This window comes from Taudactylus pleione, unplaced genomic scaffold (genome assembly GCF_031769625.1).
Source record: "Taudactylus pleione unplaced genomic scaffold, aTauple2 ptg000711l, whole genome shotgun sequence".
NCBI classification, from domain to species: Eukaryota; Metazoa; Chordata; class Amphibia; order Anura; family Myobatrachidae; genus Taudactylus; species Taudactylus pleione.
Window position 1 is genome coordinate 14,207,156 of NW_028285113.1, and position 72,089 is coordinate 14,279,244.

Genomic DNA, 72,089 nt, shown 5'->3' on the forward strand with positions numbered 1-72,089 from the left:
AAGGCAGCCCCGAACTGAATCTCTACTGGCTGTACTGTAATTGGCAAACACTGATCTCTGTCGTGGACCTGGGAGCTTAGCGACACAGGCAATGATGTCTTTGGGCATTCCAATCCGGCATAGCTATGGTGTCTGCCTGCCCTCAGAAAGTAGGTCTATGCCATCACTACAATATTGCCATTGCTGCAACCTTAATATCACTGCAATACATCCATAACTACAATACAGCCATCACTACAATACTGCCATCACTACAATACAACCATCACTGCAATACAGCCATCACTACAATGTTGCAGTCACTACAATGCTGCCTTCACTAAAATGCTGCCTTCACTACAATACAACTATCACTACAATACTGCCATTACTACAATACAGCCACCACTACAATAGTGACATCACAACAATATTAACATAACTATAATAGTGCCATTACTACAATACAGCCACCTCTACAATGTTAACATCATTACAATGCTACCATCACCACAATAACATCACTATAATACAGCCATAACTACAATATTATCAACACTATAATACTGCCATCATTACTATACAGCCACCTCTACAATGCTACCATCACTACAATGCTGCCATCACCACAATACCATCACTATGCTACAGCGTTCACTACAATACAGCCACCTCTACAATGCCACCATCACCACAATAACATCACTATAATATAGCCATCACTACAATACGCTCATCACTACAATGCTGTCATCACTACACTACTGTCATCACTACACTACTGTCATCACTACAATGCTGCCATCATTACAATGCTGCCATCACTACAATATTAACATGTCTACAATGCAACCATCACTACAATAACATAACTATAATATAGCCATCACTACAATACTGTCATCACTACAATACTGTAATCACTACAATGTTGTCATCACTACAATGCTGCCATTATTACAATGCTGCCATCACTACAATACTGTCACCACTACAATACTATCATCATTACAATGCTGCCATCACTACAATACTGTCATCACTACAATGCTGCTATCATTACAATGCTGCCATCACTACAATACTGTAATCACTACAATGCTGCTATCATTACAATGCTGCCATCACTACACTACAATATTAACATGACTACAATGCTACCATCACCACAATAACATCACTATAGTACTGCCACCACTACAATAACATCACTATAATAAATCCATCACTATAATACTGCCATCACCACAATAACATCACTATAATACTGCAATCCCCACAATAACATCACTATAATACAGATTTCACTACAATGCTACCATCACCACTATGCTACCATCACCACAATACTATCACTATAATACAGTGTTCACTACAATACAGCCACCTCTACAACACTACCATCACCACAATAACATCACTACAATGCAGTGACGTGCGGTTAGGTAAATGGCTAGGGAGGCACTGGGTAGTATCACAGGCAGATTTACAGATACATATATGAACCCCAGGGTTCATGTGGGCATTATACAAAGGTGCAGCAATATATAGTGCTGTAAATTTGGAGTGTTTTGATCAGGGATGTACGGAAACGGTAGAGAGGGGAGGCAGTGCCTCACCTGCCATACACTTTTTACTCCAGAGTTTTGACTATAAAAATTATTAGAATAATACAAAGAAGATATTTATAATATTTCTTTACATTTTTATAATAATTTCTATAATCAAAACTCTGGAGTACACCTAAATATGACAGGAAAGACTCTGACTCACCTGACTCACCTGACCTCACATCACTGCTATAATGCTGCCATCACTACAATACTGTCATCACTACAATGCTGCCATCACTAAAATATTAACATGACTGCAATGCTGCATCACTGTAATACTGACATAACTGCAATAACATCACTATAATACAGATATCTCTACAGTGCTGTCATCACTACAAAGTCAATATCACTACAATGTTAATATCCCTACAATGTAGCCATCACTACAATAACATCACTATAATACAGTCATCACTACCATAGTAACATCACTACAATGCTGCCATCACAATAATACAGCCATCAGTACAATGCTGCCATCACGATAATACAGCCATCAGTACAATACTGTCATCACTATAATACAGCCATCAGTACAATACTGGCATCACTATAATACAGCCATCACTATAATACAGTCATCAGTACAATACTGGCATCACTATAATACAGCCATCACTATAATACAGTCATCAGTACAATACTGGCATCACTATAATACAGCCATCACTATAATACAGTCATCAGTACAATACTGGCATCACTATAATACAGCCATCACTATAATACAGCCATCACTATAATACAGTCATCAGTACAATACTGGCATCACTATAATACAGCCATCACTATAATACAGCCATCACTATAATACAGCCATCAGTACAATACTGGCATCACTATAATACAGCCATCACTATAATACAGCCATCACTATAATACAGTCATCAGTACAATACTGGCATCACTATAATACAGCCATCACTATAATACAGTCATCAGTACAATACTGTCATCACTATAATACAGCCATCACTATAATACAGCCATCACTATAATACAGTCATCAGTACAATACTGGCATCACTATAATACAGCCATCACTATAATACAGTCATCAGTACAATACTGGCATCACTATAATACAGCCATCACTATAATACAGTCATCAGTACAATACTGGCATCACTATAATACAGCCATCACTATAATACAGCCATCAGTACAATACTGGCATCACTATAATACAGTCATCAGTACAATACTGGCATCACTATAATACAGCCATCACTATAATACAGCCATCACTATAATACAGTCATCAGTACAATACTGGCATCACTATAATACAGCCATCACTATAATACAGCCATCACTATAATACAGTCATCAGTACAATACTGTCATCACTATAATACAGCCATCACTATAATACAGCCATCACTATAATACAGTCATCAGTACAATACTGGCATCACTATAATACAGCCATCAGTACAATACTGGCATCACTATAATACAGCCATCAGTACAATACTGGCATCACTATAAAACAGCCATCACTATAATACAGCCATCAGTACAATACTGGCATCACTATAATACAGCCATCACTATAATACAGTCATCAGTACAATACTGGCATCACTATAATACAGCCATCAGTACAATACTGGCATCACTATAATACAGCCATCAGTACAATACTGGCATCATTATAATACAGCCATCAGTACAATACTGGCATCACTATAATACAGCCATCAGTACAATACTGGCATCACTATAATACAGCCATCAGTACAATACTGGCATCACTATAATACTGGCATCACTATAATACAGCCATCAGTACAATACAGCCATCAGTACAATACTGGCATCACTATAATACAGTCATCAGTACAATACTGGCATCACTATAATACAGCCATCAGTACAATACTGGCATCACTATAATACAGCCATCACTATAATACAGCCATCAGTACAATACAGCCATCAGTACAATACTGGCATCACTATAATACAGCCATCGCTATAATACAGTCATCAGTACAATACTGGCATCACTATAATACAGCCATCAGTACAATACTGGCATCACTATAATACAGCCATCAGTACAATACTGGCATCATTATAATACAGCCATCAGTACAATACTGGCATCACTATAATACAGCCATCAGTACAATACTGGCATCACTATAATACAGCCATCAGTACAATACTGGCATCACTATAATACTGACATCACTATAATACAGCCATCAGTACAATACAGCCATCAGTACAATACTGGCATCACTATAATACAGCCATCACTATAATACAGCCATCACTATAATACAGTCATCACTATGATACAGCCATCAGTACAATACTGTTATCACTATAATACAGCCATCACTATAATACAGCCATCACTATAATACAGTCATCAGTACAATACTGGCATCACTATAATACAGCCATCACTATAATACAGTCATCAGTACAATACTGGCATCACTATAATACAGCCATCACTATAATACAGTCATCAGTACAATACTGGCATCACTATAATACAGCCATCACTATAATACAGTCATCAGTACAATACAGCCATCACTATAATACAGCCATCACTATAATACAGTCATCAGTACAATACTGGCATCACTATAATACAGCCATCACTATAATACAGCCATCACTATAATACAGCCATCACTATAATACAGTCATCACTATAATACAGTCATCAGTACAATACTGTCATCACTATAATACAGCCATCACTATAATACAGTCATCAGTACAATACTGGCATCACTATAATACAGCCATCAGTACAATACTGGCATCATTATAATACAGCCATCAGTACAATACTGGCATCACTATAATAAAGCCATCAGTACAATACTGGCATCACTATAATACAGCCATCAGTACAATACTGGCATCACTATAATACAGCCATCAGTACAATACTGGCATCACTATAATACTGGCATCACTATAATACAGCCATCAGTACAATACAGCCATCAGTACAATACTGGCATCACTATAATACAGCCATCACTATAATACAGTCATCAGTACAATACTGGCATCACTATAATACAGCCATCAGTACAATACTGGCATCACTATAATACAGCCATCAGTACAATACTGGCATCACTATAATACAGCCATCAGTACAATACTGGCATCACTATAATACAGCCATCAGTACAATACTGGCATCACTATAATACAGCCATCACTACAATACTGGCATCACTATAATACAGCCATCAGTACAATACTGACATCACTGGAATTTTAACACCACAGCAATACTACCATTACTACAATATTGTTACTACAATACAGCGTCACTATATTCCTGCCATCACTACAATATAGCCATAGCCATCACTACAATACTGGCATTACTACAATGTTACTGCCATGCAGCGCAACTTAACTGGCATGAGTGGCCCACCAGGTCCCATGCTACTCTGCTAACGCCGGGCATCTTATTTTGCCAAAAATGTGTCGAAGATGCAATGTGATGCTACTAGGAAACACCAGCAGACTGTGCTGAATAATTTGATATGTGACACTTGTATATCTGTGTGGAACTGCGTATGTACAGTATATGAACCACAACGGAACTTGGAATGAATAAAAGCTGTGGCCGCTGCATTGTAGCTCTTCATATACGGATTCAGAGGCACAGTCGCACACATATATACTAGTGTCACATATCAAATTAATCAGAACAGTCTGCTGGTTCTTCCTAGTTGCATAAAATTATGATTTAGATACCATTTTCGGTGAAAAAGACACACAAGACACCCAGCGCTAGCACAGTCTCATGGGAGCTGGCACGCCGAGAGGGGCTTTTTACCTTGACTGCAGCAAATATGTATAAGGACATCATTACAGTGCTACCATCACTACCATATTACCATGAGTACAGTACTAGTACCACTACCAATCTACCATCACTACCATATTACCATGGCTACAGTGCTACCATCACTACCATATTATTATGACTACAGTGCTACCACCACTACCACATTACTTTGAGTATAGTGCTACCATCATTATCATATTACCATGAGTACAGTGCTACCATCACTACCTTATTACCATGAGTACAGTGCTACCATCATTATCATATTACCATGAGTACAGTGCTACCATCACTACCATATTACCATGAGTACAGTGCTACCATCATTATCATATTACCATGAGTACAGTGCTACCATCACTACCATATTACCATGAGTACAGTGCTACCATCTCTACCATATTACCATGAGTACAGTGCTACCATCACTACCATATTGCCATGAGTACAGAGTTACCATCACCACTACCATATTACCATGAGTACAGTGCTACCATCACTACCATATTACCATGAGTACAGTGCTACCATCACTACCATATTCCCATGAGAACAATGCTACCATCACTACCATATTACCATGAGTACAGTGCTACCATCACTACCATATTACCATGAGTATAGTGCTACCATCACTACCATATTACCATGAGTATAGTGCTACCATCACTACCATATTACCATGAGTACAGTGCTACCATCACTACCATATTACCATGAGTATAGTGCTACCATCACTACCATATTACCATGAGTTCAGTGCTACCATCACTACCATATTACCATGAGTATAGTCAGGGCTGTAGCTAGGGTAGTGCGGCCGGTGCCATCACACAGGGCACCGCAGGTCAGGGGGCACTGTTTGGGCCTGTCAAATTTCTGTTTATTATCATTCTCACTTGTACAGTAGCTTCATCTTACTTCATCCCCAGCATCTCCTGGCCTCCCCTATCTCTTCCCTGGCCCTTCCCCATGAGGCCATTCCCTTTTTTGGGTGCATTATGGACCTCATTCACAGTCGGTCGAGAGCGCCGATGCGCTCGTAACCGACTCGATGGTTTGGCCTGCGCACACGCAGTGGCCGCACTGCGCGTGCGCAAGCCCCGGAGCGACAGAGAAACGCTGTCGCTCCAGAGCTCGTTACCAAAGGGGCGGCTGTCGATGTTGATCGACAGCTGCCCCTGTTTGGTAGGCGGGCTGGGGGGGTTGTTTCCAAAACGGAGGCGTTCCTTAACGAACGCCTACTGTTTTGTGGGCGGCCGCACTGACATCATCAGTGATGTCAGTGGGGAGCTTCCTGCTCCATTAGAGGAGAAAGCTCCCTGGGGCTTACGAGTGCCCAGACCCAACCTTAGGGTCTGGTCGTAAGCCCCGATGGTCGCGATGGTGATCACCGTCGCGACCATCAACCTGGTCGGTCGTTAAGCTGTGGGTGGTAACCCACAGCTTAACGATCGACAAGGAGGCGGCTGTTCAGGATGCAAGCGGCCGCCCTGATTCAGTGCACCCGCTTGCAACTAACGACCGCTTCTGAATGAGGTCCCATGTCCCTTTGAAAAATGAGGAGTAGTAGGGTCTCGTTCCCGCAAGCCCCAGTGAGCTTCCTGTTCTAATAATGCAGTGTAATGATTTAATCATAATCCCAGTGATTTTTTCCTATGAAAACCCGGTGCCGGTTCTCAGAAAAAGGTTTCCTGAACTTTGAACTAGACCAGAGGTTCCCAAACGTGGTCCTCAAGGCACCGCAACAGGTCAGGTTTTAGAGATATCCATGGTTGAGCACAGGTGGTTAATATTCATGGAGTCTTATGGTGCATACACACGGTCAGATATGTCAGATGAACGATTGAACAATTTAACGATTTTATCAACGATTTGAACGATTGAACGATTTTTGACTGTATTAAAATGAATGGAATCGTCCAAATCTGACTGCAAACACATCAGATGTCAGATATCGTTATCTGACAAATGGGAACGAGCATCATTCATCGTTGCAGGCCCACATGTCCGATTTTTCTTTCAGATATGAACGATTGAATGATTTTTAAAATCGTTATTTTTAAAATCTGAAGGAAAATCTGACTGTGTGTATGCACCATGAGATATCTACAATATTTTTGTTCATGTTTCACTTAATAACATCATGAAAAACATCATGAAAAAGTATCGCGGATTGCGTCTTTTCACTTGTCGGAAAATGATCGCTATATTCAACTCCATTCGCTTTTCGCGTACGCGAAAACACAATGCAAAGTAATAGCCTCTGAATAGGTGGAGAGAAGAAGTGCAACATTTTTGTTTGGGAGTGCAAAGGTGGGGGAACCTCTCAGAACCCTTGGGACAGCCCCCCAATGGACAACTGAGTCAAAAAATTCCTATAAAAAAATTAAGAACACCCCAAAAAAATACTTTGAATTTGGGGACGACAAAGTACAAAGTGGGGGGACAAGTTTGCAAACTATCGAAATAAGGTTCTGGGGGTGCACTAAGAAGGAGTCAAGTGTTTTGGGGATTGCAGATGCATTTTTGGGGGTGTAATTTTACTTTATTTAAAAGCTCACTTTTGAGACATTAAAAGATGCTTGCACCCATTTTCAGGTACCCCAAATTTGACAGGACTACTTAATTTCACCTAAAAATACTGCTTTATGCCATTCTTCACCACTTGTGCAAAGACACTAATTAGCGAACTTAAGTACCCCAAACTGTTTCATTAGGGCTAATCGGGCACTACTACATTGATCCACAATGTTTCTGCAGCTTATTGGGGGGTTCAGGCTGATTTCCCCGATTCTGACACCCATGCGTGTCTCCGTTATCGCGTACTTTGGAATTGAATACGGCAAATAGCAGGGGCATGCGCGATAAGTTTCCGCGGCTAAAATACGGGATGTAGGCGAAAACTCCGGCAGGCGAAACCTTATAGCGGTTGCAAAACTAATTGAATACCTCCCTAGGTGTATTACTTTGTACAGCTTTTAGTAACATTACTTTAGGAAGTAAGCCAACACGTTATTACAGGTTGAGTCTCCCATATCCAAATATTCAGAAATATGGAATATTTTTAGCATGACTGAGAAAGTGAAACCTTTGCGTTCTGATGGTTCAATGTACACAAACTTTGTTTAAAGCACAACATTATTAAATTACAGTATAAAATAACCTTTCGGCTGTGTGTATAAGGTGTATATGAAACATAATTGAATTTCATGTATGTACACAAACTTTTTTGATACACAAAATTATTAAAAATATTGTATAAAATGACCTGCAGACCGTGTGTATAAGGTGTATATGAAACATAAATGCATTCTAAGTTTAGATTTGGGTCCCATTCCCAAGATATTTCATTATGGTATGCACATAGGGCTTGATTCAGATCCGCTCGCGAGCGCATAGCGCTCACAAGCGGGTCGATGGCCGGGCAGTGCGCATGCGTGGCACGAGCCCCGGGGCTAGCTACAAGACGAGGCGGCTGTCGATGTTGATCGACAGCTCGCCCCGTTTTGTAGGCGGGTCGGGGGGGGGGGAGGTGGCTGCACAAACAGAGGCATTCCCGAAAGAATGCCTGCCGTTTGTGGGCGGCCCTACTGACATCACACGTGATGTAGGCGGGTCGGGGGGGGGGGGGAGGTGGCTGCACAAACAGAGGCATTCCCGAAAGAATGCCTGCCGTTTGTGGGCGGCCCTACTGACATCACACGTGATGTCAGTAGTGAACTTCCTGCTCTATTAGAGCAGGAAGTTCACTGGGGCTTGCGGTGGACGAGAACCTACCACAAGGGTCTCGTCGCAAACCCGATGGTCGCGATAATCGTGACCATCGCCAGGCCACTTGCTAAAGCTGTGGGTGGTCACCCACAGCTTAGCGATCGGCCTGGAGGCCGTGGAAAAAGAAAAAAACGGCCCGCCCTGATTCAGAGCGCGTGCTCTCAAATAGCGAGCGCCTCTGAATCAAGGCCATATTCCCAAGCATTTTGGATATGGGAGACTCAACCTGTATTATGCTTCTATGCACTTTATTTGGATTCAGTGAGAGAGGTATACTAAAGTGAGATTTTACAAGGGGATTTGCTCAGAATGTCGACGTGCAGAGCAGCAGCAGTCTCCTCTCTCCCTACATTAGCTGCATGATGTGCCGGGGGGCAATCGCACTGATCGTCTCCCTCCCCCATGGGCTGCCCCTGTGCTGAGTGTGCAGCGCCACACCACGCCATCCAGATTTGGCCACACCCCCCAGTACACGGACCTGTCTGAACTCTCGACTGCCCTGTCTCAGTATACCTTGGCATACATTCTACAAGTACCTACCATTGTATTGGTGGGATGTGACAACATTTTTTCATAAGAAATTCCATGATAAATTCCATCAGTTTTTGTTTTTGCATAAAGCTGCCCACCCAAACATTTTTTCATTCAGGACTAGCAAATCAATTTAGTCTGCCAACTTAAAATGGGGACAAAAAGGTGGGAGGGGGTGTCCAATCACAAGTTAAATTCTCTGGAATGCAGCTTGTGATTGGTCCTCATTGGTCACATGCTCCACAACCCTTTTCTGTCTGGGGCTGTAGGTGAAAGCTGGCGACAGAGGCACATGATCTTTTCTTTAGGTGATTGTGCAGCTTTCAGAGGGAAATTATGTCTGCTGGTGCTTCACATGAAGACTCTCAGCCAAAGTCTCCCCCAGTTGATGATACAGGGGCCTATTCATCAAAACTAAAATTTCTCTGGAGGTAATTAGGTTTAGCACTCGCATGGAGTTCTACCTAATTACGGGAGGAATTCATCATTCCTCCTCTCCATAACTATCTGTTTAGAAAAGCTGCCATTTTTGCGATGACAGCTTTTCAGGAAATAGATACATTTCCCCGCCTGTTCTAACTTACTACAGCTGTAATCAGTGCTGCGCCTGCGCCGTTACATCCGTAAAATCAGCGCATGTGCAGCACTGCCTACAGATGCGGTAATTCTGTGTGTCCCCCTCCCCCCCATACCCGACTTACCTGTCTGGCTGCAGCCGCCTCTGGCTCCGTCTGCTGTTCTGACACGTGTTCTTCAGGCAGAACACAGTAAAGTTTAGAAAAAAATATATACCTTTTTTTTTTTCCATAACTTTACTGTGTTCTGCCTGGAGAACACAGTGTCTGAGCAGACACCGGAGCCAGAGGAGAGACCAGGGAGCGGAGGAGGACCTGCCCACGCTGACACTGGTAAGTGTCACCTACTATATGGCACTTCACAGTGGCGTATAGTAACACCATCAAATTCCGAAAAATACATAATTTTCGGAATTTGATGAATAGCCTCACTTCTACATCCCCATACTAATGTACTAATGTACGGGGAGTGTGGAAATGAATGCCGGCAGACTTAGCCTGGAGATATCAGTGATATCTCCTGTGTTAAGTGTCTTTATTAATACTAAAATAACGGTAATTAAGGAAAATGTCCTTAAAAACGTTGTTTTAGTGTTGATGAATAGACCCCACAGTATCTTATAGCTTCCCGAAAATCGTGTGCTGGTCCTGGCCCCCCGGGAAGGCAGGCAAGTCTGCGATTATATAAGAATCCCCCTCAGTGGGAGGGCCGGTGGCCTCGCCCCCTGCTTCACGATGCCACACCCGCTTCGCCCACAACCGCTGGCCACGCCCCAAATTTTGCCGATCTGGCTGCCCCCTCCCGGAAGGGGCAGCCAGATTGTCGGCATCTCTAAACTTATATACTGTAACAAGTAAAATAGCTGCAAGTCACGAATGACATCTCTTCCTCCAGCCACAGTAGATTAAAGGGGCGATGTGCCAAGCCTTGGAGAGAAATAGGAGGTGTTGCCCAAAACAACCAATCAGCTTCTGTCATTTATTTGCCACAGTCTATGAAATGACAGTTAGAAGCAGGTTGCTGTGGGCAACTTTTCCACTTTATCTCTCTTCTCGGCTTCATACATCTCCCCTTAAGTGTTTGTGCAACTATTTCTGCTCCTGTGCAATACAGCTTTCAGTATGCTTTGTATATATGCAAGTCATCTGTGACACATAGTGACAATAACAGGGGACTTACTTATACAGTATGTGACTCTGGCTTCAGATACATGATGGGCAGTCGCTGAAATACAGTACTTGGTAGAATCTGTCAACTTAATTATTTCCGAAATGTCATTTTTTATTTTCTTTTTCCTTTTCATTGAAATGCATGGCAAAATAATTTACATGAAAAAAAAAGTAAATGAAAAAAGTTAATTGAAATGCAAATGAAAAACTCACTATCATCAACGTATTTTAAGTAGGGGGTGGGAAAAAGAAGCAATTTGGAGGTCCCTGTACAAACTGGCTCTATTTTATCTGAGTTGCCCCCCCTCCAGTGTGTACTCCGAAAGAGTGTTTAGTGCAGCCGGGAACCTTGTCAGCGAAAGGCGTAGGAGGTTGCTTCCACAAAATGTGGAGAAGATGATGTTCATAAAATGAATTATCAACTCTTCCAGGGAGACCAGCCTCCAGAACGTACAGAGGGACCTGTGGATGTGGATTCCAGCGGGGACGAATTAATACTCTGTGAGGATGAGGATGTACACAACACTGAAGAGGGTGAGGAATCGGTGGATGAGGAGGATGAGGACGACATCTTGCCTCCGTAGAGCCAGTTTGTGCAGGGACAGATTAATTGCCAGCTTGTTTTGTGGTGGCCCAAACGAACCAATCATTTCAGCCACAGTCGTGTGGCAGACCCTGGCGCTGAAATGTTTGGTTTGTTAAAGTGTGCATGTCCTGTTTATACAACATAAGGGTGGGTGGGAGGGCCCAAGGACAATTCCATCTTGTAAATCTTTTTTTTCTTTGCATTATGTATAGTTTGGGGCCTAGTTTTTCAAACTGTCATCCTGTCTGCCACTGCAGTGCCACTCCTAGATGGACCACGTGTTTGTGCCGCCCACTCGTATCTCTTAGCATAGTCATCCAGCTACCTCGGTGCAACCTTTTGGACATAAAAACACTATTGTGAGGTGTGAGGTGTTCAGAATAGACTGGAAATGAGTGGAAATTAAGGTTATTGAAGTTAATAATAGCATAGGAGCAGAAAAACCCACAAATTCTGTGATTTTAGCTGTCTTTATGCTTTTTTAAAAAAAAATACAGATCCAAAACACAAAACCCAGAACCCAAAACACGGAAGGGTGGTTTTGGCAAAACCAATCCAGATCCAAAACACGAAGAAAGATCCAGATCCAAAACCAAAACACAAAACACGAAAAGTGGGCGGTGCACACCCCTAATTTAAGATGTTTGTTTGTTAATTATTATTATTATTATTATTATTCCTCTTTGTCTCACACCTTTCAGCTTCTATTAATCTAATATAATGTATACAGTAGTACTTACACCCTAGATATAAAGGGGATGCAGTCAGGATGCTGGCGGATGGGATACCGGACGTCAGTATACCGACCTCGGAATCCTGACGCCCGTCAGAATGCCAGCACCAGCATCCCGAAGGTAAGTATGCCTGTTAGGGTTAGGACGGGGATGAGGAGGTTAGGTTTAGTGACGTTCCGAAGTCGGTTAGGGTTAGGCACTGACCGGGGAGGGTTAGGGGTAGGCTGCAGAGAGGGGGGGTTAGGGTTAGGTACCACTGGGGGAGATTAAGGTTAGGCACCGCCCGGGGAGGGTTAGGTTTAGGGTGCAGGAAGTAGGGTTAGGTTTAGGCACCACTGGTGGAAGGTTGGGGTTAGGCACCACTGGGGGAGGGTTAGGGGGGAGAGGGGGAGGATTAGCCTACTAACCGGCCCCTGTCGGGATTTGCAACATCGGGATGTCGCTGTCGTTCTCCTGACCACCGGCACCCCGTCCGCCGGTAAATCATACTGATTCTATATAAAGGCATCATTTGTATTGACACTTGATTGCTAGTTACTGTATCCTTTCTCTGACGTTAGAATATTGCAATCTTTCCCCACATACTGATGTAGGAATAGTATAGCTGCTGGTTTCTGGGTAGGCATAAATATTGTATTTTGTCACAAGGGGTGTATTTATAGTGGATGCACACCTTGCACCCTTTTTATACTTACCTGTCCAGAGTCTCACGTCGTCAGCGCTGTAAATATGCCTGGAAATTTTCCCGTCATTTTGCGCATGCACAGTACATGGAAAATGGCTGCCACAGCCATTTTCGCTCTGACCTGCACATGCACTCTCTGGGCACACTCTAGTGCCCAGAGTCTATCAGTGCGGCGCTGGTCGTGTTGCGCTCGGTGCTCTGCTGGCCACCGGACTGAGAGGAGAGGGCCCGTGAGGCCGACTGCACACTCCTCTCTTGAAACGCCCCTGTTTGTCACCCTGCTAATCAGAGGGACAGCACCAGAAAATTCTACATTGACAGATGCAGTATGGTGTGAGTCTTCAATGGTGCCTTACTCCACCATTATTAGCTGAAATTTCTGTGGCTACACTCGGCAAATCTTCAGCCAGTGCCGTCTGGGGGAATAACACATTTGGTGGTATCATTCTCATGTAAGCAGGTCGCATGGCGCGCTGCATGTGCACATTTGCCGTCAAAGCGGCGAAGATTGAAGAGGACAGATCTGTATATGCATATTTATGCGTGATCCATATTTGTGTCAACACAACGTTACTGTACTCGGCCTATGTCAGACCGCCGCTTTCCTCCTCCATTATGCCTCTTCAGTTATATGTAGTGGTAGGTGGCGAATGCGTGAACGTTTGCAATCTCATGTATGTTTGGGTTTGTTTTGTGAGCATGTGGAGAGAGGTTTTACACATGTTATTTTAGGTAAACTAACATCAGCCCTGAAGTGACTGCCTTGATGAAGTTTAGCATGACATCTGATCTCACACTGAGCTGGTGCACATTTCATGTCCAGAATACATTTAGAGGCATTTCTGAAAAGTGGTATAAAGCATACATGCCTACTCTCCCGATTTGGCCAGGAGCCTCCCGAAAATCGGGTGCCGCTCCTGGCCCACCCGGAAAAGTAGGCAGGCCTCCTGACTTCTCCAGTCCCCCCGCAATGTAGCGCTAAACCCCCGCTGCGGAGGGGCAGATGACACGGTTAGCGCTGAATCACGTCATCATTATGTAGCGGGGCGGAGCCTAAATGATGCAATTCCATGGCTCCGCCCCCAGTCCCACCCCTAAATGCAGGAAATGTGTCTGGTCACGCCCCTCTATACAGGCCCCGCCCCCATGCTACACCGACCTGGCTGCTTCCTCCCGGAGGAAGCAGCCAGGATGTAGGCAAGTATGGTATAAAGTAGAATGGTGGCGATTCCTATAGCAAGCAGTAGCTTAGTGTTTTTATTCTAGTACAAATTAGAACACAAAAGCAGAGACCTTATCAGTTGCTGTGGGAAATATATATTTTCCCTTCCACCACGTTATATAAATGTTTAATTATATTTAGTATACCATAGTAAATCTGTATGGAGGTTTTTGCTGAACGTTGGCATTCTGGCTACTCCCATACAATGACATCAGCAATCAGCTCCTTAAATGGTTATGGAACTATTATTGATTTCAGGTACAGTATACAGGTTTTGCATCTTTCAAAGCTGGACTATGATCATCAAAAATATCAACTGTTAAAGAACCGTGTCATAACCAATGCTCTATACAAGGCTGCATAGTGGTTCAATATACCATGATGATGTAGCAATTTGATACAAATCTTTTGTGTGAGGTGAACAAAAGAATTGCATAATTTTTATACATACTGCCTAAGTTGTGAACTGTCATTCTTCCGCCACACAATAAGGTCTAATTTTACTGTTACTTCCCTAAATCTCACTGTAGGGAACCATTCCACTATCTCACTCCTACTGTACTTCATTCTAAAGATGAGCGGTTCAGTTTTGCTGACACCCGAACTTTGGAGTTCCGAGTTGAACCAAGTGCAGGCTTGGATCACTTTGGGGTTCCATGTCGCACCAAGTCCCAGCTCGGGTCTTCTCTTCATGTTTGGAACTCCGATCTAAAAACCCGATCTTGAGTATTTTGGATTTCATTTAAGTCCCTCCCTCGTGATTTCAGGTACTGTGAGGTGGTCAAAATGAAATGGAAGTGACTGGAAATGAATAGTCATTGATGTTAATAACACTATAGGAACAAAAACAGGTCAGAGTTACAAGATTTTGGCTGTTTTTATCGATTGTTAAAGAAATCCGAAATTGAACCAAAACACTTGAGAGTGGTTTTGGCAAAATCAAAATACAATAATGATTTCTAACCAAAAAAACTCGGGGGTCTGTGCACATCTATACTTCTATTTACACTTCTTACCTCCCTTGGCCTCACACATTAACTAACACTAAAGGCGCATATCACACGATATAAATGAACAATTGAATTATATCGTTATCGTTCATCGTCCGCAATATTGTGTTGTTGCTATGCCGGCAATGACCAGCGATGCGCGCTCCCGCTGGTCATTGTCGCCATCTGTCATCGCCTGAACCTACTGTCCAACCTGACGATATATCGTCAGGTTGTGCAGGTTGGGTAATGAGGGAGGGTGCCGGCACTGAAGGACATATCGTTCAGTGTGGGCACAATATCCACTGCACAGTATAATGAACGATTGAATGATAATGATGTCGTTATCATTCAATCGTTCATTAATCGTGTAGTGGATATGCCCCTTTTAGAAAACCCAATTAAAAATTGTCTGTTAGTAAATGTGTGATTTAGCTGCAGAAACACAACATCAATTATACTGATTTGAAATCGATTAAAATCAACCTTTAGTAAATTTACCCCTAACAGTCCAGGGTTTAAGGATAGCCATACATAAGCACAGATGATTTAACCATCTGTGCTCAAGCATGGATAACCTTAAAACCTGGGCTATTAATGCGCCTTGAGGGCCGAAGTTGGGAAACACTGAGCTACTGTACATACTGTAGATGCAATAAACTCATTGGGAAATTGAGAACAATTACAGACAAACTACACGCATTCAGACTAACATCAGCTCAGCCATCCAGCCAGTCAGCATGTGTGTCATATTGTATTTCCATCTACTAACATATTTGCACTGCCATAGAACAATGGGCCAGTAAAGAAATCTTGTCTAAGAGAACAAGGTCACGTATTTGAGATTTTCCTGCTGGATGTGACTTTCCAGTCCAAAGCCTTATTTAGTTGTTGCTGTCTACAACACAGGGACAAAAAATGGGTTGTACAAAGTCACACACAGAACCTACTTAGAACTTCTGTAAATATCTTACAAGGGTTCTAAGCAATCAGCCTGACTTAGGTCATTCAGCGTAACATTGCCTGAGGTGATTTAGGCAGTTGTTGGCCATGTATCAGGATACTTACCCGTGGTCAGGACATTTTGATTGTCTTCCCAATACTCATTGATTTTTACTGTATATGTGAATGTGAAAGCAAAGCGCCTTCAGCAGTTTTTGGCAGTACCACTCTATCATGCAGTTTGCCATTGAGAAACATTAGTGGCACCAAATATGCTTTTCACTTAGGTCACATTTTATTCAGCACTTGCCAGGGTTTAGTGCCATTAAACAAGGACTGGGACAGAAATCATTTTTGAAAAATGCCAAAAATTAGAAAATGAAAGGATATATGAAAGTAGATCTACCCAAAAAAGGAAATAAGCTAACATTAAAGAGACAGAGAGGTGCATTGGGGTGTGGGCAATCGCAAGTACAGTACAGTATGGGCAGATGTAAATATATAGCAGACTCTAGTACTGCCCCCTTTAGTTTGGGGCTTCGCCAATCATGTTCTGCCTGTTGCACGGGCTCCTTGATTGGATGGAACAGCATCCTCTGGCCTCCTGTGCAGCTGGGCCATAATAGCAGGTGCATAAGAAGATCAGGGAACAGTTTAACACAATGGAGATGCTACCTCTGCTGTATCTCCAGATATGCCTGTTAGGATGGGGATGATGGTGGAGCATTTATTCTAATTAATCTTTTTGCATTTCATCAAGCACCAGACTCCCCAAAGAGTCATTACTGCCAGAGAATGCTGGGCATTGTAGTTCCACAACTGTACTTAATTGTTTTGACACCTGACTATATTTCCTTGCACCAAACATACAGAGGTGCCAGGAAGAGCCCCTTTACTATTCAGCAAGGGGTTAGATTGAGGAGAGGGGGGGGGGGTGGCAAACTTTTTTTTTGTTAATCCAACTTTTTTAGGGACTTCTGGCAGATTATGAGATGGCACAAGACCTGGTTCTAGTTTCAGCTTTTGCTTGTTGCCCTTGCTTTAGTGGTAACATGTCCAAGCAGCGCACATTCACTAGCTGGTGAGCTGTCTATATGTAACAGTCATGGCGGTAAAGAGCTGTGCCGGGCCTGGGTAATTTTGGAGTGTGGCATAATGTAAGGAGGCGTGCCAATATCTCCTTACAAAAAAAAGGTATTTGCTGCGCCACAAATTGTTCCACAGGGGGATATCATGAACCTCTCAGTAAGGGGCAAATCTGGTAGGGGGGCTGATCAGTGCGATGACTCCCCCCTGCACAGCCAGAGGAGACAGGTGCTACTGCTGATCAGCGGCTGCAGCCTCCCTGGACCCACCGCAGCCCAGCACACAGTAGCTTATGTTGGTCTGGGGAGACACATGCTGGGGGGGGGGTAACCCAGGTAATTAGTACCTGCTCTTCCCCCTCTTGGCGCCCTTGGTAACAGTGAGTATGACTATTCCTGCTATCGCTCAATAAACCAACACCACTGGTTAAGTAACTGGGCTGTTCATAGTGTGATACATCCGCTGGTGTGTGCCTACATAACTGCCCACACATCATTTCCAACATATAGTGATGAGTGGCGCTATAATCAGGGCCATCTCCTTCATTGGGCTTGTTGACAACCCACCCCCCTGCAGCCGCGGCCAGTTAGTAAATTTGTGATATTTCTATAAGCCGGCCGCCGGCGCACTGTATTCTAATCTAACCTCCCCCACCCCATCTCCCCCCCCCCCCGGTGACGAGTACTCATCTCAGTCCCAGTTTCACTTCATCCGCCGACTTTTATTGACCATTTAATTTTTTTTCCCATGAATGGGTGGGTAGGGGCCCCAGTGCTTTGATTTGTCCAGGGCCCACACTGCTGTTAAGACAACCCTGGCTATAATGATGCATTTAAGAAAGTCTTATCTTATCTTCTTATCTTAGTAATACCTGGGTCACTTAGCACCACCTTTGGTGCCTATAGCAGCATCTATGGCGGGGCCAATAATCTAGCTGGTTTTAAGTGCTTACGGGCAGAAGACAGAGAAATCCCTCTGGTACAATAGGGAAATTTAAGGAGAACCTAAAAATTATGTTTTAATGTTCAGTCCCCTGCCACAACTACAGCAAGCATGACATTCCATCGGCCAGTATTTCTGTCACTTAGGATGTGCTTCCAGCGTCAGTGTTTTGCTGCTGCTGTTCATGATCAATCTGTCAAGTCACTTAGATCAGATCCCATCATCAAATTGCAGTGATGGCCTTGCAATGGCCCTGTAATCAGGAGACCAACATACGTGTGAGCCAGGGTTAGGCAAATCTCAGGAGCTAGGTAACTCATACTCCTGAAAAGTAATGCTGGTATCTTACTTTTGTGAGTCACTTAGGATAATGGATGCACATCTTTTTCCTTGAAACACTGGAAAAACTCCTAGACTTTACAGACTGGCTTCTGAACTGCAAATTGTTTTGTCCACCTATGTTATAAACCAATGTCATTCATGATAAAGTGACCAAGTTCCTTCTCACAACTGGATCAAGTTTTCATTCCTCTTCCTATTTAGCCATTGCTTTTTCACTTCTAGTTCTTATAGACAGGTCTTCTACCCAGTGCCGGATTAAAGGCCAAATGGGCCTGGGGCTGAATATGCTCAAGGGCCTTTTATGACAAGTGGGGGAGGTGTGAGCAGTGCTGTGTGGGTGTGGCCAGTGCCATATGGGGATTTACAATATCAATACCAATATCTCTCAAATGTGTCAAAGTATAAAAGTTGTGAGGAAAATAAAAATACAATTTTAATATTTATGATTTATGGCCAGCTGGTGGCTGGCCATCATCATGCTATCATGATGAAGGGCCTATTTGTAGCTGGGGGCCTGGAGCTGTAGCTCCATCCGCCCCATTGTTAATCTTGCCCTGCTTCTACCAGTGTGGTCTGATAGAACTCAAGTTTAACTGAATAAATAAACTAGAATACAAGGGAGTTGCAAAAGAGACAGAAGAACATCTATAAAAGACACAAACTCTAAATTCTCCTCCTCAAAATGTGAAATCCTTATTGACATAACATGCAGAACCCAAGGCTGTAGAAGGGCACTGCCACACCCTGTTCTGGCCCCCACTACCCCACGCCCTCAGATCATGTGATGTCATACAGTCACAATGAGCATGTTGGTTGGTGTTCTAATGATGCGCCAATTACATGTACAGGCTACAGGGTGCCATCCCAGAGCCCTCACAAGCTAGAGAAGGGTGTCACTGGAGCATCAATGGTGCCGTGCCCTCCTGGGTGGTGGCAGCGATCACACACCCCTCCTTCTGGCCCTGAAAAATGCAATAACACAAGAGTCAAAACGAGGCTAATATTTAAAAGATCATTGAGCAATAATTTCCAGCATTTGTTTCTATTATAGGAACTTTCTACAAGGTAATTACATATAATTTAATTTATGTTTATTACACCAAATGTTGAGCTTGGTTAGATGGGGCTTCCTATGCTCTTTAACTTCTCTAGCCCTAGATGAATCATAGCTTTTACAAAAAAGCTCACCAGGCAGTGTGACCCAACAGGATGTGGTGGTGCCAAGTACCCCAGCAGGGATTTCCTGCAACTCAATGTTGTGTATGTTATAGTAGTCTGGACACCATAATTCCATCCAGGATCCAAAGCATGCGCAACATGGGTGAGATCTCTTCTTCAATAAAATACTAGTGGCGCGAGGCGCATACAGTGTCGGACTGGGGCATGAAGGGCCCACTGGGGGAGTGCAGTGGTAGGGGCCCATGTTTAATGGTTGTGGCCAGCCACCACAGATGCTTGTCTAACCAATAGGCAAATCTTGTTGTAGTTTCTATAGAAAAGAGCCCAACAACCCATGTTGATCAGTGGTACTATCCCACCAGGTAATTGACCATCTTATACAATAACAATGTATGATTTGAGGTCTGGAACCTGACACCTAGAAGAGGGGGTGGGCCCTCAGGCAGTGGGGCCCACCGGGGATTTCCCCTGTACCCCTGTGGGCCAGTCCAACCCTGGGCGCATACAGTATATAAAGAAGGAATCGGGATCCAAGATGTTAAAATCTCACCAAGTGGAGATGCTGCAGTGGGTTAATGCTAAAAATTAGCAAAGGGTCCCGGGCCAAAGTTAGCTCGGTACCACCGCAGAAAACTTTATAGTAGTCCAAATGGCAACAGGATCCCAAAAGACGTTCCTCCTGATTCACAAACTTGCACCTCCTGCAACGCGTTTCGGACCTCTCAGGATCCTTGCCTGAGGAAGGATCCTGAGAGGTCCGAAACGCGTTGCAGGAGGTGCAAGTTTGTGAATCAGGAGGAACGTCTTTTGGGATCCTGTTGCCATTTGGACTACTATAAAGTTTTCTGCGGTGGTACCGAGCTAACTTTGGCCCGGGACCCTTTGCTAATTTTTAGCATTAACCCACCGCAGCATCTCAACTTGGTGAGATTTTAACATCTTGGATCCCGATTCCTTCTTTATATCTATGTTATGAATGTTCTTGTTTTTAATCTATTTTTGTCTGAGTAAATGATATCATTTTATTGGATGGGTATTTTATGCATATTTCCCTTCCTAATTTAAGGCATTACATGCAATTAGCGCTATCCAAGACACACTTTTCTGTTTTCTGTGTACCCTTTTGAAGTTGGTATTACTTCATCTTCTGTGTGGTTGGGAGCTGCAGAATTGTATCTCTTGCGCAATCTGAGGGTTACTCAACTTTGAAACTTTCTATTTGCATACAGTATATGCCTGAGAACTAATAAACTACCACAAAATACTGGTGGAAGTGTGAGCAGAAACAGCTTCCATAGCACCACCCAGCAGGATGTAGATAGGACCAGGGGCATATTTATAATGGGTGCAGGGTGTGCGGGTCACACAGGACCCTGGGCCCATGACGGCCATTTTCCTGGTGAACTGCGTGAATGCACTATAGACTCTGGGCCACTCAGTGCGCAGCAGGCCACCGGACAGAGAGGAGGGGGCCTGTGAAGGAGACTGCACACAGGCCCCCTCCTCTCCAGAAACGCCCCTGGATAGGAGCGTGTATTGTCAGACATACAGAACAAAAAACATCTGCTACAGCACTTAGACAAGAGATGTGTCAAAGCTTGTAAAAGAGGACAGTTGGAGGAGTTGCCTGTACAGCCAATCAGCTTCTAGCTATCATTTATCAAGTACATTCCATAAAAAGACTGGTTGCTATGGCAACTTCTCCATCTGTACTCTTCAGAAGGTTTAACACATCTACTGTACCTTTAATGTCAAACTGGTAGGGTAGCTTAGAAGAGGTGTTGCCAATGTCTCATTAACTCTATTTTTAATTTATGGTTAATTAAACCAAACAATGGAAACAAAAAAAAACAGTCCAGTGTCATCAGCAGTGTAGCCACATAGCTTAAACCACTATAAATTAATTTATTTCACCATTCATCTCTACATGATGGCACTCTTACACCATCATGTCCCCTTATATCAGTCATTTTGTGTTATATAACTTTTACTATCGATATGACCTATTGGTGTAGAACCTGGATGATTACAATAGCTAACATCAGAATGTGAGAAGTGGAGGTTAGCCCACACAGTGGGTCCTTAACCAGGTGGCTTGCAGGTTTATTGGTAACAGTGAAAACACACACAGTGGTCACAGCGGTATGCAACAGTGATAACAGGTGGCTAGATCAGCTTTAATGCAGATAATACTGTATACATACAGTGGTAATTGGTCTCACCTCTGAGGTGCTAAGTAGCGCACAGCCGCGCAGCACCGTGAGACTCAACGCAGGGTCGCCCATGTGCCGTGACAGCATTCCACAGACAGAGGAGAAGGAGACATCGCAGGAGCGCACTCCTCTCCAACATTTACCAGTGGTCATCAAGGAAGGCATGCACAGACCATCAGATTTATTGTAGAAATGTCTTACTGGGTGATCAATAACATGAATGTTTTTTTCCCAGGTGACTTAGACACAATGGTAACTGAACTAGTACTGGATGAGTATGCTTGTAGAAATGTGGCATCCCACTTGTATTGGCAATTTTCATTGCACCTTGGCAAATCGAATGGATTGCGACTTGTGCTGCAGACATGCGCTGATTGTGAATAAAGCAGGTCAAGTCAGGAAATCGGTACGTGTATTGTGTGTTGTGAAAAAGATGAGCGCTGATGTGTGCGTTATGTGTGCTGCAGCAAAACCATTGTACTGTGATTGGTGTGAAATATTGCTGGACGCATCTCCGGCAGTTCATATCCTGACCCAGAAGACCAGCAACAGAAGATCCCGACAGGTAAGTATATTGACTATTACTAACCCCACCTCCCCCCTAACCCTCCCTTAGGGGAACCTAACTCTAATCCCCCCGTAAGTGCCTAAACCTAACCCCCCCTTCCCCGCAGCCTAAACCTAAGTCTCCCAGGGGGGTGCCTAATCCTAACCTCCCCCCGGGGGTGCCTAACCCCCCCTTCCCCTAGCCTAACCCTCCCGGGGGTGCCTAACCCTAAGTCCCCCCCAGAGCCCCTAACCTAACCCTCCCCCTCCCCGCGGCTGTCCGCGCCCGCCGCCCAGTTTACCTTCGTTCGGTATGCCGGGCGTCGGGCTCCCGGTGTAGGTAAAACGACAGGCGTCTGGATTTTGACGCCTGTCATTAGACCCCTGCCAGGATTAGACAGTTGGGAAGCCGGCAGGCGACATTTCGACCGTCGGCTTCCTGATTGCATCCCATTGTACTGTAACTTTAATATACATTGATAAAAATAAGAGTAGATAAAAAACAGAGTTAATAGTGTAAAAATGTTAAAGCTCCTTTCTTGATTAAGTAGTTATACTGTAGATCGCGCCTGTAAATATAATTGCCGGGTGGATGTGGAAAAAGGTTGTTCTGGCTCGTGATCCTTCTTACCCTATTCTGTCCCTGTTACTTCCCTCCGATCTTCTTACTGCATCAACAGTTTTCCTCCCAGCTGCCGACTCCGACCTCTGGATTCCACACTGTATTGGGAATCAGAGGTGGCCGGCAGGGCCGTAGCTAGGGTAGTGCGGCCGGTGCCATGGCACAGGGCACCACAGGTCAGGGGCGCTGTCTGGGCCTGTCAAATTTCTGTTTATTATCATTCTCACTTGTAGCTTCCTCTTATTTCATCCCCAGCATCTCCTGGCCTCTCCTATCTCTTACCTGGCCCTTCCCCATGAAGCCATGACCCTTTTTTGGGTGCACTATGTCCCTTTGAAAATTGAGGGGGGCGCCAATGCTCTTTCTGGCACAGGGCACCAAAAAGTCTAGTTACGGCTCTGGTGGCCGGACTCAGTTGCACACAGATATATAGAAGTATTGCCAGTGACGTAATTAGGGGAGCGTGGGCTGCACCGGGTGACACCATTCGAGTGGGTGATACCAAAATAGCAGAGCTGTTCTTCTATTTTGGTATTACCCCCTCGGATGGTGTCAGTAGTTAGGATGATGCACGCATAATCGCATCATTCACACTGTGCTGGGACTGGGAGAGGCTAGGGGATTCCCAGAAGCTTCCGGATCACTGGGCAAGCCCCTAGTGAGAAATCTGATATTAGCAAATCCACATAAGACACATGAGACTCCATTTTGTTACAAGATGGAGTGTGCCTGTAAGGTATTTACAACTTTAAATGCAGAACAGTAGAAAAATTATTTTGCTAGTCTTTGAGTTTCAGTAGACCTTGAGCTTACCAGATGGTGTCTAGCAAGATAAGCTTATGAATGGGGATGTATTCTAAATTGCTATGCCTGTGTCTCCCATACACTCCCATACCAAGACTCCCTTTTCCTAACCTTGTAGAACAATAGATGTCTGTAATTACTGATAATATTCATGTTACATTTATACTGAACAACCTTCTTTTGTAAGAAACGTTATAAGACGTGTGTACCTTTTGAATATTACACAGAGATGCTTTTACACTTAAGAAGTCCAATCTCAGTGTTATTTTCTCTGACTATAAATTAATATACCTTAAAGAGATATCTCGATCAAGAAGTTTGACACACCTAATAAGCATTGCTTAATGCTAGACTGTTGGGGATCTTAAATTGGATTCATCACTAGTATGATGAAAATGGACACATGAAACGCAATCAGGCCTCCAAAATAGCACATACCAGGGGGCATGACCTTATGGTTATGAGGACACGCCCTTTTTGTGCGCATGCTCCATCAGCGCATACCAGCAGTTGGTAAGTGCCGCACTGGTTGCCACCACCCTGGGTGACGCCATTGAGTGTTGAATATCAAATGAATCAGTGAAGTCTCCTGGTGCGTCCTAGCTGTATCGCTTCTTGACTAAGGACCGTATTCAATTAGATCCTCGGAAAAGTATCGCTGATTGCGACTTTTCGCCAGTCAGAAACTTATCTCCGTATTCAATTCCAAAAACTTTTTGCGTACGCAGAAACGCAATGCAATGTAATAGTCAAAAAAGATTCACCTCTGAATAGCAGGAGAAAATAAGTACTTTTTTTTTATTTTGGGGTGCAAAGGTTGGAAAACCATTCAGAACCCTTGGAACAGGCCCCCAAAGGATAACTGCGTCAAAAAATGGCTTAAAAAAGTGAGGAACACCCATAAAAAGTAGTTTGAATTTGGGAGTGAAATAGTACAAAGTTGGGATACAACATAAAAAGTAGCGAAATAGACTTTTTGGTGGTCTGCAAGTATGGGGGAGGTGTTTTAATGATTGCAGGTGCTTGCTTCAGGTGTGTTTTTACGTTTTTTAAAACTTCACTTTAGCGACTTTAAAATATGCTTGCACCCATTTTCATGTACCCCAAATTTGACAGGACTACTTATTTTTTCCAAAAACAAGCTTTATGCGATTCTTCACCACTTGTGCAAAGACGCTAATTAGAGGCAATTGTACCAACTTAAGTACCCCAAACAGCTTTATTAGGGCTAATCGGGCACTACTACATTGATCCCCAATGTTTCTGCATCTTTTTGGGGTTTCAGGCTGATTTCCCCAATTCTGATAACGTCTTTTGGAATTGAATAGGGCGAATAGCGAGGGCGCGCACGATAGGTTTCCGTGGCTAATAGACGCAATGTAGGAGAAAAGTCCGGCAGGCAAAACTTTATCACGTATGCGAAACTAATTGAATACCGCTCTAAGACGTATTTTTTTGAGGAAAAAAGCCACTTGCGCTACCAGATTCATACGGGACCCGGTAGCTCACTCACGTCTGGCATCTCACGCTGCATGGCATGTTGAGACTAGATGTATAAGGACACATCTGGTAGCACACACGTCAGAGCTCGTCTATTTCACAAATCAAGTGGGTTGGTGAAATTCTTCCCAACCAGATCATATGTAATCAGGGCCGGCGCTACCAATTAGGCAAAGTTAGGCAGCTGCCTAAGAGCGCTGGCCACTGCAGGACGCCTGTGGAATAATGTGTAGTGCATACCGCACATAAAAGTGCAGCCCGCACTACTAGTAACAAACACACCGGCGTCGGCAGGTGTGTTTGTTTTAGCAGCCAAAGAGAGTCGGACTCTCATCGGCTGCTGTGCCCACTCTCGGAGACTGGCTGAAGCTCACTCATGAGCTCCATTTTCCGGCTCCCACAGTGGGTGATGGGAGAGACGTCATGATGTCTCTCCCTTCATGCAGAGCGGGCCGAGTCGGGGGGGATGGAGGAGGAGGACTGGGGGGGTTAGTACTTGGGGCCCTATATAAGGGGGACTACTACTGGGGTCCTGCATAGGTGGACCACTATCTGGGGCACTATATAAGGGGCACTGCATAAGGGCTTGTGCAGCTATCCGAGGGTTGGGGGGGGGGATTTGGGGGAGCAAGGTTGAAGAAATGTCTAAGGTGCCTAGAAACCTTGCACAGGCCCTGTATGTAATGGACTGTAGACAATAGTGTTATCTTCCATAGGACATCAATTCAAATACCCAGCAGCATCCAAAATATGCTAACAATTTGTACTGATATATAAATATGGTTGTTCTCACTCAACAGTCAGGTCTTCAAAGTAAATAAAAAAAGTAAAGAAAAGTGAGAGGTTAAAAGGGGAAAGGCATCATTATTTGGTATACTACATGTCCTGGAATCCTCTGTCCCTTATGTCAAAGTCAGATCCTAAAGCGATGTACACTGACTTGAATAAAAGTTTGATGCACCAGCCAATCATTTACATTCATTATTTACAACCACAGTAATGTTTTGCATTACATAATGAATGACATAAGTACTTGATGTGGCTTTGGTTTGTCGGGAGCGCAGGAATTTAAGGAGGGTCAATACTGACTCTGAAGCTATTACTGAACTGTATCTTCTGCAGAGCTCAAATTAACCTCTAAATCATAAATTGTTTTCTTATGTTTCTAGTGTTCTGGAGACTCCTGTTAATTCCTGTGTTGTGAACTATCCAGGGAGGTTTATTGATACGTCAGCCAATTACTACATAAGTGCTTTGATCCAGCTAGAATGATTCAGCATGGTGAAAGCTATTTCTAGGGGTTACCGCTATTAACCATCATTATGTAGTCAGTCTAAGTACATTCTCATCCAATTTTATCAAAATATTTGCACCTTCTAATTTAGTAGGTGACATATTATTTTCTTTGCATAAAGAAATAACAAGATTTACGATGTGTCGCATTAAATGGGTTTATACACCTCTCTGTAAATGCCAGTCACTACTTATGGCAGGGCCAGAGCTTTACAAGGTAGAGAGGATGTTCTGTGCAGTAAGGTGGAGTAAATTATTGGTTGTATAGATGCCCAAGTGGTTTAGAACTAGTTTATACCCCATTCGCAACCTGGGTTTTTGCTATTTTTTGCTATTTGTGAATGCAAACAACCTGGGACAAAGTACCAGGTCCACGGCCTTGCTCTTTACCAGGATTGGGCTAGGACCCGGGAATTTGCCGGGTTTTGTCTGAAAGGGGTATTAGTGTTTTTTTTTTTTACTAGGAGCAGTTCATTCACCTGCTCCTAGGAAGAGTAGATAAATCTCATCCTGCAATGGCAATAGCAAACCCCAGCAACTGCGAGACCCAGAGCCGACCCCAGGCATAGACAAACTAAGCAAATGCCTAGGGCTTTTGGAATGCCTATGGGCATCCGAGCCTGCCTAGGGCTGGTGGAAGTTTGGTGCAGGAATGGTTGGGGCACCTGCTGCCGGCTGGGTAGAGATTCTGGAAGCTGCTACTGCCGCTGTGCAGCGTCTACAACTGGAGCTCATCTGACAGCTCTGATTGGGCCTGGCAGCAGCAAAGAATGAGCGAGCAGCAGCCTAACTGCCGGCGGCAGTTTGGGGGTGGGGCACCTGGACGGCGGCTAGTGGTTAGCGTCGGGCCGGCTCTGGGATGTCACACAATCAAAATGAGCCTCTGCGCATAGGCAGAGGCTCATTCAAGACTATAAGTAAATGGTCGTGGGAGGGCTGCTGCACCATGGGTCTTTGAGGAGCTCGGAGTGGTGAGTTATACCTCACAGCTCTGGGCTCCGCCTCCAGCAATTATCACACATAACTGCAGCCTGCTAGCCTGAGACCAGAAAAGCGGGTCCGCCGCCTGCGACTTGCTGTACCTAGAGTTGGACAACTCTGTTGGCTGCACTCAAGTAAAGTAAGTTTGGAACTGGAGGAGGGCCAGGGTGCTGTGGTGCTCACTGCTGGGAGAGGGGTGCTCTGCTGGGATGGGGGTGGTGGGTGAGGGTGGGTGCTGACACTGTGCTGTGCTGGGATACAGGGGTGCTGTGATGGGTGAGTGCCCCTTCCATGAGGCCACACTCCTTTTTAGAAACCCACAGGGAGGGGGGAACAACCCAAAATCTTACCTAGGGCACTAATTTGGCTAGAGCCGGCTCTGGCAAGACCCTCTGTCTCTAAGGCTGTAGGCGTTGTGATAGGATCATTGGTAAAGTGGTCTGTGGCAGGTACATTTGTCCCAGATTCCTGTCTTATGTGTTTTAAACCTCCAGGAGAAAGTCTGCAGTGTAGCAGGCTTGAGTCTCGGCTTTTTGATAAGCCGGTTTGGGACCTGGGGGTTGTGGGTGAGAGGAGAGGGAGGGCTCCACCCACGGCCACTCCAGGTTTTGGTTCTCTTAGCCTGGTAACAGGCTTGTTAGGGTTTCCACCTGAGAGTGCCCAATATAAGCCTAGTGTGTTGAGGGCTGATTGTCTCACCTGGGAGAGCAGACAGGGAGTTTGCTCAGAGAAACTTGAAAACCTAACTGTAAGTGTTGTGCTGTGCCCTTGTTGCTGGTGAGGGCATTAGGCCCTGCCAGGTTCTGGTAGTGAGGGAACTACCTGTGAAGTTAGTGCCCCGACAGGGCTAGGATTTATGTTTATGTTTTCTTTATGTTTGTTTCTGACATTGTACAATAAAGACTGGCGCCAACCAGCTTGTACTTGCATCCAGTCTGGCGTACTGTTTCCCAGCTGCTGTGTTTGAAAGGAAGGAGTCCTCTACCCAGGAGAGGGACCCCCTAACCTAACTGTGTCACAATATGGTGGAGAATGCGGGCAACCACACACACTGAAGTTGCAGCAAGAGGAAAACTTTCAGTTTAAAAATTAAAGGGACAGACACCCAATTTGTGAGTGTGGAAATAACACTGTGTCCTTGCACACAGAGAGGCAAGGTTCAGCTTCCAACCTACACCCCAGGACAAAATGGAGGACATGATTAAGGCCTTGCTCCAAGCTACAGCAGCTCAGCAGGAATCTACCAGAGCTCAGCAGGAGACAAACAAACTTCAGCAGGAATCTACCTGGGCTCAGCAGGAATCCACCAGGGTGCAACTGTTGGCCTTGGAGACAGCCCAGAGGCAACAACAGGTCGCCATCGAGGAAACCCGCCAGGCCTTAGCGGAAAACAGCCAGGCCATAAAAGAGGTGGTACAGCACCTGTTCGCCCCGGCCCAGAGATGTTGCTACTGGTCCTCCCACCACCACTCACTCCGTACGAGCCAGTCACTTCCTCCAAAAGATGACTTCGGGCGATGATGTGGAGGCCTATCTCGCCGCATTTGAAAGAACGGCCGAAAGGCAGAGTTGGCCCAAGGAGCAGTGGGCAAGTCTGGTGGCCCCTTTTTTGTCTGGGGAGCCACAAAAGGCCTATTTCGACATGCCTGGCTGATGCCAAGGACTATAAAAAATGAAAACAGGAGATCCTAACTCCCTTGGGAGTCACCACCTTTGTTCGTGCCCAACGGGTCCACCGCTGGGAGTTCCATATGGACAAGCCTCCACGTTTGCAGATGCATGACCTCGTCCATCTGTCCTCAAAATGGCTACAGCCCGAGACACTGACGGGACCACAGATCGTGGAAAGGGTCGTGATGGACCGGTACCTGCGATCGTTACCTGCGACTCTGCGCAAGTGGGTGAGCCACGCAGACCCTAAGTCCGCGGACCAGTTGGTCGAGCTGGTGGAGAGGTACGTGGCGGCTGAGGAGCTGATGAGTATGCCCCACCGAGCCCCGATGGCGCACCGGCGAACTCCCACAGACACTGGTAAGACTGTTCCAGGGGAGAAGGGTGCTGGGCGGTGGAATGTACCTAAGACTGAGGGTGTAGAACCTGGAGACAGGCCTGCCAGGCCAGGAAGGTTCTTGCCCCGTAAACGACTAGACATTAATATGACTCAGTGTTTCCGATGTGGTGGCTTCGGCCATATTGCCGCTAATTGTTCACTTACAACTGAACCTATGCAATGTGATACTGCTCATGTCTACCGCAGGGGGTCTTTCTTTGCACAGACAGCAGGCTTTCTTTACGGCTGACCTGCAGGCTGAGACTGATAAGCAAATGTGTGTACTCACTGTAGATGGCAACCGAATAGAGGCACTGTTAGACTCTGGTAGCTTGGTGACACTTATAAAAGCTGTGCTGGTGAACCCCTTGAGGCATACAAGGAAAACTGTTGGTGTGACCTGCATACATGGGGATACTCGATATTATGTTACGGCCGAGGTGAACATCGAGACACCATGTGGCTCTGCTATAGTTTCTGTGGGTTTGGTGCATGGTCTGGTGTACGATGTAATATTGGGGAGAGACTTTGCTCACTTCTGGAAGTTGTGGGAAAGCCGTTTTGTTCCAGAGATGAACAACCCTGATCCATTTGAGAAGGTTGTCGATGTAGTGGAGGAGGGAGTTTCTTCTGAGTCAGAGTTATTCCCTTTTTCTACTATGGTTGGCGAACTAGAGAATGCGGAACGTGACGGTGGCCCGCCAACTGATGTGCCTCCCATTGAGGTGGGAAGTGTTGTTGGGCCAGGTGATCGTCTGCATGATTTAGAGGTCAGAAGAGAGGTCTTTGCCGTGGAGCAGTTGAATGACCCTACTTTGGTAAAAGCCAGGGAGAATGTAAAAGTAGTTGATGGTAAACCCGTAGATCCTGATAGTCCTTTGTCCTATCCCCACTTGGCAATGTGTCAGGATTTGTTATATCAGGTGACTAAGAAGGGGGAAAATATTGTGGAACAACTAATAGTTCCCAAAGCCTACAGAAGAACAGTGTTGGATCTGGCCCATGGTCATATAATGGCAGGCCATCTAGGGGTAGAGAAAACCACTGAGCGAATCATGCAGAGGTTTTTCTGGCCTGGGCTTCATAAAGAGGTGTCTGACTTTTGCGCATCCTGCCCTGAGTGTCAGTATCATGCTCCCAGGCCACATTTTAAGGGTCCACTAGTTCCATTGCCTATTATAGAGGTGCCGTTTGAAAGAATAGCGATGGATTTGGTTGGACCCTTAATGAAGTCTGCCAGGGGATACCAGTATATTCTGGTCATAATGGATTACGCTACCAGGTACCGGAAGCGATCCCGTTGCGCAATACGTCAACCAAGACCATTGCCAGAGAGCTAGTTCATGTCTTTAGCAGGCTGGGTATACCCAAGGAGATACTAACTGACCAGGGTACACCGTTTATGTCAAAAGTCATGAAAGAGTTATGTCGCCTGTTCAAAATTGAACAGTTAAGAACTTCGGTTTATCACCCCCAAACCGATGGGCTGGTCGAGAGGTTTAACAAGACGTTAAAACACATGCTTGGGAAAGTGGTCGACAAGGATGGTAGGGATTGGGATTACTTATTGCCGTATTTATTGTTGGCCATAAGAGAAGTTCCCCAGTCCTCCACCGGGTTTTCACCCTTCGACTTGTTGTATGGGAGACACCCAAGGGGGTTACTAGACATTGCCAAAGAGACATGGGAGGGGCAGTCTAGTCCTTACAAAACCGTGATTGAGTATGTTTCTCAAATGCAGGAGAGAATTGATGCGGTAGTGCCGATAGTGAGAGAGCACCTGGAACAGGCTCAACAGGCACAGCAGAGGGTATACAACCGCAATGCTTGGTTACGCAGCTTTGCTCCTGGGGACAGAGTGTTAGTATTGGTTCCCACTGTGGAAAATAAACTTTTGGCTAAATGGCAAGGGCCCTTTGAAATCTTAGAAAGAGTGGGGCAGGTCCATTACAAAGTTTACCAGCCGGGGAAAAGAAAGCCGGAACAGATATACCATATAAATCTGTTAAAGCCCTGGAAAGATAGAACGGCACTGTCGGCCGTCCGAGCCCCTCCAGTAAATCCAGGGCCCTTAGTTCCCGAAGTGACAGTGGCAAAAACTCTGTTGGCAATTCAACAACAAGAGGTCAAGGAGTTTCTGATCAGAAATAGGGTGCTGTTCTCTGACGTACCTGGGAAAACCTCGGTCATTAAACATGACATCATCACTGACCCAGGGGTTAAAGTTAATCTAAAGCCCTATAGGTTGCCAGAAGCACAAAGAGAATCGGTGTCGAAAGAAATTAAAAATATGCTAGAGTTAGGGGTTATTGAAGAATCACATAGTGAATGGTCAAGTCCCATTGGGCTCTATTTACTACAATCCGCATATTGAATGCGGATTGTAGTGTGATATTACCGAGTGAATTCGCATTGCGAATTCAGGTAATATCACAGGGATTTACTATAAATCCCTTGCAGGGACAGAGCTTGCGATAAAGCTCTGTCCCTGCGGATCCCATCCGCACTCTAGTCGCGGTATTTTCGGAAAAAATACTGCGACTAAGAGCACGCGCATGCGCTGACCGACCACCGCTACTACCCCCCCACCGATGCTAAGCCCCGCCCCCGGCGCTAAGCCCCGCCCCCCGCGATCGTGAACCCCCGCGACCCCCCCTCCCCCACCCCGCGACCCCCCCTCCCTTCATTACACTTACCTGCATCCTCCTGGCCTCCGGTGGTCTTCTCCGGGCTTCCCGATCAGGTGATCTCCCATACTGCACTGGGGCCCGATCACCTGATGACCGGGCCCCAGTGCACTGTGGGAGACCAGCTGACCGGAGAGGAGCCATCACCGGAGCCCCGATCACCGGTCCCTGAATTCAGGTAAGTGAAAAAAAAATATGTTTAATTTTTTTTTTCTTTTTTTTACAGCAATCAGCTTGCGGTCTCTTTAGACCACATAGCTGATTACTGGTACCGGCTCCCGCCTCTGCTCTCCCCGTTAGAGCAGACTGGGAGCCCGGTAACTGGGGGAGACCCTGGATAACGCCACCTCCAGGTGGCGTTATTATCACAGGGCTTCCCCCGGTATTTTTTTACAATTTATTTTTAGTAACTTGCACACAGATCACATTTCCCATTACAATTATGGGAAATGCGATCTGCTTTACTAAAAATAAGTGATACTGGGGGTTGGAGTAGAATTTTACTAATTCTACTCCAATTGCCCTGTAATAAATACAGGTGAAACTAAAATAATGTGAAAAGGGTGTGAAAACACCCTTTTTCACTTTATTTTAGTAAAAATAATGTTAATAAATAGAGCTCATTGTGTTGATTCCAAAGCCCGACGGAAGTGTGTGTTTCTGCAATGACTTCCGAAAGTTGAACAGTGTTTCAAAATTCGATGCCTACCCGATGCCAATAGTGGATGAGTTGATTGAGAGACTAGGGACGGCAAGGTATTTAACCACTCTTGACCTAACCAAAGGGTATTGGCAAGTACCGTTAACCGAGAGCGCCAAACAAAAGACAGCTTTTTCAGCGCCAGAGGGCTTGTTTCAGTACAAGATGTTGCCCTTCGGACTACATGGGGCACCTGCTACCTTCCAAAGAATGATGGACAGGATTCTAAGGCCCCATAGACGGTATGCGGCTGCTTATCTGGATGACGTGGTCATTCACAGTCCTGAATGGCAGTCTCACTTACCCAGGGTACAAGCAGTTTTGGACTCCATCTATAAGGCAGGTTTGACAGCCAACCCAAAAAAGTGTTGTCTAGGCATGGAGGAAGTAAAATATCTGGGATACACCATTGGCAGAGGCCTGATAAAGCCTCAGCTCAATAAAGTTGATGCCATACAAAACTGGCCACAGCCTCTGAATAAGAAGCAGGTGAGAGCCTTCTTGGGAATTACGGGGTACTACAGGAGGTTTATACCCAACTTTGCCACCATGGCAGTCCCACTGACTGACCTGACCAAAGGCAAACAAAAAGTCATGGTAGAATGGAGTCCTGAGGCGGAGAAAGCTTTTCAGGAGTTGAAAGTAGCGTTGTGTTCCCAACCAGTCCTGATGACTCCTAATTTTGATAGGGAATTCATAGTACAAACCGATGCATCAGAAGTAGGTATAGGAGCGGTCCTGTCCCAGAACAAGGAGGGTGAGGAACACCCTATATTCTATCTTAGCAGAAAGTTGAATGTACATGAGAGAAACTATGCCACAGTGGAGAAGGAGGCGTTGGCCATAAAGTGGGCGTTAGAGGCTCTCAGGTACTATTTGGTTGGAAGAAAGTTCAAATTGATCACTGACCATGCCCCTTTGAAGTTGATGTCCGAAAATAAAGACAGTAATGCGAGAATTACGAGATGGTTCTTGGCGTTACAAACTTTTAAATTTTCAGTGGAACACAGGCCAGGAAGCCAGCTGGCCAATGCCCCGACAGGGCTAGGATTTATGTTTATGTTTTCTTTATGTTTGTTTCTGACATTGTACAATAAAGACTGGCGCCGACCAGCTTGTACTTGCATCCAGTCTGGCGTACTGTTTCCCAGCTGCTGTGTGTGAAAGGAAGGAGTCCTCTACCCAGGAGAGGGACCCCCTAACCTAACTGTGTCACAGCGTCTTACAATGGTATTCAATTAGCAGCAATATCCGCAAAGTGCTGCCAGGACGTCATTAAGATGGTTGGAATTTCAGAAACCAGCATTGCCAATATTCAAGTGGCATCACACCATACTGCCCACATTTTATATCTCCTCTCAGGGAGATGCCCGGAGAGGAGACGTAACTGGCCTCTTTGGGGGGGCGGGGCCAGGCTCCTATGTCATTAAGCCCCACCCATATCACGATAAAGTACTGTGAACCACAGGACCGTGAGGAGAGGGCGGGGATAAATGACTCATTTTCGGAGATGTGGCTCCCGGCAATTATCTCCCCATCCTGGACACTTCACTAGGAAATTGGAGGCATTTGGGAGATGAGCATACTCTTTTGGGGGTGCGGGGGGCTACCCAAAAATTCAGGAGCCTCCTGCAACTTCTGGGAGAGTAGGTAAGTATGCATCACATACATACATTTAAAAGTATCACTCATTATGGGGATGACTGAGTTGGGAGCAAAGAAAAAAATAAAAGTAACTTTGCAGCTGGGCAATCCAGAAAAAAAAATTATATATATTATAAGGGCACAGTCGTGCCCTTATATTAAGGCTGTATCTAAAAAAATGGAATTCTCCCATAGAGAATTGCTGAGGGGGCAATGGTGTTTAAGGGGCTGCACCTCAAAAGCTATTGGAGGTACCGAGTTGAAATTTGGGGATTTGGGAGTAATCTAAAGTTCCAACTGTCAGTTTTTTCAGCCACTCTCAATTAGGACCATGTTTTTGCTGTTCTCTATGGGGGATTTTTGGAAAGGCATAATTCAGGGTGCAGGGCAAATTTAGATTTAGGGTTTGTTTTATTAGGTAGCTCTTGTTCCAGGATAGGTGCTTTTGGGGTACAGGTAATTGAGAAAGCTACAGTTTTTAAACTATTAGCCCACAAATGCCCCATTATAGAGATAGGGAGCTTCAACTTGCTGAGCAATGTCAGTAGGCGGCCTCCTGCAGGGGGTGTACAGTGGCTTCACTTGGGTGAACAAACATGGCTTACTTTTTAGTCCACATCCTGTTTTATTAGGTGTACAGTGTATATATTAGATGTATATGATATATATAAGTATATATAGTGTATGTATTGGTGTAGGCTACAAGATAAATTATAAGGGCACAGTTGTGCTCTAATAAATCGAATAAATGGAATTCTTCCATAGGGATTTCCTGAGATTAGGCAGGGTGTTTGAGGGGCTACATCTCAAAAGCTATTGGACGTACTGAGCTGAAATTTGGCATGGACGGGTAGAACTGAGGTTTGTTTTGTTAGGTAGCTCTTGTTCCAGTGTAGGGCATCAGCGTTAATGATTGGAATTTCATTGCTTTTTTAGTTTGAGTGGCAGAAATTCAGTAGGTTTTGTGAAATTTCAGATCATGTCTAATGAAGCCTTAATGGGACATGTGAAAAAGATCATGTCTAATGAAGCCTTAATGGGACATGTGAAACCGCAAGGAATATATATATATACAATCAAAAAGATCTTAGGGCATTAGAAAGGTGCAGATGTATAAATGCAGACCCAGTTTCTTAATTGTATGATTAGTCAATTATTTCCTTGTTGTGGTGAACACATCTTTAATTAATTCTGGTTCCTGGAACCAATGAGGGTGGAGTCTTCTTGTGCTAGTTCCAGGAATACTCCATCAATGGATTAAATGAAACTTCCTGGAATTAGACCCTCTGACCAAAAAAATTACCTGAAAAATGGCCGAAAGGCCTCTTGTTAGTAAAATACCAATTTGTTTACTTTAATCTAAAAAGATTTAAAAAAATTTGAATTTGCTTACATCCAATAAAATGGTGACCAATACCCAACGCCTATGTGGGGCAGATGTAACTTCACACCATCACCCCAAAAGGTGTGAGCTCTATGGTTGAAAACCTCACTGGTGGTGGATGGATTTTGGCACCAAGACAGACCCTACACATTTCGTCCCCAGCATGGAACTTCTTCAGGGGTACAATCAAAATTGGACAAATTATTCGACAGATTCATACAGAGAACAATGTCCCAAAAACGTGGCCAAGAATACAGTGTGTCAGAATGAGACAATTGCTCCACAAATTCATGAAAAGACTAAAGCTCCAAATGTAGCTTCAAATCCACATCAATTGTGTGCCCAGGAGAAATCTTCCATCAGTAATGGTGTCTATATATATATAAAAGACCTCATACATCTACCTGCCTTTTCACCGATTCCCTGATGTGACCAGAAACGCTGATGCGTCGATCAGAAACGCCAATCTGCAGCCATTGATTATCAGCGATCTATCGGGGCAATCAGTGAAATTCTTCATGTTAAAAATCCCCTATTTGCTGATCATGATCATATTTTGGTCGGGATTGGCAAATCAGGGATATCCAACATGTTGGATTTCACCGATGCCCCGATCCTGGCATCTGGGGGTCGGGGAATTGCTCCAATTCTTTGCAGATGTATGGGGGCCTTAACTCTCTTTGCACAATATAAACCTGCTCCACCTGCAGTGTAAAAAGGTGCAAAGTCACTCTCTCTTTATTGCTTTGCTCAGAACTCCGAATCAGGCCGAGTATCAGCACAAAGTTCAGAGTCATACAGATTAACAATTATATCTGCCCAAGCTACTTTACAGCACAGGATTAAGTTGGCTTGTTTCCAGCTACTACAAGCTGCTAGCACAGTAGTTTTACATTTATGTACTTTACAAATTACGCCTTGGGCATACAGATACTGTACACCTTTTGGCGTTCTGTGGCTGAAATTTAGAGAGGTTTTATATTTCTCGTTTATCAGGTAAAGAACTTGAGATGGGCCAGTTACAGCAAGAAATTGAAAAGCATTTGACATCTTTTGCTTAACAGTGTAATATTTTATTTCCAAAAGCTAACAATGTTAGAGCACATAAGAATAAGAGAAAGAAGAAGATGATGATAAAGAAAAAGAAAAAAAAATACAAATAATAACACAATAAAAAAAATAATTTTTTTTTATAATAATAATAATAATACTGGTAACCTATTATTAATTTACAGGTGATTTTATGCAAAGTAGTTGTACCGCAGATAATACTCATGGGTGCCGAGAGTGTAGGGCGGGCAGGATTTGACTACACGGGTCCCGGCTTGATGGAGGGTCCACCGTCCACTTCCCCCGCTCACCTGTCAACGGCAGCAGACTGTGTCTCCCTGTGATGTGATGATCAGCAGCAGCTGTCTCCTCTGGCTGTCTGGGTGGCGCAGTAAATACTATTTATTCTGTTTATTTGTAAGTAGGCATTACGCCTCCTTACATTAGGCCACGTCCACGAAAGTACCTGGGCCGGCACGGCTCTCTACGGCCCTGACAATGCTGGCGTAGGGTGTCTGACTCTGTATAGGAATAGAAAGGTGAAGATATGCATAGACTAATGAAGTGTATCATTCATGAAATAATGGGTAAAAACACCATCTGACAGACTTTAAACGTGAATGATTATTGGTGCTCGCAGCAGCGCTGCCAGCATTAGCAAAACTGGGTCTACTTCAGTCCTACAGACGGGCAACAAATTCCGAATCAGGGAGCAATTCACATAGAATATAGAATAGTACTCCACTCATTACATGGTTTGAGCTACAGAAGCAGAAGGACTGTCCGTACGCCATTGCTACGGTATCTGTTGCAAACAGTGTGAAATGCCTCCAGTTTGCTCAGGAACACAGAAGTTGGAAAGTAAATGATTGGAAATAGGTCATGGAGTATGATGAATCACGTTTTCAATTACACCATGCAGACGGAAGGGTGAGGATATGGAGACAACAGAACAAAAGCATGGATTCTTCTTGCATCCTCATGACTCTTCATGCTGAAAGAGACAACTGATGAAATGTGCGGCATACTGTTCATTGAGAGGCCATCTGAATTGGTCCCTGATTCATATTATCCATAAGGAGATGCACTGTTGCCTGTCTGTGGGACTGAACAAGTCTGCCCATTCTCCGTTCCGCTCAAGCATCCAGTAGCTGTTTACAACCACAGGCCTTGTGCTCAGACCCAGTATTTTGTGTGCTGGTCCACATTCTGTGAGCTCTTTAACAACGACCGCCCTCCAACAATTCACCAGTGTAACCATTGTGCTAATATTCGCACCGCTGCTAAAAACGCACCAACAATCATTCCATGTTCAGTATCTCATATTGCGTAGCTTACCCAATATTGTATGAGTGATTAGTTTACCCATTATTGTATGAGTGATAATCTTCATTAGTCTCTGCATACCTTTGTCTGACATCCTATGTCAGCATTACCTGCGGAATAGCTACTATGCATAAAATTGCCTGGCGGTCATAATAATTTGTCCACTCAGTGTATATAAATAGTACACACTGAAGGATCTGAAGCGTTTTCTTACAACTATTATTTTGGCCGTGAGCCTTTAATGGGTGTGTGATTCATTTACTTGCTTGTGTCTCACTGATGACTGAGGGCCAAAAGAGACAGGGATTGTTGATCTTTGTTTTCTGCTGTGATGGATAATGTTAGGAGGATGGATCCAGAGAGAGTTTAAATGACCTGGAAAGAAAGGGATTAGATCACGTTGTGATTTTCGGTGAGTTGTAGAGAACCAGCCTCAGTGAATAGGTCTAGTTACATATAACAATCTGGAACTGCTGGGAGATAAATAGATGGGGTGCTAAGTGCCCGTTGCAGAGGAGACTGTTAGAGGACAGTACAGCAATTGTACAGTACATCTACTTCTGTCCCAAGATTAGCTAAGTGACTTCACTGTAGACATTATGATATTATTAACTGATCCTCTATTATATGATAAGCATTTCAAAAGCACTATCGTGGCACTAATGTGGCTAGTGCTCAATCATTAGCCATTTTTTACTCCTCTATGAGAAGTGTGGTATCACTAAGACATGCACTTTGAAATAACCAAGTCAGATACATGATCTTCATTTGACCTTATTATACCAGTTATCAGTATGTCATATAATATCTTCTGTCAGAACTATTTAGATACAGAGCAATTTAAAATGTGCTACAGCCTAATGGTGTTTGTTTTATGATCATTTATATTTATATAGCACTAACATACAGTATGCAGTACTATGTTACATTGTTAGGGTAATATAACTACCCATGAGTTTGAAGTGGACACCAGTAGAACAGGTTGTATAGAATGAGCATTGGCAACAGGTAGTGAGTAACCGGAAAGGTAGACTAATAAGTAAATGGAACTGAGCAACCAGAATAGTAAGTTTATATGTGTAACACAGGCATATATGTATACAGAGGACCCACTTGTATGACAGGTATCAACAGAGACACAAACTCATAGTCAGGCTATGGCACACAATGAGTTCAGACAATGGCACGCAGTGGTCAGGTATGCACATATTTAAGTGTTATTCCAATGGTCTGTTTCAGTGTAATTCTGGGTCAAGAGTCTGGTACATGTTTTAGATCAATGGTAAGGGAGCAAGCAAGAGCCAGATAGATATCAATAGCTGGGTTGTTACACAAATAATCAGCAGACAGTCAAAACATGCACAGAGAATGGTCAGTACACTGTAAATCTTAACAAAAGCTTTATGTGCTGGAGCTAAACCTAACACTGGCAATCACCTAGTACTAACTGCAAGACGTAACCCTGTTTTATAGCGGCAGGGGGCTGGGACTTGTGATTTCAAAAAGCTGATGATGATTTGTATACATGCTTCAACAAGGAAAGTGAGTCATAGCGGTAGGCCAGCCCCTTGTAATGAGCAACATTGACAAAGTAATAGCAATGGGGCATCACGTCTATCACAAAGTACCCTGATAATGTTTAATCTTTTACCAGTCCATGTTCTGGTGGAATTTACAGTCTAGATCCATTTGGGTCCATTTGGCAGAAGTCAAATGACCAACCAATAGGTATTTGACTGTGGAAGTCTCTGGAGGGAACCTACATGAACATGGGGAAAATATACAAGCTTCATACAGCATCCTGATTTGAATGCCAGGGCTCTAGTGTTTTTTAGGCAGCTGACCACTGTGCTAACCAGTACTATGCATGTGATGCAGTAATTAGCCTTTTGACATTATTATTTAAATGTATAAGTAAATCTTAGACCACATGGAGCTTGTGAAAAGAAATAAAGACATGTACAGTGTTGGCTAATTGCTTGTGGACCTCTAATACACTAGGCACCATTGGTATCTATAAACTTGTTACACAGCATTCAGATCAATTGTGCAGTTATTTTTCTTGCAGCCCAAATGTTTCTGTTGTATCATGGTATTATGCTATTAGATTATGGTTGGACAAATATTACAGAATAATTTGGTTTATTTGAATGGAAAAGTGAAGGGCAGTGGCAGAGATACAAATAGGTCCCAGGTTTACCTCTACATTCCATTCTGTAAAAATGTTGAGTTGTTAGACTCATCAATCCGTCAATCTGACAGCCAGGAGAGAAGGCTTCAACTATCTCCAACTATCTCCCTCCCGGAGCCTGGTCTAGCTTAGAGCATCTATGTTCTTCAAGCAAAAAGCTGGAAACTCCATCACATTTACTGAATCCATAAGACCTTGGAGCTCATTCAGACCCGCTCGCAAGATGCGATCGCTCGCTGGCAAAAAGGGTCCGGATATTTAAATTAAGCGCTCGCACTGCATCGCGTAAAGACGCCCACTATGTTTTAGCGAGCTATGGCAAAGTGCGCTCGCAAATGTCTGAAGACGCCCCCTTGGCACTTGCAACACACGTCATCTCCGGGAAATGAAGGGACCATCGTGAGCCATCGGAGCTGCTCGCAGCCCTTGGGGTTGCCTTAGCCTGCCGCAAGCACAGCGTTCAGCGCTGGCTGAAATACATGCAGGTGAAGTGTACAATGACGCTACTTTGATAATTATGCATTCCCTTTAAACAGCGTTTTGGTGGTCAGACACGCCTGCGTTCGCACATCCACTCCCCCATTCACAAGCACCTTCCCCTGTTACCACCCACAAGCGGCACTACCTGTCACTCAAGGCAGCAACCTGATAGTGGCTTACGAGCTACCAAAATCAGATCGCAATGAATGGCTTGCGCACACGCACTGCGAATTATACGCATGCACAGATGGGCAAAAATTGCTCAGAGCGAGCGATCGTGCTTTAGCGAGCCGGTCTGATTCAGGTCCCTTATGTTTTCATTCCAAAAGTGTTCAACAGGTTTCGAAAATCTATTCCTTATTCACACACAGGGTCTCATTCAGACCCGCTCGCAAGCACCTATGCGCTTGAAAGCGGGTCGATGTTGAGGCCCTGCGCACGCGCACCGGCCGCACAGCGCGTGAGCAAGCCCCGGAGCAAGAGAGAAATTCTCTTGCTCCGGGGCTCACTACAACAGCTCGACCCATTTTGTAGGCGGGGTGGGGGGGTGGCTGGCCAAACGGTGGTGTTCCGGAAGGAAAGCCTGCCATTTGGGGGAGGCCCCACTGACATCACTCGTGATCACTCGTGATGTCAGTGGTGAGCTTCCGGCTCTATTCGAGCCGAAAGCTCACTGGGGCTTGCGGCAGACGAGACCCTACCACAAGGGTCTCGTCGCAAGCCCCGATGGTTGCGATGGTCTCGACCATCGCGACCATCAACCTGATCACTCACTAACGCTGTGGGTGGTCACCCACAGCTTATCGAGCAGCCAGGAGGCCGGATTTTAAATGTGAAGCGGCCACCCTCATTCAGAGCGAGCGCTCGAATTTTGTGAGCGGCTCTGAATGAGGTCCTAACTACGTTAATCTAAATTTAAAGTGAGTCTGAATTTTAGGAAAACATTTTTTTCCTATTACAAATTTGTAGAAGAAAAAACTGAAATTGTTTTTTTTTTGCTGTTGTTGTTTGTTTAAATTAAGACTAATGGTTAGAGAACTGTAGCTTAGGTCATTTAAGTTGTCAAAAGTCTGTCCAGAAGGAGATTCAACCAGGAGCGAAGCCTCAAGCTGTTTTACTAAAATTGGAAAAGTTGCCACTTATGGTAGAGATCTATTTGGGGAAAACAATAGGTCATTTTAGCTGTCATCAATGGCCAAACAATGATCAAGATAGTCAGATGCTTTTTTCAAGTGATTTCCAAATAATGACCATCTTGGATCCATCACACTGCTACTGCAAGCAGCACAGTGGGAATGAGCACTTAGTGATTTACAATATAAATAGAATATCCTTTTATCTTAAAATTGCGTATGCCAGACACCCTATATTCAACTATATTTTAATAGTACTCTCATAGTTCGAGCAAAACAATTAAAATAACAAATAAGAGAACAGAAAATTAAATAACAACCAAAATATGCGTTTAATAAATGTGCATTTCCTGTGATGTATTGGACTGCAAATAAAGTATATCTCACAATAGACAGAGCAGTCATACTAATTAGTGAACCCTAGGGCAAACGTACCTCCCAATAGACATGAAGAATGATCATTAACGTTTGTTTTCTGATGACGCTTCCATTATTACCTAGGTATAATAACAAGTTCTCTTTAAATGCAGCTTATCCACAATCTAACACACAGTGCACAAGTAGGAAGACATAAGTCTAAGAGTCAGCTTATGGAACAAAGGTTACGTTTTGATGAAGAACGTAGAGATGCTATTCTTAGACAAGTGATGCATTAAGATGCCGGTCACCAAGCATGCCGGGAGCAGGATTTGCAATTGCCCTTGCCATACTGACATAGGATATGCGTGGCTGTAGTTGATCATGAACAAACGGATAAGGAGTCATCAATTGCGAATAGAAAAAGAAAAAGTTTCACCATGTGTAAAGAAAGCGATCTTTACTGTAAGGGCGGTTAAGCTGTGGAATTTCGTACCACATTCATTGACAGAATTTAAAAATGGATTTGGTGCCTTAAAATTTTTTTAATTTGTAGCTATAAATAGTAGAAGATGTTATGCGGATGGTTGATCCATGCAAAGTAGCCATTTCTGATTGTTGGGAGTAAGGAAGGAATCACTTCATCCACCCCACTCCGTGAGGTTAGAGTTCCAGTTGGACATAAATGGTGTGTTTTTGCATAAGAGTCCCTCCAAGTGCCAGTATGGCCTATACCAGTGGATCCCAAACTGTGTGCCTAGACACCCTGGGGTGCCTCGGGACACTTGCAGGGGTGCCTCAGGTTGGTGGTCTAGCACAAAATCAAATTATTTATGGTCAATGTAATTTAAATGTATGGACAAACAGAAGCGCAAACCTGTCACCCACCACATAACTGAACCTAAAGCTGACAGGTAAGCACAATTTACTTTACTACATTACTTTCTGAATTTCTCAAAAACAAACATTTGGGTAAGAGGTGCCGTGCAAACAATGCTGATACTCTAGGGCACTATGATTCAAAAAAGTTTGGGAACCACTGGCATGTACTCTAACTGTGCAGTCGACGCTGCAAGGAAGCAGCCCAACCCATGCACAGAGCTGCACGGCCACAACTCAGCAAGCCCGAACACCCACCAGTCTGAGGAAGGGGGATCCTGGGGTGGGGGCTCCCCCAGGCTCCCTCTCCACCCTGCTCCCAACCTTGTGATCCCAGGGCCCCACTCGGCATGAATAGTAAGTGAGACACTGTGGTGTGTGTGTAGGGAGGGGTTTGAGATGTGCTGCTGCTTACTAAATTTAATAGGGTCGGCAAACACATTGTTAACGTCCGTCCCTATATAGAGTCAGGTGTATTATATGCTTACAACTTTTTAGATTTACAGAAGTGGACATTGGAAGAGAAGGAGCTGGCAGGTGTAGCATTCTGGCTTTGTTATTATTTAATAAAAGTTATAATTATTATTAGAGATGTGCGGGTTCGGATTCCTGGAATCCGAATACACCCGAATTTAGGGGTTACGAGTCAAACTGAGCTGTGGCGCGGATCTTCTAGCGTTGTTTGGATCTCAAAACGAGGTGAAACCTCTTCTTCCCATCATCGAATCTCATGTGTTTTGGATTTAATAAAAGTCCCTCCCAGGTGGTTCGGACACCATTTCACACAGGACGCAAGAGGGTTAGGGTGTGTGGGGCGGTCTGCAGTGCAACTGTGACTCTGTGATTAAGGGCTGTGGTCACACAAATGTAATCATCATCATCATCATCAGTGAAGGGCTTTGGGCTACAGCACTGTAACTGTGTCAGTCTTAGGCAAACCATCATTATAAAAAAATAAAAAAATGTGTGTGTTCAGGACAGGTTCATGCACTGTTAAAAATTAAAGTTCAGTAGTGTCATCGTTATTTATATTCCTGTGAATCACAGTGTTTAAAAACTAAAAGTGTGTGTTGTTCAGGCACTGTAAAAATGACATTCAGTAGGTGCTACCATTACTTACTGAAGTGTTAAAAAAATTTATTAAAAAAAGTGTGTGTTCTTCAGGCACTGTACTTAAAAAATAACATTCAGTAGGTGCCACCATTACTAATAGCGTTGTGAGTCTATACAGATCAGTTGATAGAAGAACAGGAGCAGCAATCCAGTATTAGTGCTGCGGCTGCTGCCAGTCATGATAGTACTTCAACATCTCCTAAAGGTGGTCCAAGGGACATAAAGTTTAAGAAAGGGCCCCTGAAATCTAAATATTTCATGATGTTAAAGAAAACATCACCTCTAATAATAAAGAGAATGTTTACTGCTAAAAAAACGTAAAATTTCCAACGTGCCATACACCACTCGCAGTGGCAAGGAAATGCACAGGCCACGGACTTTGTTTGAGTGTGGTCATCCTGCTAGTGCTTTGATGTTTCATGCACTAGAAGAAGCCTGGAACCAAACGCAGTCAGGCATCTTCTTCTGTAACCTCATATGATAATGATGCTGCAACACCTTCTTGCTCTGAGTCTAGTAGAAGTGTCACCATTAAAACAGACCAATTAGTGCCCCAAAAAAGAGGAACCTTAAGGCTGAAGAACAAACTGTGCGTTCACAAATCCCTGAGGTGAGTCTAAGGGTGCCCACGTCTTGTGAGTCAGACATTTCTGACATACTCATAGAAAAGTCTCCTTCAACCATTTCTGCACCCTCTGCAAATGTGTGGATGAGCAGTACAAGTAAAGATTGTGACATATAAGAAATTGAGGATGCTAGTGTGAAAATACAACAGGAGGATGGGGGGATATTTGTGTACTATCTGAAGCTAATGAGGATATTGATGATGAGGATGTTGTTTGTGTAAGTCAGCCACCAGTGGCAGCATTTCTTGCTCCTGATTAAAAAAAAGCCATTGTCATGTCTGGGCATAAGACCAGAAAGGCCACCTCTTGGGTGTGGAATTATTTTTACCCAAAACTTAACAACATTTGTGAAGGCATCTGTACCATTTGTGAGGCCCAACTTATTAGAGGCGGGAATAATAAACAACTAGGCACCTCCTTCCTGTTACATCATTTGCAGCCAGGTAATGCAACTTACTGTATTTAACAAAATTACAAACATTTGTAAAATAATAATAAGCAGTCCAGTATCAGCTACCAGCATATGCAATCTCCACCGCCAACACCCTCATCATCAATTCCTCATTAATGATCGCAGTTTGTCCTTCCAAAAATTGTTTTGTGAGGGCCCAAACAAACCAATGACTTCAGCCATGAAAGTGGAAATCCCTGTCACTCAGGTGCTTGGTATATTAAACTGTGCATGTCCTTATTAATATACACCATAAGAGTGGGTGAGAGGTCCCAAGGAAAATTCCATCTTGCACCACTTTTTTATTTATAATGGGCTGTATTTTTTTTGGGGGGGGGGGGGTCATTGGGGATGGTCTTTTTTGCATAGACAAAATATTTTATTGGTTATTGCTGCAATACATAACTACATTTTTACATTTTTAAAAAGGGAATAATAATAATAATAATACAATGTTAATAGCCAAGGATTCCCGACAAGGGTTAAAGAACACAAACATTAGGAGGCTGACCTGCTGGCCATACTACCCCTCCTTAACTAACTAATAAATAGTTTCTTCCTATACTTGCCTTCCACTCTATAGATTCTCTACCTCCATTTCCCTGTACTGCCCTCGGGGCTCTGCTCTAGTTCTTGATTAATGAAAACATTCTTGGTTTCTATGGGGTCATATATTTTATTAAACTGCCATCCTGTCTGCCACTACTATGTGGCAATGTTTCATAGATGTGTTATAGTCTTCTAAACTACCATGTGTTTGTGCCGCCACTCTGTTGCTTAGTTTAGCTAGCTAGCCTTTGGCCAATATTGATGAACAATATTGTGAGCTGTAAGGTGGTTTAAAATTGACTGGAAATGACTAGATTAATTAGGTTAATAATACTTCAGAAATAGAAACTGGCCCAATTTACATAATTTTAAAAAAATATTGATGAAAACTGAAACTCATGAGGGTGGTTTTGCAAAACCAAAACACAAAGATGAATTTTGATCCAGAACACGGAGGACAGAGAAAAACTCTAATTATCATTATTATTATTATTATTATTATTATTATTATTATTATTATTAATAACATATATTTATAAAGCAACAAAAATGAATGCAGCGTCATACAAACAACGATACAAAACATAATAAACAATAGTTGGAAGGTGCATTTCCCGGATAATCACCATCTGCACATGCACTGTAGAAAGCAATTGCAGACTGTACATGCGCCACGCCCTGCATAAGCACACAGATGGAGATTGAAAGAGCAGATGGATTAATCCATCTGTTGACAGATCACTCTTTCCTCGAAATGAGTGTTTCTGTGGGGCAACTAGGTAGTGACCATGCAATCGCACTGAACTGGTCTGTCGCATAGGGAATATCAGGGACATGTAGCCAGACTTCCGTGCAAATATGCAAATGCAGCATGAGGTGTATGACACCCCCTACTGCATTTGCAATCCTAGCACTGCAACTGAGGCTGCAGGCTGGGATCATCATAGTGACCATCGGTGGTCGATGGATTTGATGGTGGATGGCACCAGGCCTCCGGCCAGCTGAGTAAGCCTCAGGCTGGCTGGCTTGCGAGGCCAGGAAACTGCGTCCATCGACGCAGTCCCTGGCCTTGCCACTCCTGGAAAACAGGCAGAGGCATCGATGGGGCTGTGTGCAATTACGCAGGACTCATTCTGAACACCTGCACATGCAGATTTTCGATAATTGTGAATCTGCATTCAGCATTGCACTTGCATGCAATGCAGAATCAGCCCTAGGTGCATTGTTGGAGTGGCGTCATGAGAGGGGGTGCGGGCTGAACTCGGATGTCTCCCTCGGAGGGGGTGACACCAAAATGCCGGCCTCTCCTCAGTGACAGGAGCCGGGTGCTGCAGTGTGACATTCTCCTCCAGCACCCGGCTCCTGTCCATGAAGAGGAGCCGACAGTGGATCCTGCCCAGTCTCTGGGGGTAGCTCAGCATCTCTGGTGATGCTGGTCTGCTGCCCCCGGTGTGATGTTAGTGGGATACCTTGCGAGGCCATGCCCCTTTATTTAGGCCATACCCCCTTTTTGACCAGGAGCACCTCCGGCGCACGGGAGTTATCCAGAGTGCACACTGGGTGTCACCAGACCAGGTGACACCACTGTACTGTTGTAACAAAAAAAGAAACTCCTGCATCGTGGGCCTGATTCAGCAAGGAACGCAATTGAGAGAATGCACGCACTCGGACGATGTTGGCGAACTGCGCATGTGCGAACTAATAATTGCAATGGGAAATGCGTGAGCAGAGGCTAAGCAGACCCAAGGCAGAGTGATTGACAGAAAGTTCCATTTGTGGGCAGTGACGGGGAGTGGTCGGGCGAACGCAGGCGTGCCAGTGCGTTGCAATGGCGTTGCAGGGGCGTGCATAAATTAGGCATTGAGAGACCCTACGCAGTCTGAGCTCCCACTACATGCAGGAGATGTAGCAACATCTGCGGTAGAGTCAGGTCAACCACTAGTGTGCGTAAGGTTTCGATGGTTGTCGATGCATACACACAACTAAAGGCCCCCATACATCAGCAATTGATTGCAGCAATCGTGCAATTTGCAATCGATTGTGTATAAAAATCTTTCCCTTTTTCAATCGATTGTGGCAATTCTGCCATCTGCAATCGATTGAAATAGGGAAAGATTTTTATACACAATTGCACGATTGCTGCAATCAATCTCTGATGTATGGGGGCCTTTAGTAGCAGGTGCTGCCCATTGCATTGAGTGATTGCATACTGTTGTATAGGTGTATATTCGCTCAATGCAATTTTGTTTCTGAGGTATGAATGCAATGACATTTCACTTAAGTAGTCTGAATTGGTTTTTAATATGTTTACAATTAACAAATAAATATTAGTAACTTAACAGTTTACAGCATGTCCTTTTATAAAAACATTACAAATTGTGAAATACAAGAGTATAATAGAAATATCAGGAATAGTTGTTTCTAAATAATATTTTTATTTTATTGTGCTCCCCTCCTGCTGCTGTGGAACTGCACATCCCAGCATGACATTCCACAGTAATGACATGCTTTAATAGCAATACTGTGGCAGCCCATACTTGGATGTGTAGTTCCACAGCAGCTGTAGGGCCCCTCCTAATAAAAACAGTTTTTTATTTTGCAAAAATAGTTTTTAATGCATATTTAAATGTTTTTCAAATTAAAACTCAGACTTTAAAATGTTCAAAATGATTTATTGTAACTAATAAACATGCAGAATGGCTGTAAATTATGGCTTTTTCATTACATTTAAAAATTAAGATAATAAGAATATAGTAACAAAAAAATATATCTTTGGAAGATACACGATTTTCTGGTCGAATTTGGATGTGTGATGTGACTTTTGTGCCATCACCAAATATCCCTACTTCACCTCCTCCAAAACAAAAATCACCTCCATACAGTATATGTCTGCCACATATGATGGGAAGATACAAGTTCAAAGTATTAGTAAGATGGTTTATAGAGGCACAAACCAGATTTCATATTAGGCCAAAGTTCCAAAAGCTCATGGAAAGATCTGGTTAGAAATTTGCAAACAAAATCAATAACTGAAATGACGCTTCGCAGCTGACTCCGGAGATGTAATTTCCCGGATCCGGGTGGACCGTTGTGTACCCTGCTCATAGCTAGTTCCTGCCAGGGCAGGGCACTGGTCCACCTCATTCAAACACTCTCTTGGGCCATGAAGTCGTTCTTTGATCTCCCTGAGATCTTGGTTGATTGTCCTCAGAATGGAGGTTTGCTCCCCCATGCTGGTCTGGACTGTTTGATGCATGGCCTTAATGGCTGCAATCTGTCGTTCCACTGCCACACTAAGGCCATAAATGACTTCGGCAAGGGTGGATGGGGGTGACACAGATGATGGAGGTTGTGCCCCCCCCACCCGTTCAGCCTCAATATCTCCTTTAAAATACATTTTTGTAAAATTTGTTTTTTCACTTGACACATAAAGAGACTGATACAGAGACAGGTCTATGCAAATATTTGCCAGACACAGCATGTGGGGCATCAATATCAGGCAACACCAGATGTAATATGTCGGCATCTGCTAACAACCTCCAATCCAAGGACCCCAAAAGTACGATTTCACGTGGGTTGAATTCCAAGATCTCAGGGAGGGGACCCCCTGGGCCATTTTTGTGTTGTACGCGGGAAATTATCTTTCTCCGTAGTCGGCTGCGAAGGTCGCTCCATCTAATAAGAATTTAATTTGAGAGCAAAATTATAAACAATATCTTGGTACATAAAAAGTTCTATATATAACATTGGAAAAAACACATATGTTGTTTTTTTTATATTTAACATTTACTACTAAAAAAAATTTTTTATTTTTTTTTACAAAAAGGAATAACAAAGTTTAACAAATCTTACCTTTTCCTAAGGTAGTGTATGTTATAATCCCCGGAGTGCTCATGATTGACTTTGTTGCAAATTTCAGTCCAGATCTGTCCACGAGCTCCAACTGGAACTTTGGGCCCACTATGAAATCTGGCATATGCCTCAGACGGTGTAATGGTTAGCATTACTGCCTAACAGCACTAAGGTTGTGGGTTCAATTCCCACCATGGGCCTAACTTTGTGGAGTTTGTATATTCTCCCTGTGTTTGCGTGGGTTTCCTCCAGGTGCTCCGGTTTCCTCCCACACTCCAAAAATATACTGGTAGGTTAATTGGCTCCCAACAAAATTAACCCTTGTGTGTATGTGTGTGAGCATGTGATAGGGAATATAGATTGTAAGCTCCACTGGGGTAGGGACTGATGTGAATGGCCAATTATTCTCTGGAAAGCGCTGTGGAATATGTGTGCGCTATAAATAAATATATTACAGTTACCATCCTACTAATACTTTGATCTTGTATCTTGACATCTGATGATGAAGAATCATCATCTTCCATTGGGCCAAACATATTTGAAGGTGATGTGTTTGGAGGAGGTGGAGGAGGAACATCTGGTGTAGGCACAGCCACAGTTTCACATTCACATCTGCAAGTGTGTCCACAGGCAGATTTTCTTCTGATACTTCCCCTCCAAATTCCACCAGAAAATCGTGTATCTCTGCATCGCAGTTTACCAAAGAGCAGAACTCTGCCTCCATGACTGCAAACGTCCAAAAACCAGCTGAGACTATTTATAGGTATATGCATACGCAGGCATAATTGTGCGCCTTTCGAACGCATTCAACAAGCGTACAGTATATCCGTGATAAACATACGCCTATAAAACCATCCTTCCACGTTGGACCCACTTTACCTAGAATTTCCGTTGTGGTAGGATCTCCAATATGGCGCACATGCATTTGCCTGCTCTGGCACTAGGTAAGACACCTGCTGTGTGGTGTTTGTAATTACATATGGAGTTTTCAGTAAATGGAATAAAACAATAACTACTGTCTTGTACTAAGCAGCCATTTTTTAGGGGATAGCCAATCAGATATCACCATAGTTTATATAAAGTATGCACACTGTAATAATCGCCATTGCCATCATGAGAGCAGCATCCTTCAGTCGCAGGGATCTGCAAATCCTTATCCAGGTGACGGACCGGCACCTGGGGCCCGTCATATGTTGTTGTTTTTCTGTTTGTTTGCTTTTTTGGTCTTCTGCCATTTTGTTTTTTTTGAGTGGCCATTTTGTTTTTAGATGAATATTATTTTATGTGATATTGGTTGTGTGTGTGTGTTTATTTCTGTTTATTTTATATTTAGAATTTCCATGTTATTGCATTCTTCATGTACATATAAAGATGTTTGTATTTTAATAGATTCTTATTTGCCCCTAAAACATTAATATCTCTCTCTCTCTATATATATAGAGTAATATATATATATATATATATATATATATATTATATATACAGTATATATATATATATATATATCTACATACACCTTTTATGAGAACATATTTTTATATTGTAACTTTATAAAATATGACAGAATTAATAACCTGTCATTTATACATTATCTCATAGGACAACAGCGACAACAGTGGCAAAGGAGAAGAGGTTGAGGAAACCGACCACCCTCACCCCAAATACCCACCTCCCCTGCACACTCTTCCAGTCATTCTACCCCTCCCTTCAGGTCTGAAAACACCTGCTGCATTTGCAAAGGCAGCACTGTCACATAGCTTGCAGTGCTGGGTTTAGCATAGTGACCATAGGTGGTTGATGTTTTCAACCTGTAATTATTGCGTTTTTAAAATGTTTTTTTTTACTATTTTTTTGTTTACATTTCAGATGTGCCACAATAAAGTTTTGACAGCATGCTCAGGAGGGAGCTGGATCTCCTGATCACATATGTCTGTGGGAGAATTCATAAGCCGCACACGGAGGGTCTTATCATTTTTTTTTTACTTTATGTTTTTATATTAAGATTTTTTGTCAATAAAAAAATCTAATAATAAAAACATGTGTTGTGTAATTATTATATGCTAGAGAGAGAGAGAGAGAGAGAGAGGGATAGATTTTAACGTGAATATATGTATATGTAATTAGATATATATATATATACATACATACATAAAAAAATATACTTTGAGGGCGCAAATGGGTAAGAACCCTAAAAGGGTCAATACTGAGGGAAACCTTATCAGTCAGGGCAATTAAGCTAATGTTAATTTCAAGTAAAAGTAAGGCCAAAGTCCTTATGTAACTGTAACAAAGTTGATATTTTTCTCTCTGGAGTCTTTATTCGCTTTAATGTCAATGCTGGATTATTCAAACAGTTCTAAAATAGACCCTCTCACCAAAAAAACATCCAAAAAGGGACCAAAGGCCAAACAGATATATTTCCTTTGAAATTTTTACTAAAAACATAAATGCTAATTAGCACATAATTTCCACAAAATAAAATTTCTTACATCAATTTGAATCAACATTCCATTGTCACAAATCAGGGGCAAGCTTGTTGTATCCTGTTGTCCACCCATCAGGGTATAAGAATTATTCAGCAGGTGCCTCCCCATTGACACATGGATTCTCTACCCAAAAACTAATAACCAACGCATTTTGCCCTTGTGGACTTCATCAGGGGTACAAATCCTGAATAATGATGTAATAGATCTAAACTAGGTGAGGTGTAATAAAATCGAATATGACAAAGCAAAAAGTGTGAATCACCAACATTCAGGACTATATATGTGTATATGTTTCGAGCTTCCCAGTCTGAAGCTCGAAACATATACACATATACATATATATATATATATATATATATATTTATCTTGCTGTATATATATATATTTTTTTAGACGTATAAAATCTATCATATATATATATATATATATATATATACATATATATATATAAAATCAATACCACACACTTTATATGTGGAATAAAGGCACTCACCATTTTTTGTAGAGTCTGTTATAATTTATTTTAGCAATAGATCAGTTTTCATGGATGCTGTATAGGCAAGGCTACCGACGTTTCGGTCTATACAAAGACCATTATCAAGGTCCAACAGTCCAAAGGCAACAAAGCAGCATAAATTCAAATGGGCCAACAGCCTCAAATATCAACTTGGCACAACATAGAATACCTCATGCAGTCTTACAGGTCCCCAATAAATACCACTCCCACTCGACGGTAATAGTCAATTAAGATAGATGATTAGCTGGCCACTTACCCATTTGTGCGGATCCAATCAAAACAGGCTCTGATCGTTTGCCGTGACATCATGGTGAACGCAATGAACCACTCCTGGTGCCATCCGCCCAAACCATGTAGCGTCCATCCTAAGGCGCGTCACACTGACGCTCCCTCCCTGGCACGCTCAGCGTGACACACACCAGACAATGTCAGATGACGCGCGCCCCGCCGTGTGAATCACAATCAGGTGCGCGCATCAACCATGCGTAGTTATGGCAACAGAGATAAACAAAGGCCCGTATCATGGAATAAGTATAGCCAGCATCTATCTAGGGACAAAGCCATAAATATAAAACCATAGCGATGAAATATTGGGGGAGAATATAGTAAATACAGGGACCTGTACCTAATCACTAAGGAATCTAAATCAAAAAAAGCCAAAGATTAATATCTGAATGGCAGCATCAAAAACAAATAATACTAATGGCAATAGCATCCCCAAAAAAATATGCGAAATGCATCAAACAAAATGTACATTACTTAGATAAAGATAAAATATAAAGAACTAGGGATGTCAACATTATGATACAAACTAAGGTGGAAAAACAGATAACGGATTAGTCTCATTAAGGCCCCTTGGTGCCACAGTGTCTAGGCGGCTAATCCATAGGCTTTCTCTTTGATGTAATAATTTGATACGGTCACCTCCCCTACTCGGAGGGGGCACCCAGTCAATAAGACGGCAACGTAGCGTGGATACTTGATGTTCCATTTGTAAAAAATGGCGTGCTACAGGTTTGTCCGTAACACGTGTTTGAAATGCAGTGCAGATAAAGGACCGGTGGTTGGCCATTCTTTCCCTGAATGGTCTAGTGGTAAGCCCAACATAATAAAGGCTGCAGGGACAAGTCAGAATAAAAATGACAAACTCCATCTGGCAATGTAACCTATAATAAATCTTCATCTGTTTCCCAGTATGTGGATGTGGGAAGGTAGAGCCAGTGAGTAGGCTTCAACAGGTAATGCAGTTCCTACAGCTCACACAGCCTGGTTTTTGCTTAAGCAGCCAGTCAGTGTTTTTCGAGATGTTGGGAGACAATGTAGGTCTCATAAGAATTTGATTTAAGTTGGGATTCCTCCTATAGGCAAGCATCGGTGGTGGTAAATTTTTAATCTTGAGTTCTGGGTCTGTAGTTAATAGAGACCATCTGTTTCTAACCGCTTTGCTAATAGTATGAGATTTACTGCTGTATCTGGTAGAGAATATCATCCTCTCCTCGTGTTTCATACTTACAGTGTCAATGGGTTGTCTAGTTTGATAGGCTTCTCTTGCCTTCACAAATTTATGTTGAATAAGGTGTTCATTATAGCCTCGTGTTCGAAATCTATCGCACATTTCACTTAACTGGCATTCAGCTATAGCACCATCACTCGTTTTCCGTAGTACACGTAAGAACTGTGCTTTAGGCAAACTGTTGATTACTGTAGGCGGATGGAAACTACGGGCATGAAGGAGGGTATTGCGATCAGTTGGTTTCCTGTACAGCATGATATTTATAGTCCCCCCACTTATGGTAACAGTAACATCCAAAAAGTTGATCTTAGATGAATCGACAGTGCTAGTGAATTTGACTGGTTGTGGCAAATCATTAAGCCATTGCACCATCACGTTGAATGATTCCACTCCAAGATCGTAGCTAGGGTAGTGCGCCGGTGCCATTGCACAGGGCACCACAGGTCAGGGGGCGCTGTTTGGGCCTGTCAAATTTCTGTTTATTATCATTCTTGCTTGTAGCTTCATCTTATTTCATCCCCAGCATCTCCTTGCCTCTCCTATCTCTTCTCTGGCCCTTCCCCATGAAGCCATGGCCCTTTTTTGGGTACATTATGTCCCTTTGAAAAATGAGGGGGGCGCCAATGCTCTTTCTGGCACAGGGCACCAAAAAGTCGAGTTACGGCTCTGTTCCACGCTGCCTCTCCAAAGTATAAAGATGTCGTTGATAAAGCATTTTAAAAGGATTATATTAGATCCGAATTTTGGTAGAATGTAGTCAACTTCAAATGACGCCATGTATAGGTTAGCGTACGAAGGCGCTAAATTCGACCCCATCGAGGTACCTGATCTCTGTAAATTATATTGTCCATCATACATGAAGAAATTATGTCTGAGAACAAAGTTAGTCAATTCTAGAATAAACTCAATTGGTATTGTAACGTGTGGATTTAAGGTGAGTGCCTTACGTAGTGACTGCAAGCCACTTGTGTGTGGTATGATTGTATACAATGAGGTTACGTCCAAGGTGGCTAACAGAGTATCTTCACTTAATGGACCAAGTTCCTTCAAAATAGATAAGAAATGCTGTGCATCCCTAATAAAACTAGGGATTTGCATACCAAGCGGTTGTAAAATATGATCTATGAAAATAGCAATGGGTTGTAATAAGGAGCCCTTAGTGGAGATAATAGGTCTCCCTGGTGGTTTGGTCATGGTCTTGTGTATCTTTGGTAGAAGATAGATTATTGGACAAATTGGGAAATCCACTGTAAGGTAGTGTAATGTCTTTTCATTAATCCAATCATTAGTGCACCCAAACAACAATGTATGATCAATAATGCGCTTGAAATCCACAGTAGGGTTGGTCATCAGTCTTTCATACGTGGTAGCATCGTTTAATTGCCTAAGCATCTCTTCATTATAATCTGTCCAGTCCATAATCACAACAGACCCACCTTTATACGCACGTCGAATAACGATATTAGAATTCTCACGTAGTTTCTTCAAAGCCATTCTTTCAGGTCTAGACAGATTATCAAATTTTTTCTTACTCGGATTTAGGGTTACATTGGCAGAGGTCATTCTTAGAAACGTTTTAATGCTAGGATTCACAGAGATTGGATCAAACATCGATGGCTTCCTAAGATCATCTGTATTAGGTTTTTTAACAGAATCAAGGTAATGCTCACGCAGTCTTAATTTATGGCCAAATTTAAATACATCAATTGACCATTCCTGTGCATTAAATACTGATAAGGGGGCAAAAGAAAGCCCTTTGGTTAAAAGTGAGGTTTCAGCTTGATCCAATGGGTACGATGACAAATTGAATACTACATTCAAGTCTTGCGTCTCCTTCCTCTTCTTCCCCCCGCCACCTCTCCGCGGGTGCGGCCTATGTTTCTTAGGGACGGCATTGAATTGCCTGCTTGTGTAGCAGGACCCTGTTCTAAAAAAAGATTTTGCTGGGATCCCGTAGATTCATTTTCGGAGGAAGATGGTGGTGCACTTGAATCATTTGTTTCAAAATTTTTTGGTGGTATGCGTGTTCTTAACCGCCTGCGTCTAGAGGTATCAACATTACCATCACCCATTAACCAGCGATAGACATTATGTGTCTTGTAATCGTTCATAACGGTGGACAGTTTCTTCCTTTTAAAAGCAACAAGGTCACGTTGATAACTCTGAATTTGATCAGAGAGTTTATCAATTCAGTTACAGGTTTTATCTTGACGTAGTGTTGTGAGGCAGGTATCATTAAACTGTTCAATTTCACCTTTAATGTGTTTCAATTCGACGCCTACCTCTTCGACCACCAGTAGTAGTAGGTCTAACGAGCACTTAATTAGTACTCCACACCAGCGGCTGCAGAACAAAGGATTGCTGCGGCCAATGGTGGGCACATTCTGGATTCTAAAACCCCGTGGTATCTCCTTGCGTCTATAATATTCAGACAGGAACTGCCCATGCAAGTTAAGATCAATCTCACGTTTCTTTCATCGTAATAAGCGGTGGTATAGATCAACACCAGTCTGGGCAGGTAAGGTCTGATACTCAGTTTCGCTAAATAATATACCCTCAGCATCTTCATCTGTAAGTATAAGTGTATGCTTTTCAGCCTGAAACAGGGTAGTATCATCTGGTATGGAAATGCCACCATATGCCACTTAGTAAAATTAGTGTAGCAACACTGTAACAACAGGATTCCTTAGGATATAGTAGCTGAACAAGTATACGATGTGCACAATCAACGGTCCAGTATATAAAGGATGGGTGTCAGAAAAAGAGTTCAGCGTGGCTGACTCACTACTATGAAAAGACAATTTATTTCTGCACTCGCATCATCATAAATGAACAGTAAATGAACAGGGGTGCTCCACTCAGGTCAAAGACCGGACTTATAATAGAAAATCAATACCACACACTTTATAGGTGAAATAAGGGCACTCAACATTTTTTGTAGAGTCTGTTATAATTTATTTTAGCAATAGATCAGTTTTCATGGATGCTGATGTTTCGGTCTATACAAAGACCATTATCAAGGTCCAGCAGTCCAAAGGCAACAAAGCAGCATAACTTCAAATGGGCCAACAGCCTCAAATATCAACTTGGCACAACATAGAATACCACATGCAGTCTTACAGGTCCCCAATAAATACATATATATGTGTTTCTAAAATAAAAATATGTTTAACAAATATCACATTAACAGGTCCAAAAATACGAAACCAAATAAAAACATTCAATACATCAACTAATACATCATTAACAAGATCAAAGTTGCAATTGACATTCATTGCATATGCACAACAAGCATCCATCAATGGCATAACATCGATTGCTTAGATGAGTAGAGATTAGTTCTACCAATATCCTACGTATGGGTTCGATGGTTTCGCAAGGTAACCGATGCTTCCGCTAACTTGCGGACTACTCAGGCTGTACGTAGAGGGAGGTGGGCAGCATTGACTTATGGTGGGTGTATGTGGCTTTGTGCTGCGATTGTCGTGCGTATGCATGATTAGCATATTTCGCAGCGGCCGAGTGCGTGCAAATGCAGCATTGCATTCCTTGCTGAATCAGGCCCTGTACACCCAATCAAATGTAATGCTCAATAAATAAATAAATGAATAATTAAATACAAACAATATCAACCACCACTATGGAGAAAGCTCAGGCTTGCAGCATACACTGCAGAAAACTGTGATAATTTGCAAGCAAAGTGCCCAATATTACAGGAGAGTCAGCACTAACCTAAGATCCCTCCAAATAATGATTCTAAACGCACAACATAGTTAGTCAAATGTGTCAAAACCTTAATATATTTATTACTATACAATAAGTTAAAAACATAATATTGTAAATCGGACACAAAACTGCTACGATTGGCCAGTGCAAACTTCTGCTCCTCGGAAAACAGTAACGCCTTGCTCTGCAGACCCATGCACTTTGGCAGACATACCACCTTGGGTATATTGGGCATTATTCAGCAAGGATCACAAGGCTGCATTTGCACGTACCCGGTCGATGTTTGAGTTCTGCGCATGCGTATGCATTGCAGTGCGTTTGCGCAAACCAGGTGCCGCGATCGGGAAGCGATAGCAGAGAGCACGCAGTCCCATAACACAATGATTGACCGAAAGTGTCCGTTTGGGGGGGAAGAGGGGGAGGTGGTTGAAGGAACGCAGGGGTGCCTGTGTGTTTGAACGCCATTACAGGGGCGTGCATAATTAAGCCCCAGTGACGACATACGCAGCCAGAGCTCTACATGACGACAGGAAGCTTTGCAGGTTGTGAGTCATGTCAAGCTCAACTACAACTGTGCGTATGGGTCCGAATGTTACTCGATGTTACCGATGTTTTCACTGACTTGTGGATGTATGTAATGGGAAGTGGGCAGCTTTATACAGTGGTGGGCGTCTTGGTATAGTGCTGTGGTTGCCATTTGACCGCATTCATTAGCATATTTTCACAGCGAGTGGGTACGTGCTAAAACGCAGACTTGCGATCTGTGCTGAATCAGGCCCTTTGCGCTGTGCTTGGCCATATTGCACTTAGCTAGATGCCCAACGTGCTGAAAAATGACATGTACAAACCATCAAACTAAAGTCAAGCCACGGTGGACATCCCCTTTAAGAACCTATGAAGCAGAGTGATCAGTGTGGACAATTTATTACTTGCTCGGCGTAATCGTACCCTATTATTAAACAAACTTTTGGCAAAAGTAAGGTCTAGCCCTAGCACGCACAGCCATGGAGTTACGATTATCCTGGCACAGATTCACTCGTAAAGTGAGTGACAGGTAGTCAGCGTTTGGGGAGGTAATGGGCGTGGCTAGAGAAACGCAGACATGTCGCTAACATTTAAACACTGTTTTCTGAGTGTCCATAAATTATCCACTGCGTTCCTTGCAGCAGGAGAGCCCTCTTCATGTCTGGAGACTCGCTGTGTCTAGACCAGTGTTGGCTAACCTTGACACTCCAGCTGTTGTGGAACTATATATCCCAGCATGCCCTGCCACAGTTTTAGCATGCCCTAATAGCAAAACTGTAGCAGTGCATGCTGGGTTATGTAGTTCCATAACAGCTGGAGTGTCAAGGTTAGCCAACACTGGTCTAGACTTACTCAGAAGGCTGATGGTCGCCTGATCTGCTTTCGATGTTTCCGGTTTTGTGCGTGAGCGGTGGATGGGAGATGCTTTCAGTGGGCGTCTTTAAGCTATGGACGACGGGGGAGTCATTAGCATATTTTTGCAATTGCAAATCCGTGACTTCGCAGCTGCCAGGGCATTTGCGTCCACCATTTTTATTTTATGGGCTGTAAGTATATTGAATGATAGAAATATAGATTTACTATTGTAAGCTTACCATTAGCTGCCTGTCACCCTTCATACCTTACATGCAGAAATGTGCTTGGGTCTTTAAAGCCTGTTTTAACAGATATCTGAAACAGCTGATGCAACATTTTTTCATTCCCATCTGACTCCTTCCTCAGCGTAGCTATAACCTGGCTGCTCCTCCAGTGTATTGCGATGAGCGCCTGCTTTTTGCTCCCAGCTATGGCCCTTTCTGTGAGAACTAGCAGGCAATGCATCCTACTGTACGGCTGACCTTTCAGTCTTCCCCCCGGTGAGCAGTTGCAAGCCTGCACAGGCACACATTACACCTGGGGGATCTATGTGGTGTGACCGGCTTTCTCCTACTACTGAGTACTGTAAGAGAGACCAGTGAAGATAACTAAAGCATCACCTTTATCTAAAGCAAATATAGTATAAATAAATGTAAAATAAAAATAAAACATAAATTCAGCTTTCTTATTGGGCTATAGTAATTCACTTTTTCCTTAAGTACTGTAATGTTTATTTCACTGTATTTGCTTTAATAGATTTTTTTTTATTAGTAAAGGTTATTTTGCATCTGTACAGAAATTATTCTTTTTTCTGTATTTATGCTGCTACTATTATAAATAGTAACTATTGTTGTGCGCTATCTGGACCTGATTCTGACACGCTCGTTAGGACGCTTTCGCTCGCAGCCAGTGATTGTTTGCATTCTGCGCATGTGTATGCATCTCAGTGCGCGAACCAGTGCGAGAGATCGGGAAGCGTTTGCTCACTGCGTATAGACAGCCCAGCAGAGTGAGTGACAGAAGAAGCCCTTTGTTGGTGGTGACAGGGTCTGGCCAGTATAACGGGGGAGTGCAGGTGTGAACGTAGTTGTACCTGAGCATCTCAACGCTGTTTCAGAGCTGTACATAAATTATAGGCAGAGTCATAGTACACGTCACCTGGCTGGTTTTTACACTGAAGTGCTCGCTGTGCTTGCGGTAGGGTATGGTCAGCTACAAGCGCTACGATCGCATCCGATGGTCCCTGATGGTACCGATGGTTGCATACACTTAATGGAGATGACGTGCGCAAGTGGGCGTCTTTAGATCGGCTGGTGGGCGTCTGCATACACAAAGCGATCGCACGCCAAGACATAGTGGGCTTATCCCTTGCCGTGCGATCGCCTGCCCTGCTGGATTTGCATACGCATCAGGCGAATCAGGTCCTCTGCTCATGTGAAATTAAGTACTAACATTTTACAAACATTTGTAAAATGAAACATTGGCCCTCATTCAGAGCCGTTCGCTATTTGCGTTCGTTCGTTCAAAAACAAGGGGTGGCTATGCAAATGATCCGTTCGCACATTGCAGTCTGTTCACACCTCTAAGTCTGAACGAGCGAGCGAAACATACGCTCGTTTATTTGATAAAAACGCCCCCTGGCCGCTCGCACCATACGTCATGTCCGCTATTTATTAGATTAATCGAGTACATCGAACAGGATATGAACTGCTCGCTATTCTTGTGGTTGGTTTTTTCAACCACTATTTTGCGAGCAGTTCTGAGTTAAAAAAAAACAAGTGACGTGGTCATTGACGCTGCTGTATTAATTATGCACACCCATAAAACGCCCGTTTTGACCTTTAAGCACGCCTGCGTTCGGATCTCCACTCCCCGTTTTCAAGCACCTTCCCCTGTTACCACCCACATACGCCTCATTCTGTCACTCAAAATAGCAGGCACTCGCTATATTGCGTACAAATGATTTTCGGCCGCACTGACTGGTTCGCGCATGCGTACTAAAAACCGTACGCATGCGTAGATGTGCGAACATCGCTCGGAACGAGCGTACTGCCGCTAGCGAGTGGCTCTGAATGAGGGCCTTTGTAGCTAAGCAGATTTATTATTTATTTGCAGCAATTTATATAGCGCACACATGGAGCCTGATTCACCATGGATCGCAACTGCGACAGTGGCCCTGAATCAGAACCGGACGCTCTGAAAGAGCGCTCGCTCTGAATCAGGGCGTTTTTGTGTTTTTTTGGTGCGGCCTCCTGGCCGCTCGCATAGCTGTGGGTGACCATCGGGCTTGCGACGAGACCCTTGTGGTAGGGTCTCATGGCTGCAAGCCCCAGAGAGCTTCTGGTTCTAATAGAGCCGGAAGCTCTCCCACTGACATCACTGGTGATGTTGGAGGGGCTGCCCACAAACAGCAGGCGTTCGCATGGGAACGCCTCCGTTTGAGAAGCCACCCCCCCGCCACACCTACAAAACAGGGCGAGCTGTCAATCAACATCGACAGCCGCCCCTATTGTAGTGAGCCACGGAGCGAGTGCTTTTTGCGCTCGCTCCGGGGCTCGCGTACACGCAGTTCGCACGCCGCGTGTGTGCACTGGGCCACCATCGACCCGCTTGCGAGCGCTATGTGCTTGCGAGCGGGTCTAAATCAGGCCCAGTTACGCAACAGTGTTGCGTACTGCGCATGTGTATGCAGCGCAGTGGTCGTGCATGAGTTAGCATTGTGATCGCTTTGCGATCACTTGAGCAGAATGAAAGCCATCGCAGAGTGAGTTGCAGGCTGTGAGCGTTTGGGGTGGTGACAGGGGACTGGTTGGAAAAACGCAGATGCCTCTGTCCGTGAGAGCTCAGTTTCCTGGGCGTGCATAAATTAGCCACTGAGACGGCATACGCAGTTGGTGTAATCGCTGCGTGCAACAAGACTTGTGGTTTCAGCAGCAGGTCAGACCTGCTGTAATTGTGCGTGAGGGGCCGATGTTACTCGACGTTACCGATGTATACACAGGACTGCAAGGTATTACGGATGTGAGAGAGCGGTAGTGGGCGTCTCTATGCTGGCTGTGTGCGATGGCTTTGCAATTCCATTCATTAGCGTATTTTCGCAGCAGACTTCCGTGCGTAATTGCTGCTGCGATGGTAATAGCGATTCATGCTGCATCAGCCCCATATTCCGCAGCACTTTACAGAGAGTATTTTGCCATTCACATCAGTCCCTCCCAGTGGAGCTTACAATCTATATTCCCTAAGCATGCTCACACACATACTGTACACACTAGGGTTCACTTTTTGTTGGGAGTCAATTAAATTACAAGTATATTTGGGAGGAAACCGGAGCACCCAGCGGAAACCCCTGCAAGCACAGGGAAATTATACAAAAACCACACAGTTAGGGCCATAGTGGGAATTGAACACACGATTTCAGAGCTGTAAGGCACTAATGCTAATCATTACACCGTCTGTAGTGTGTGTCTGTGTAGTGTGTGGCTGCACACTACCTAGGTACAGTATGCTTAACTGCAATGGTTTTAAACTCACAGTTACAACTAGCTTTATATAATTAGAATTATGAAGCTTCTTATGCAGGAGCTCTATGAGTTAGGTGTCTGACTGTGGTGTATGAGATTGAGAGTTTGAGTCCTGGCTATGGCATGCAGAAAATTGTGTGTTTTAAATACAGGGGGGATCTAACCAGTGGCAGCTCCAAAGTTGGGGCTGCAACACAGTCCAAATTCAAATAGGGGAACCACACCAACTGTCCTTCCAAACATTGCCAGCCAGGACTCACAGGCATTTGGTGTGGCTCTTCTATTTAATTTTAAACTGCACTGTAGCCCCACCTCTGGAACCACCACTAGATCAAACTGAATGATAAGTTACACACACATCACACTTTCTCTGATAGCTCACAAGTTATGTGTGTAAATATAGTATAGGGGGTTTGGTGTTCAATTCCCTTTTGCTTGGAGTGTTCTGAAAGTAAGTGTTAGGCTGGGTACACAGTAGACAATATTTTGGATGATATATCATTCCAATGCGGATCAGAACAACATACCGTTCATATTATCTAATTGCCTGTGCACGTACATCAGCAGCAACGTCTTCTTGACATCTCTATTGATTGCAAAATTTTATTGCATTTATATATTATTAATAATTTGGAGTTGTGCACCTGAGATTTGTCTGTTTTTGTGCCTGCAATTTGTCTCATCAGGTAGCACCTCCCATTATGTATATATTCAGGGTGTGCAGTCCTGAAATCTTTCCCATATACTCCATTTAATGTGCTTTATTGCACACCTGAAGGAAAGGAGACGCCCTCAGTCTGGATTAGCACCCCTACCTTATTGGTTTAAAAGCATGGAGTCTTGTAATGAATATGCACACTAGTAATAGGCACGTTTCTAGGTAAGTCCTACAAGTTTTATTTACTGTAGTGCAACTTTGGTTCATTTTTGGGGTGTGGGTCCCCCTGGATTGCCTTTGTTGATCTGTTTCAGGGCATCGCATTATAACACATTTTTCTTTTATAACACATTTTAACCCTTCATTGTTTGTTTATTATATATGTACCTCACTTTTTATTTTCACTCCTTATATGCAGCAGTAGCTGCTCCTAACTATCTCTTTCACACTGCACTTTTCTTACTATGGTGGTGCCCTGGGACGGCTTAACTGGGCTAGTTTGGGGGTGTCCTGCACTCTGGATTTGAATCGTAGTATGTTAGGGACCTATCCTACAGAGGTTACCTGGATATGGTGGGTAGGCCCGTAACCTTGGCCAAGATTATGCTAAAAACCTCTATTGATTGCAAAATTTTATTGCATTTATATATTATTAATAATTTGGAGTTGTGCACCTGAGATTTGTCTGTTTTTGTGCCTGCAATTTGTCTCATCAGGTAGCACCTCCCATTATGTATATATTCAGGGTGTGCAGTCCTGAAATCTTTCCCATATACTCCATTTAATGTGCTTTATTGCACACCTGAGGGAAAGGAGACGCCCTCAGTCTGGATTAGCACCCCTACCTTATTGGTTTAAAAGCATGGAGTCTTGTAATGAATATGCACACTAGTAATAGGCACGTTTCTAGGTAAGTCCTACAAGTTTTATTTACTGTAGTGCAACTTTGGTTCATTTTTGGGGTGTGGGTCCCCCTGGATTGCCTTTGTTGATCTGTTTCAGGGCATCGCATTATAACACATTTTTCTTTTATAACACATTTTAACCCTTCACTGTTTGTTTATTATATATGTACCTCACTTTTTATTTTCATTCCTTATATGCAGCAGTAGCTGCTCCTAACTATCTCTTTCACACTGCACTTTTCTTACTATGGTGGTGCCCTGGGGCGGCTTAACTGGGCTAGTTTGGGGGTGTCCTGCACTCTGGATTTGAATCGTAGTATGTTAGGGACCTATCCTACAGAGGTTACCTGGATATGGTGGGTAGGCCCGTAACCTTGGCCAAGATTATGCTAAAAACCTCTATTGATTGCAAAATTTTATTGCATTTATATATTATTAATAATTTGGAGTTGTGCACCTGAGATTTGTCTGTTTTTGTGCCTGCAATTTGTCTTATCAGGTAGCACCTCCCATTATGTATATATTCAGGGTGTGCAGTCCTGAAATCTTTCCCATATACAGTTATACTGCATGTCAGATGGGATGACGTAATTGACAACAGCATGCAGGTAAGTGGAGGATGGAAGGCTATATTGTGGGGTTGTACACCGGATCGTGCAGTGTGTAGGGCTGACTAATATATTGTTCCATCGGACCTCTGATTGGCTGGGATACACATCGTTCTGATCTAAGCCTAAGTGGCTATAAATGTGTGTATATGTATATACGCTGCTGCCTGGCATAATGTGTATAATGGGCTCTAATGTTTGGTGCAACATTTATAAGGTGCTCTACTGTGTGGTGTAATGTTAATAAGGGGCTCATCTGTGTGGCATAATGTGAATAAGGGGTACTACCGTCTGGCGTAACGTGAATAAGGGGTACTACTGTGTGGCGTAATGTGAATACGGGGTACTACTGTGTGGTGTAACGTGAATATGGGGTACTACTGTGTGGCGTAATGTGAATAAGGGGTACTACTGTGTGGTGTAATGTGAATATGGGGTACTACTGTATGGCGTAACGTGAATACAGGGTACTACTGTACTTAAGGGGTAAATATGAAACATTGTAAAGAGACATGTCAAGAGGACATATTTGTAGGAGGGTACAAAATTTGTAGTTTGCAGGCGGGCGCCAAACACCCTAGCACTGGCCCTGCTCTTCAGTCAGGCTTTCATTCCCAACATACCACATAGACTCCAATAAGGTGCTCAATGACTTCATCACTGCTACAGCTAAAGACTGTGGGCAGGATGCAGCAGAGGGAGAAATGTGGTCAAACCCCCAAAATGCGGGTTTTACTGCATTTCTCATATGCACCAAGCCCCAGAATGCGATGCCATTGGGTAACGCCATCTTCTGATGCCATTACCATATTGAAGCTTATAGAAGCCTATGAGCTTCTATCCAGAGAGTGCTGTGAGAGGGATCCAATCGGATCCCTTCCAGCACCCCCTTGGCGCGCGTGTACTTCTGTGCATGGGTCTGGGTCATTGACCCGGAAGTCCATCATTCGTAAAGGACAGCTCTTCCTGAAAGATCTATCCTTTCTGATTTTCTTTATGCATACCGTAACTAACGCAGGCATGAATACAAAGGGTACAGAAACAGACAAATCTCAGGTGCACAACTCCAAACTATTAATAATGTATATAAATGCAATAAAATTTTGCAATCAATAGAGGTTTTTAGCATAATCATGGCCAAGGTTATGGGCTTACCCACCATATCCAGGTAACCTCTTTCGGGTAGGTCCCTAACATACTAGGGTTCAAATCCAGAGTGCAGGACCCCCCAAAACTGGCCCAGCCAAACCGCCCAGGGCACCACCATAGTAAGAAAAGTGCAGTGTAAAGAGATAGTTAGGAGCAGCTGCAGCTGCATATAAAGAATGAAAATAAAAAAGTGAAGTACATATATATTAAACACACACAGTGAAGGGTTAAAATGTGTTATAAAGGAAAATGTGTTATAATGCGGTGCCCTGAGACAGATTAACCAATGCAATCCAGGGGGACCCACACCCCAAAAATGAACCAAAGTTGCACTACAGTATATAACTTGTAGGACTTACCTAGAATTGTGCCCAATACAGTGTGCATATACATTACCATACTCCATGCTTTGAAACCAATAAGGAAGGGTGCTAATCCAGAATGTGGGCGTCTCCTTTCCCTCAGAAGTGCAATAAAGCACATTAAATGGAGTATATGGGAAAGATTTCAGGACTGCACAACCTGACTATATATATGATGGGAGGTGCTACCTGATGAGACTAATTGCAGGCACAGAAACAGACAAATCTCAGGTGCACAACTCCAAATTATTAATAATATATATAAATGCAATAAAATTTTGCAATTTATAACACATTTTAACCCTTCACTGTGTGTGTTTAATATATATGTACTTCACTTTTTTATTTTCATTCTTTATATGCAGCTGCTCCTAACTATCTCTTTACACTGCACTTTTCTTACTATGGTGGTGCCCTGTGGCGGTTTGGCTGGGCCAGTTTTGGGGGTCCTGCGCTCTGGATTTGAACCCTAGTATGTTAGGGACCTACCCGAAAGAGGTTACCTGGATATGGTGAGTAGGCCCATAACCTTGGCCATGATTATACTAAAAACCTCTATTGATTGCAAAATTTTATTGCATTTATATTAGGGGTGTGCACCGCCCACTTTTCGTGTTTTGTGTTTTGGTTTTGGATCTGGATCTTTCTTCGTGTTTTGGATCTGGATTTGTTTTGCCAAAACCACCCATCCGTGTTTTGGGTTCTGGGTTTTGTGTTTTGGATCTGTATTTTTTTGAAAAAAAGCATAAAAACAGCTAAAATCACAGAATTTGTGGGTTTTTCTGCTCCTATGCTATTATTAACCTCAATAACCTTAATTTCCACTCATTTCCAGTCTATTCTGAACACCTCACACCTCTCAATAGTGTTTTTATGTCCAAAAGGTTGCACCGAGGTAGCTGGATGACTATGCTAAGAGATACGAGTGGGCGGCACAAACACGTGGTCCATCTAGGAGTGGCACTGCAGTGGCAGACAGGATGGCTGTTTGAAAAACTAGGCCCCAAACTATACATAATGCAAAGAAAAAAAAGAGGTGCAAGATGGAATTGTCCTTGGGCCCTTCCACCCACCCTTATGTTGTATAAACAGGACATGCACACTTTAACAAACCAAACATTTCAGCGCCAGGGTCTGCCACACGACTGTGGCTGAAATGATTGGTTCGTTTGGGCCCCCACAAAACAAGCTGGCAATTAATCTGTCCCTGCACAAACTGGCTCTACGGAGGCAAGATGTCGTCCTCATCCTCCTCATCCACCGATTCCTCACCCTCTTCAGTGTTGTGTACATCCTCATCCTCACAGAGTATTAATTCGTCCCTGCTGGAATCCACAACCACAGGTCCCTCTGTACGTTCTGGAGGCTGGTCTCCCTGGAAGAGTTGATAATTCATTTTATGAACATCATCTTCTCAACATTTTGTGGAAGCAACCTCCTACGCCTTTCGCTGACAAGGTTCCCGGCTGCACTAAACACTCTTTCGGAGTACACACTGGAGGGGGGGCAACTCAGGTAAAATAAAGCCAGTTTGTACAGGGACCTCCAAATTGCTTCTTTTTCCTGCCAGTACAGGTACGGACTGTCTGACATGCCTACTTGGATGCTGTCACCGATGTAATCCTTTAACAGACAGACGCACGCTTGTCGCTGCTGCTTTGAGGATGCAAGTGCGGCTACAGCCCACACAATTCACAAAGACAGAAAAAAAAAGAAGAATATTTTTATTGTTTGTGGAGTGCACTTTGAGGGTTACACCATCCTTTAACAGACAGACGCACGCTTGTCGCTGCTGCTTTGAGGATGCAAGTGCGGCTACAGCCCACACAATTCACAAAGACAGAAAAAAGAAGAAGAATATTTTTATTGTTTGTGTAGCACACTTTGAGGGTGTCACCACCCTTTAACAGACAGACGCACGCTTGTCGCTGCTGCTTTGAGGATGCAAGTGTAGCTACAGCCCACACAATTCACAAAGACAGAAAAAAAAAGAAGAAGATTTTTATTGTTTGTGTAGCACACTTTGAGAGTGTCACCACCCTTTAACAGACAGACGCACGCTTGTCGCTGCTGCTTTGAGGATGCAAGTGCGGCTACATCGCACACAAGTCACAAACACATTAAAAAAATAGTTTTTTATTTTTAGGAACACTTTGAGGGTGTCACCACCCTTTAACAGACAGACGCACGCTTGTCGCTGCTGCTTTGAGGACAGTATCATATGCAGTGACAGTAGACTTGTCAGAAATTGTTGGCACGTCCTTCAGTCCGGACCAGATGTCCAAACCAGCCCTTGACTTATGACACAGGCGCACGCTTGGCGCTGCTACTATGTTGATGCACATGCGGCTACATCGCACACAAGTCACAAACACATTAAAAAAATAGTTTTTTATTTTTTGGAGCACTTTGAGGGTTACACCACCCTTTAACAGACAGACGCACGCTTGTCGCTGCTGCTTTGAGGATGCAAGTGCGGCTACAGCCCACACAATTCACAAAGACAGAAAAAAAAGAACAATATTTTTATTGTTTGTGTAGCACACTTTGAGGGTGTCACCACCCTTTAACAGACAGACGCACGCTTGTCGCTGCTGCTTTGAGGATGCAAGTGCGGCTACAGCCCACACAATTCACAAAGACAGAAAAAAGAAGAAGAATATTTTTATTGTTTGTGTAGCACACTTTGAGGGTGTCACCACCTTTTAACAGACAGACGCACGCTTGTTGCTGCTGCTTTGAGGATGCAAGTGCGGCTACAGCCCACACAATTCACAAAGACAGAAAAAAAAGAACAATATTTTTATTGTTTGTGTAGCACACTTTGAGGGTGTCACCACCCTTTAACAGACAGACGCACGCTTGTCGCTGCTGCTTTGAGGATGCAAGTGCGGCTACAGCCCACACAATTCACAAAGACAGGAAAAAAAAGAACAATATTTTTATTGTTTGTGTAGCACACTTTGAGGGTGTCACCACCATTTAACAGACAGACGCACGCTTGTCGCTGCTGCTTTAAGGATGCAGGTGCGGCTACAGCCCACACATTTCACAAAGACAGAAAAAAAAAGAACAATATTTTTATTGTTTGTGTAGCACACTTTGAGGGTGTCACCACCCTTTAACAGACAGACGCACGCTTGTCGCTGCTGCTTTAAGGATGCAGGTGCGGCTACAGCCCACACATTTCACAAAGACAGAAAAAAAAAGAAGAATATTTTTATTGTTTGTGTAGCACACTTTGAGGGTGTCACCACCCTTTAACAGACAGACGCACGCTTGTCGCTGCTGCTTTAAGGATGCAGGTGCAGCTACAGCCCACACATTTCACAAAGACAGAAAAAAATAGAAGAATATTTTTATTGTTTGTGGAGCGCACTTTGAGGGTTACACCACCCTTTAACAGACAGACGCACGCTTGTCGCTGCTGCTTTGAGGATGCAAGTGTGGCTACAGCCCACACAATTCACAAAGACAGAAAAAAGAAGAAGAATATTTTTATTGTTTGTGGAGCGCACTTTGAGGGTTACACCATCCTTTAACAGACAGACGCACGCTTGTCGCTGCTGCTTTGAGGATGCAGGTGGAATCTAGACAGGATTTGGAACCGGGGACACACTACCTCCATCAATTGTCTAAATCCCACTGCACTAATGGCGGATACCGGACGCACGTCTAACACCAACATAGCAGTCAAGGCCTCAGTTATACGTTTTGCTTCAGGATGACTGCAGTCGTACTTCATCCTCATCGCTAGGGACTGTTGGAGGGTCAATTGTTTAGTAAAAGTAGTGATGTTCCTACTTCCTCTCTGGGATGATGAACAACTCCCAGCAGCAGCAACAGCAATAGGAGGAAGTGGTTCTTGATCTTTCCCTATTTTATTTTTATCGGAGAAAGTTTGGTCCTCCATTTATGTTATATTGATATATACGTGCGGCTAAAGCGCACACAAACACAGAAAATATTTTTTTATTTTTGCTGGAGAGTAGTGCACTAAAGGGTTACACCACCCTTTAAGAAATGAGCCAGCCGGCTCTTTACTTATGGGACACAGGCGCACGCTTGGCGCTGCTCCTTTGTTGATGCACGTGCAGCCACAGCGCACACAATTCACAAACACAGAAAATAATTATTTTTTTGGTTTGGACTGGAGTGTACTTTGGGGGTTACAGCACCCTTTAATGGTCAAGCCAGCCGGCCCTTTACTTATGACACAGGCGCGCGCTTGGCACTACTTTGTTGATGCACGTGTGGCTACTGCGCACACAATTCTCAAACACAGAAAATAATTTTTTTTTTGGTTTGTAGTGTACTTTGGGGGTTACAGCACCCTTTAACGGTCAAGCCTGCCGGCCCTTTACTTATGACACAGGCGCACGCTTGGCACTACTTTGTTGATGCACGTGCGGCTACTGCGCACACAATTCACAAACACACAAAATAATTTTTTTTTTGGTTTGGATGGAGTGTACTTTGGGGGTTACAGCACCCTTTAACGGTCAAGCCAGCCGGCCCTTTACTAATGACACAGGCGCACGCTTGGCACTGCTTTGTTGATGCACGTGCGGCTACTGCGCACACAATTCACAAACACAGAAAATATTATTTGTTTGGTTTGGAGTGTACTTTTGGGG